This window comes from Neoarius graeffei, chromosome 22 (genome assembly GCF_027579695.1).
Source record: "Neoarius graeffei isolate fNeoGra1 chromosome 22, fNeoGra1.pri, whole genome shotgun sequence".
Lineage (NCBI taxonomy): Eukaryota > Metazoa > Chordata > Actinopteri > Siluriformes > Ariidae > Neoarius > Neoarius graeffei.
Window position 1 is genome coordinate 45,157,809 of NC_083590.1, and position 59,156 is coordinate 45,216,964.

The following is a 59,156-nucleotide window of genomic DNA, read 5'->3' on the forward strand; positions in this document are numbered from 1 at the left end:
AGAACAACACCTCCAATGCTTCTGGACGCTGAAGGAGGTCAGCTGGCCATTTGCACTTGGTCAGGAACTCAGGGACGCCTGCCGGCAGTGGCTGAGGGTGGAAGACTGATCCCGTCGGCGTTGCATTGATCTGGTGGCACTGGAACAGTTCATCTCTCAACTTCCGGAAGGAATGGTGGAATGGGTCAGTGTCATTGCCCAGCATCACTGGAACGAGCCATCGAGTTGGCGGAGGACCATCCGGAGGCGGTTCTGATGGTAGGCGGACGAGAAGCCTCTCCTCATATTCTCTCTCTCTCTCTCTCACCCTGTTTCCCTATCGTGGAGGCGGCGGCCGGCTCCTCCCCAGCCGGCCCATCGGACCCATGGAGTCCTCCCAGCTCCCTCTTCCGTGTCTGTCTTCTCCCCCTCAGGTGAATGATGCCCATAACGCCAATGCAGAGGGAAAGCCTGGGCCGGTGTGCTGGCGCGGCGGGGAGCTGGAGCATCTCTCTAGCCTGGGCTCTGCAACGTAGGTGGAAACTGTGATCCACATCCCCGGTGCACCAGAGACCACCCCTGGTCGGGCCAGAATGTATCGCATACCGGTAAGCGTTCAAGGGGATACATATGACGCGTTGGTGGATTCTGGTTGTAATCAGACCTAAATCCACCAAAGCCTGGTCCAAGGTGAGGCATTGGGGAGAGCACAAGCAGTGAAGGTGTTGTGTGTGCACAGGGATGTTCACAACTACCCTCTAGTGTCTGTCCATATTCTATTTCAGGGCCAAAAGCACAGAGTTAAGGCGGCAGTTAATCCCCGTCTCACCCACTCACTGATTTTGGGAACAGATTGGGCAGTGTTTCGAATGTTATTGGAACATGTAGTAGGGGAGTGGGTCCTGCCATAAAATGCCACAGGTGGATCCCGGTGTGGCATTGACTGGAAAAGCAGTCACAGAGCCGTCCACATCATCACTGCATCAGGATGATACAAGGAGTGAGGAGCAGCCCTCCCCTCCTCCCGCCCTTGGGGATTCCCTTGAGGATTTCCCTTTAGAGCACTCATGTGACGAGACTCTGCAGCATGCATCTGACCAAGTGAGAGTAATCGATGGTCAAACTCTCCAGCCAAATGCGGCACCCGTCTTCCCGTACTTTGTAATTATTAAAGCTAGACTGTATCGAGTGATGCAGGACACTCAAACCGGTGAACAAATAACCCAGTTGTTAATCCCTAAGAGCCGCAGGGAACTCATCTTCCTTGCGGTTCACTTTAATCCCATGGCCAGACACTTAGGGCAGGATAAACACTAGCCTGAATAATGGCCCGGTTCTATTGGCCAGGGATTCGCAGAGACGTTCGTCGGTGGTGTGCGGCGTACCCTGAATGCCAATTAGTAAATCCCGCAACCACTCCAAAAGCGCCTTTGCACACTCTCCCTTTAATTGAGACCCCATTTGAAAGAGTTGGTATGGATCTCATCAGACCATTAGATCAGTCAGCACAAGGATAATCACTTTATTTTAGTTCTGGTGGACTATGCAACATGATATCTGGAAGCGGTGCCTCTCCGCAATATCTCAGTATTGTGGAAGCGCTCTTCCGTATTATCTCCCGGGTTGGGATTCAGAAAGAAATTCTGACAGACCAAGGCACTATATTTATGTCACGCACACTGCACAAGCTGTATGAGTTATTGGGGATTAAATCCATCCACACCAGCGTTTATCACCCACAAAAGGATGGTTTAGTAGAGAGATTTAATCAAACTCTTAAAAATCTCATTTGGAAATTTGTAAGTGAAGACACACGTAACTGGAATAAATGGCTCAAGCCCCTGTTATTTGCAGTATGAGAGGTCCCGCAAGCCTCCACGGGATTATCCCTGTATTAATTATTATATGGGCGAAAGCCACGTGGCATCTTGGACGTGCTACAGGAAAATTTACATTTGAGAATTCAATACATTCTCAACCTGCGCGCCAAACTCCACACACTCACCCACTTAACCCAGGAGAATTTGTGGCAGGCACAAAAACGTCAAGCCCGGCTGTACGACAGGGGCATGTGCCTTAGAGAGCTCAGTCCGGGAGACAAAGTACTCGTATTATTGCCCACGTTGAGTTCCAAATTAGTCGCCAAGTGGCAAGGGCCCTTTGAGGTCACATGGCAAATTAGGGACGTCGACTATGAGGTGAAGCGAACAGATGGGGCGGGGCCTTGCAAATATACCACCTCAACCTATTAAAACGTTGGAAAGAGGGGGTCCCTGTGGTGTTGGCGTCGGTAGTTCTGGAGAAGGTGGAGCTGGGGCTGGAGGTAAAAATAAACAAAAACACAACCAGAACCACTCCAGTCCCTTGTGGAGATCACCTCTCACCAGCCCAACTCACAGAGGTAGCCAACTTGCAGGAGGAATTATCTGACGCATTCTCGCCCCTTCCTGGCTGCACTCACCTCATAGAACACCACACTGAAACGCCCCCGGGGTGGTGATGCGTAGCCGCCCATACTGCTTACCCGGACACAAAAAATAAATAAATAAATAAAAAAAGGGGGTTCAGGATGAACTCAAGGCCATGCTCGATGTGGGGATAATCGAGGAGTCACACAGTGACTGGAGCAGCCCGGTGGTCCTGTTACCCAAGGCCAACGGATCGGTCCGGTTCTGTGTGGACTATCAAAAGGTCAATGCGGTGTCTAAATTTGACGCATACCCAATGCTTCGCACTGATGAGTTGCTCGATTGGTTAGGCGCAGCTTGCTTTTATTCAACACTAGATTTGATGAAGGGATATTGGCAGATCCCCTTGACTCCTCTATCCCGAGAGAAAATGGCTTTTTCCACACCATGTGGATTACACCAGTTTGTCATGCTTCCTTTTGGGTTGTTTGGGGCTCCCGCTATGTTCCAGCAGCTCATGGACATGATCCTCCGCCCCCACGCCACCTATGCAGCAGCCTATTTAGATGACATAATTATATACAGAAGTGACTGGCCGCGGCACATAGAACACCTTAAGGCCGTCCTAGAGTCACTGAGGCAGGCAGGTCTCACAGCCAACCCAAAAAAGTGTGCAATTGGGCGGGTGGAAGTATGGTATCTGGGTTTCCACTTGGGTCATGGGCAGGTGCGTCCACAAATTGACAAGACAGCAGCGATTGCGGCCTGCCCGAGGCCTAAGACCAAAAAGGGGGTGAGACAGTTCCTGGGGCTAGCTGGCTACTATCGTAGGTTCATACCTAATTATTCGGATATCACCAGCCTGCTGACTGAGCTCACTAAAAAGGGAACACCAGATCCAGTCCAGTGGACGGAGCAGTGCCAACAGGTTTTCACCAGGGTAAAGGCTGCACTGTGTGGGGAGTCACTCTTACACTCCCCTGACTTCTCTCTCCCCTTTATTTTGCAGACGGACACATCGGACAGAGGGCTAGGGGCTGTTTTGTCCCAGGAGGTGGAGGGCGAGGACTGCCCCGTGCTGTACATCAGCCGCAAACTCTCGATGCGCAAGAATAAGTACAGCACCATCAAGAAAGAGTGCTTGGCCATCAAGTAGGCAGTCCTCACCCTCCGATACTACCTGCTGGGGTGCCCTTTCACCCTCTGTTCGGACTACGCGCCCCTCCAGTGGCTCCACCGCATGAAAGATGCCAATGCGCGGATCACCCGTTGGTATCTTGCTCTCCAACCATTTAAATTCGAGGTGGTCCACAGGCTGGGAGTGTAGATGGTAGTGGCAGACTTCCTGTCCTGTTGCGAGGGGGAGTCTGCTGCAGGCCGGACAGCTTCCCGGCCTGAGTCGGGTGGTCTGTGGCAGCGGGGGCATGGTCTAGCGTCGGTTTGTGAATGGAGGGCTGGGCCAGGGAAGGTGAGTGGCAAAGTCAATGCACCTGTGTCTAATTAATGTGTGTTTGTGTTGCAGTGACAGAGGATAGAAAAGGAGAGAGAGCGCAGAGAGCTCTCCCGACCAGAACACACACGTGTGTGTGTGTGTGTGTGTGTGTGTGTGAGAGAGAGAGACAGACTGGGAGAGTGTGAGGCGCTGAAAAGCGGAAAATAAATGAAAAGTAGTGTGTACACATCAATTCCCGCCTGCCGTGCTTCTGTACTCCACCCTCATCAAGGAACTGTTACACTGTGTTTCTGCCCCGTCTCTCTCTGTCGAGTTACATTTCAATCCTGAGACACCAGTGAATTTGACCTCTTCTGTTCTTCGGACCTACCTGATCCATCCTGATGCCCTACGTCTGGCTGGAGTCTCATTACATTGCTCCTGTGGAGGACGGCCCCATATGGACAGTTGAGAGACACACTTGGAAGATGCTCTGGACACTTACAGTTTTGCTATGATGGCTGAGAACTACAATCACCATGATAACTTTAAGACTGCAGTTGTCATGAACAGTTTTGCACTCAAGTCTCCATCAATAAACAGTTTATAACTTCAACAAAATAGACCTCATGTTAAAACTGTAATGAATTTCCTGATTACACAGTTGTACTTCGTGACTATATAGGACACAGTTATAGAAGCAAGTTATTTATAATCACGCTATCTGTTATCACCCAAATGAGGAGGAATCTGGTTCCTCTCGAGGTTTCTTCCTCATGTCGTCGGAGGGAGTTTTTCCTTGCCACCGTCACCACAGGCTTGCTCATTGGGAATAAGTTAGGGATAAAATTAGCTCATGTTTAAAGTCTTTAATTTTCTGTAAAGCTGCTTTGGCAACCATGTCTGTTGTTAAAAGCACTATACAAATAAACTTGACTTGAATAAGAGGAGTTCACAAAGCAGCACGAAGAATTATTCAGTAACTAAAGAGTAATCAAATGAAAACAGACAGGGGTGACAAAACAAAAGCTGACATCAGTCTTGCACAACAGTCAACACTTTATTAGCCAAAATTTCGAAATCAACACAGTATTCAGGTTCAAAAAAAAATTTTCAGCACTAAAAATATTGCATTTATATTATGTACGCTGTATATTTTTCAGCCACTGGCCTGAGAATCTGTTCGTTTAAAGCAGTTTTCATTTTCAGAGCTTTCTAAAATCCATCTCCTCTCAGGTGCTGTAGAAGAGCAGCGATGCGATACTGAGAATAACATTAGCGTTAAAATGACTTGACTCTTGTATGTCGAGAAAGACTTAAATATAACAATTTGGATAGTTAAAGGTAGAAGTGTTTAGCCATGTAAACAGTCAAAATAACAAACAACAACAATTGCACTGAAATTCAAACTGGTCCAAACTAAAGTATAAAAAGAAATGAGGAAAATTTGATGCTACTTGAATGCACTTGAAATGCAGTACTGTGCAAGTGTCTTAGGCACGTGTAAAGAAATGCTGTAGACCAAAAATGGCTTTAAAAAATAATGAAATGAAATATTTCAACATTAAAAAAAAAAAAATCTTATAAACAGCATAATAAATGAAACAAAGTCAATATTTGGTGTGAGACGACCCTTCGCCTTAAAAATTTTTTTTTTTTTAAATAGTTGTCTCAGGTCCAGTGAGTGCAGTTTTATAAGGAAATGAGCTGTAGGTTTTACTGAGCATCTTACAGAACCAGCCACAGTTCTTCTGGACACTGACTGTCACACTTGCTTCTTAATTTTGCACCAAAACCCAGTAGCCTTCATTATGTTTCCTTTTTTAAATCTGAAAAGTGCTCTCTTATGGAATATACTGGTCAGATGCAAACTTTTTTTCTGTAACGTTTAATTTTGTGCTGGAAAACAAATATTTGGACTCAAATGTTTTTGGACTGCCCCGATAATGTAGAAGTCATAAAGTAGAAATCTATTTTTTTTTTTTTTAAAGTTTGTATGAAAAAAAATAGGGTGTCTCAGACTTTTGCACAGTACTGTAGAACAATATGTAACAACATAACGAATGCAAAATGTGTGCCGATACTGTTGTAAAATACAGACAAGTTGTACACCTAAATAACCTTCACATGTAACAGCTGAATGATGTACAGTTCCTGAAATGCTTAGTTGGGCTAGACGGCATAATGACAGCTTCCAGACTTCTACATGGAACCTGCGAGTGATGGAGTGAGGGAATAAAAAGACACAGGAGATGCAAACACAAACGGTATATTATTAATTTTTTAAAAATAAATCATCGTTTCTGCTTTGCTGCTAAAGATATAGGTTTAAAAGGACAACAATACAATTACATAGCTAGTACGAACTTACCGAGGCAGCTGGCTGAGAACTTCTGCCGCTCTGCCTCAGGGACCCTGATGGCGGTGGGTGCGCATTTTGCGGCTGAGCGTGCGTGCAATGCGGTCCACTGCATTGCCGATGTGTCCCATCTCCTTTCTTGAAGTCAGACCCTCGATATTGCCGCTGTACCACATCACCCAGCCACCAAGGGACATCAGCACCAGAAGAGCTCCTGTGTACACTAACAAGTCACCAAAGTCTCTGCCTTTCACCTCCAGAGGAACGAAGACTCCCGCAAGCAACACCATCACTCCCACTAGGTCAAAAATGACCGCAAAAGCCAGTGCCACTTTGCAGTGTGCCAGTCCAGTGCAGGAGCTCATACTGACCCGTTAAACCTGGTGAGCAGAAAAACACAATATTTTGGTTCAGCCACTCACAGAGAAAGAAAAAAAAATACAGGAGTGCATGACCTACACAAAAATGAGCAAAAATTAAACGGATTTATGATTGTATAAAAGAAACTTCACACTTTAATTTCAATTTTCGACTTAAACCAGAGAAATTATTTTTACTCTAACAAAAATACCTTTTTTTTTTTAACATAACCATATAACATAACATTATATGGACATGAGTGTTTTACTAGGAAATACACCACTTCTATTTTTCATACGAGCTCCATCCAGGACATGGAGAACCAAAACCGGGACATAAATCTCTATCTGTCACTCATGAGGAAATTGATGAATTGCTTTGATAAATTTGGGTACTTTTTGTTTGTGAATGTGTCGATGTAATAAAAAGAAAAATCACACATTGGCTTGAAGATATGAAGTTTATCTTCTTGTGTTGAAAAACTCACATTTTTCATACGAAATACATCACAAATCTGACTGACATTTATATAATATTGGCTGGCTTTTTTTCATGGTATATCAGATATATTCCATTCAGCTAGCATGATACTGAATGAGTCGAAGACAAGTAGCTGAATGGAATATATCTGATATATCATGAAAAAAAGCCAGCCAATATTATTACTCATACACATTCCTTTCAGGTGTTCAACACGTCTTTCTCTTTCAAAATTCTCTCAAAATCTTCCGTATTTAACGAAGCAAACCTGGCAGCCATGTTTGTTTACAAATTGTCAGTTGCTTGCTAGGCAGAAGTTTTACATCTCCGACGCGTGACGTCATGTTGTCTTGACAACCATGCAAACCATATTAAACGCTCATTTTCCATTGGGTAGAGTGACGTAATACACGTAGGATAAGTCATATATTAACAATATTGCATGCTAATAAAGAAAATGAATGAAACCCGCGAGAAGGGAATAGAACACATGCTTTTATTCTATCAAAAAATTGTCCTGTATTTATAATAATTCCCAATATTTCACTCCGATGACGTCACTCCCAATGTTTTCCCACTGACTGGATGCTTGTTGTCAAAATGGCGAACCGATTCAAAATTAAAATTCTTGTGATTAACTTGTGTATTTTTTATGGATGTGTCCATCTAATATAAAGAACATTACAAGGTGGCGCAAAGATATGAATTTTATCTTCTCATGTTGAAAATTGGTTAGCTCTGTCGCCTCACAGCAAGAAGGTCCTGGGTTCGAGCCCCGTGGCCGGTGAGGGCCTTTCTGTATGGAGTTTGCATGTTCTCCCCGTGTCTGCGTGGGTTTCCTCCGGGTGCTCCGGTTTCCCCCACAGTCCAAAGACATGCAGGTTAGGTTAACTGGTGACTCTAAATTGACCGTAGGTGTGAATGTGAGTGTGAATGGTTGTCTGTGTCTATGTGTCAGCCCTGTGATGACCTGGCGACTTGTCCAGGGTGTACCCCGCCTTTCACCTGTAGTCAGCTGGGATAGGCTCCAGCTTGCCTGCGACCCTGTAGAACAGGATAAAGCGGCTAGAGATAATGAGATGAGATGTTGAAAATCGCTTCACTCACTTGTGAATATATTCGCCACTCGAAGATAAACCTCACATCTCCGCGCAACCGTATATCAAATATATATTGCTGATGTAGTGTATATAGAGTACATAAACACAGAAAATACCATGTTTTTCTGGAATGCCTTGTAAACAGATTACTAATACTTGCATTTCGTGACTAGAAAGGGTTGCCAAATATACCAAAAGCAACACAACATCACTGTCAGTGCCTACATGAGCTTAAGTACAAAACTCAAACAAATAAGTGCATATATTAGACATTTCCTGATTAAACCGTTGTGTGTTCAAACGAGAAGTATATAATCCAGTTTATACTAGAACTAAATGCTGACCTCCTGTGACCCAATCTGCAAGTGGTGCCTTAGTGATTTGTTCAAAACAAATTAATCATAACCATTAATCATATCTGGTTTGTTCTGAAAGTAGTTGACTGTCCAAATAGCACCTGGTCAGCGTGGTCCTCTGATGGTCCCTCGCCACTGATTTACAGGGGAAAGGGATAAAGAGAACTTTGGCACCTCAACAGTCAGTATTTGTGTATTTACATGAATGTCATCTTGGACATCAATGTCATGGCAATATTTAGGTTTTCAGTAATTTCTTTGAACTGTTCTTTTTCTGTGGCAGAATGTACAGCACACATCTTTAATTTGCCAAATTCTAGTGTTTTGTTTTTTATGAAAGATGTACCATATGCTGTACAATCATTCTGCCACAGAAAAAGAACAGTTCAAAGAAATTACTGAAAGCCCAAATATTGCCATGACATTCATGTCACTGTATGTAAACTTCTGACCACAACTGTACAAAAATGGTAGCTTACTTGGTGAAATGGTTAACATCTGTAAATAAGTAAACCATAATAAACTGTGATATTTTAATGTGATATAGGAGACCATGCTCATGTGCACACATTACAATTTTGTATCTGATGACTTCATTATTGTGTTTGGTATTAAATACATTTTAGACTATGCCCAGTTAGACATGGGTTCAGGGTGTTTTCGTGATATAAAAACAAAAGAAAGAAAGAAACCAAGATTAAATCATGTCAGCTCTTTTCTTCCTTCAATGTGATATAGTAACAAACAACATTTAAATAAAAAATTTCAAAAAAGTTTTAGGGAAAGAAGACAAACTTACAATAATCTGGTTCAACAAGTATGCACACCCTTTAACCTATAGTTTGTTAAAGCACCTTTTGCTTATCAGAATCAGAATCACTTTTATTGCCAGGTACATATGTGAACACACACGAGGAATTTGACTCCGGTTTCACTTAGCTCTCTTAGTACAAACAGATAAAAAAAAGCATAGACAAAAAACAAAACAAAAAGCTATGTACATGTAGACTCTTCTACCAACTCAACACAGCAATTTTATTCCACTCTTGCTTGCGAACATTAGGACTACGTTCAGACTGCACCCTGAAACGACCCATATCCGATTTTTTTTGCCCATATGCGACCTGTATCTGATTTGTTATTGACAATCTGAATGACACAGATCCGATTTTTTCACATGCGACCCAGGCCGCTTGGATATGTGGTCCTAATTCCGATGCATATCCGTTATTTTCACATGCGACTGCAGTCTGACCGGACAGGTCGCATTCATGCGACCTACACGTCATCAACAAGAGACAAACGTCACTATTCTGCGTTGGCTAATCCCGCCTCTTTGGTGGAAAACAACAACATTTGTACAGTTTTCAGAATTTAAATAGACTTTTATAGAATTGATCAAGCTAATGGTGGATTTGGTAGGGACCTGGATGTTAAATCATCCTGTATTACAAGATTGTTCTGGAAATTTCCAGTAATTTGACACTTTCGGTCTCATTAGTCTGCTGCCCACATTAATCAGATTATTGTGTGAGTTCCGCTGCCGCCACAAAAACCACATCGCCAGGTCTCGCCTCATCTCCATGCTTTACTTGCAAACTTGAAGAGTGCGCTTTTTTTTTTGTTTACGTATTACGTAGATGTGCTTATTACGTGTCAATTTGCGCATGCGGGACACTTTTGGGTCGTTTTCCGTTCATATTGGAGATCGCATACAAGTCTCATATAATTGGTAATGTGAACGGCCTAACAAAAAAAAAAATCGGATTTCACAACAAATCGGATATGGGTCGTTTCAGGTTGCAGTCTGAACGTAGTGCAAGGTGGTCCCGAAATGTATGGGAAAATTTTTTTTTTACCAAAACATTCCGACCACCCTACCATTTTTTTAAACATAGGCTAAAAGAAGGCAACAAGCAAAATTTCAGAGAAATTGGTTAATATTTAGAGGTGCCACACGAGGTTGCAAATCAGGTTAAGCCATTAACATTAGTTGGTGCGTAGACTGTTGCAGAGAAGATCTCAAACCCCCAAAAAGTCACAGTTCTAGAGGGAATATGCCACTTCTATGAAAAAGAAAAGGCAGGAAGAGTTTATAGACTGATAGAAGGTTAACTTTCATGCACTAAGGGGTTCTTAAACAATGAGCACTGATCGTAATATGCTGATGAAGTTGTGAATGTTTTTCTTTCTATGTTTTTCAGACGGCTAGCAACAGTAATACAAGTAGTACCGGTGGTGCCAAGCACAAAACCAGAAAGGACAATTATGTTTGGTTAATTGGTCCCACTTCCAAGGAACTGTCTGGGAGAAAGCTTCCTTCTGCTAGGGAAGTCCTTAGTGTGTTCTTTTATCTCCACAAGATACCATAATACCGAAGGGTTTAGAAAATCACAGACAAGTAATAGCTATTGTTACTTTGAACACAGTAAGTTATATTACTGTATTGTTTGTATTAATATGAAACAGTTAATAAGCCACATTATTTTATAGTGTCTTGAGTGAAAACTTTAATGGCTTTGTGGCACCTCTAAAGATTGAACAATCTTAACCAAATTTCGCACAATAACTTCTTTTAGGCAATGTAAAAAAAAAAAAAAAAAAAAAAAAAGGTAAGGTGGTCGTAACAAAATCCTAAAAAAAAATTTGGGGACCACCCTAGCGAACATGCTCCAGATCTATTAAATCAAATCGAAGGGATCTCTTGTAGACAGCCATCTTCAACTCATTCCACAAGTATTCCAAATCATCATCATCCGAAATCACTCTTTTATTCACTAGATTTAGTGCTTTTGGTGATTATCGTGCTGCAAAATGAAATTTTTCTTTATCTAGCTTCATAAAGAAAGAGGTCTGCAGATTTTGTGACAAAATAGATTTAGGGCCCGTTTACACGAGGACGCTGTCGGGTAAAAACGACTAAATATTTTATCGGAAGTGCCTTTCGTCTACACGGGGACGGCGTTCCCGAGGCTGAAAAACGGAAAAAATTGAAAACGCCTTCCAGAGTGGATAAGTTAAAAACAGCCCCCGTTGCATATCCGTCTAAACTACCCAATACGCGAAACTCTGCTCGGATCTGCTCACGTCGGGTACGCGTTTACGTCATACATATGTCATATACTGTACATGCCAGCCCAGGAAGTAAGAAAGTAAGTAAAAAAGTAAGAGCATGTCTGATTACATCGATCCAACGGACCTTCAAGCTGCTCTGGCAGCTTTAATAAACATCCAGGAGTCCTTCGAACATCTATACCGAATCTGCACATATACCATTAATGAACAGAGGCGGGTATAGTATGCTCTTACTTTTTTACTTACTTTCTTACTTACCATAGCCAGAGTAGTCAAAGTTTTCGCAGCGCAGATGTGCAGATCAGACAAGACGGAAGACGTTGCGCATGCGTGCAGACATAGCGGAGGTCTTTCACAGCACCACCTAGCCGCCTGGCATGCACATCCAATTGAATTCCACACATTTATGCGTCACCGTATAGACGCAGATTTCCTCCTTGAAAACGGTCGTGTCGACGCGGAAAAAAGTGAGAACGAAAACGGACTTTTGCGTTTTTGTTTCAGACTGTCCCCATGTAAAGTGGGCCTTAGAGCCATCAATGAATTCCTGAATCTTGACTTGAGCCCCAGGTCCAGGAGAAGACAAGCAAACCCATAGCCCCATGATGCTGCTGCCACCACCATGCTTCACTGTAGCCATGGTGTTCTTTGGGTGATAAACTGATTTTTTTTTTTTCACCAAACATATCTTTAAGAATTATGCCCAAAAAGTTCTATCTTGGTCCCATCAACTATAACACATTTTACCACATGGTTTGAGGGGATTTAGTTGGGCTTCCATCTAACCACCCTACCCCATAGCCAAGACATGAAGAGTACAAGAGATTCCCATCACATGCAGTATCTTCCTAGATATTCCTGTAGGTCTCTTGGCAGCCTCCTTGATAACTCTTTGTCTTTCATCCACTTGTCCATGATGGTCCTCATGGTGTTCCATGGTACATCCAATATTTACCTCCACCAACTTTGTTGAAGGAGGTTATGTTTTCACCTCTGTTTATTTGTTTGACTTTTCCCAACATAACTCAAAAGTTAGTGAACAGATTTTGATGAAAATTGGAGGAAAAGTGAGCCATGAGCCAAGGAACAAATGATTAGATTTTGATGCAAATCCAGATTTGTGGCTTGGCAGAGGTATGCACTCTACCGAGTGCCCTTCTAGTTTGGAAATTCATTTGTATCCCTCTCCTGATAGATACCTTTTGACAGTGAGATCTTTGTGGACCATGGCTTTAACAGTCAGATGTAACCAATAAGATGACAGAAAATCTTAGAGAAATGAATTCTTTAATATGGGGTTAATCAGACAGGTGTATAAATACTTTTGAACACAAGTTTGAATGTGATTGGTTAAGTCTGAGTACGGTCACATGCTTTACTTGCACTGGAAGTTTATCGTAAAGGGGTTTCCCCCCCCTCAAAAACGATTACATTTGTTATGCCTCGGCCACCTTAAGGTGCAGGAGGCATTATGTTTTTGGGTTGACCGTCTGTCTGGAAACCTTGTGAACACGATATCTCGAAGGCAAATGAAAGGAATTTCACCAAACTTTCACCATTTGTGCGCTTTGGGATAAACATGAACAGATTAGATTTTGAGGTTAAAAGGTCTAAGGTCAAGGTCACTGTGAGGTCAAATGTCTGTCCATAAACCTTGTGAACACAATATCTCCAAGGCTAATGAAAGGAATTTCACCAAACTTTCACCATTTGTGCGCTTTGGGACAAACATGAACTGATTAGATTTTGAGGTTAAAAGGTCACAGGTCAGGGGCGTCGTGGCTCAGGTGGATAAGGCGCCATACCATAAATCCGGGCGACCCGGGTTCGATTCCGGCCCGAGGTCATTTCCCGATCCCTCCCCGTCTCTCTCTCCCGCTCATTTCCTGTCTCTACACTGTCCTATCCAATAAAGGTGCAAAAAGACCAAAAAAAATCTTTAAAAAAAAAAAGGTCACAGGTCAAGATTACTGTGAGGTCAAATGTCCATCCCCAAATCACAACTTAATAAGGCATGTAGTCTACCAGGCAGAGGCATCCCCAGAGTTCTATCTAGTTTTTTTTGTTGTTGTTGGTTGCAAAATCACATTTAAGGTGCGAACAGATCATTTTTAACATAAACAAAAAAACAACCCTGCCATTTCAGGGCTCTGTAGAATTGTATATCACCTACCTGAACACACCTACAGCATGAAGCCTGGGGACTGAAGGCAGAATTCAGTAAACTATATTCTAGTTTTTATTTTATGTTAAAAAAAGACTTACCTCTTCGAAACTTTACTGAAATGTCCTAAATAGTTTATTCATCAACGTGTTTCACTGCAGGTTTTGTCAAGAAAGAAAGAGATCAAGCTTCTGTTCGCTTCGAACCACGTCACTTCCGGATTCACCTTCGTTTTGAGCCCCACCTGAAGCCCAGGTACTGTAACTCGGGTGGGTCCTCAGGAATGATCTACACTAAACACCTGATATATAAATTATACACATTTCAATTGACCCATAGGACGTTCAAGTATAAAACTGCATTTGACAACACACACAGAAACAACAACAATAATAATAATAATAATAATAATAATAATAATAATAATGATGATAAAACAATAATAAAGATTTTTAATCGTCGCTTTAAAGAGTGTAATTTATCATTTCTTTGAGAAAACCGCAGGTTTTCTGTGCACAAGATACACTGGGTGCTTTATGAAAATAATAAAACACATACTTTATAACCTATTCAAATCCATGGACATTTTGAAACTTGTTAGTGACACAGCTCACTAGTGCGCATGACCGGAAGTTGATTCGGATGAGGGTGGTCCTTTTTTTTTCCTCCCTTCTTTGATTGTTGACTTGTGAGAGAAGTTAAATATTGCAATAATCAACGAAAAAAAAAAGACACTTCAAGATTAAAACGAAGTAAATGTTTCAGAGAGTTTGTAATTCTTTCTAAACCGCTAATAACAACATCCTGGATTTATTCACCGCCGCTAATGTTTATACTTACAAACAAGTAGAACAAAGTTAACATCGTGAGTAAACGGTGCAAACTGGATTTATTAATTTATAATGTTTGGATAAATGATGTTAGTCGAGAGAAGCATGTTTGATGTGCAGTTTGTGATTAAGTTGGATGATATAAAATATGATAATGAAGAGAGCACGTGCGGTCTTCTAGCCAGCTTATTTACCTTAGCTGGACAGTTTAGCTAAACATGCCCTGTTAGCCAACTAGCTAAAGTTAGAAAAGTTAATATCACAGTAGAAGAATAGCTCCAAGATGTGTTTGTCTGGTTAGTGAATTTCTAATGAGCTGTTTGTTAAACATCTCGGTTGAGAAGTGAATACAGTTCCTGTGATGATGATGATGATGATGATGATAATGATGTCTGACCTGATTCCAACCTCATGTGCTGCTCTGAGTTTGTTTGTTTGTTTGTTTGTAGTTGTTTGTGAGCTTGGTTCGAAGCTTAAGAGGATCCATGTCAGACTGCAGTAATGACTGAATTACAAAGGAGTACCAAGAACTCAGCAGGTAACTGTTACTGTTTTGGTTCATCACGGTATGACCATACAACTGTCACTTCCGGTTTGAAACTGTGTGTGTGTGTTTTTGTGTGTGTATATATATATATATATATATATATATATATATATATATATATATATATAATGAGTGATTCCACGCTTATGGGTACTGAAATGGGGACATGAACTTATTTTTAAAAATTCACCTAAAACCATTTCTTTTTTTTACCATCAGGTCACAAAACATGTAATCTTTAATGAATGATATGTTAAAAGATAACTTTAATTTTCTGAGATTTAATAAAAACATATTTATATGCCAAAGTCAGAACGTAACGGAAGTGTTGTGGACATATACTCAATTTTAACAATGTAGAATTACTTTTTGAAACATAGGAAGGTGATGTTTTAGCAAATATAATTAATAAACATGTGTAGTAGAATAAACATGCACATTCTTTCAATAAGATTAACATGGTATATAGCTAGATTGTAATTAATTTGTAACAGACCCGAGATGGACAATCGTAACAGAAGTAATGTAACAGACATCATTTTGGAACTCATAGGCTTGACTTTGACATATAAATATGTTTTTATTACATCTCAGAAAATTAAAGTTATCTTTTAACATATTCATTAAAGATTACATGTTTTGTGACCCGATGGTAAAAAAAGACATGGTTTTAGGTGAATAAGTTCATGTCCCCATTTCAGTACCCATAAGCGTGGAATCACTCATGTACTCACCAGCTACTTTATTAGGAACACCCATCCACCTGCTGTTTTATGCAGTTCCCTAATCAGACAATCCTTTGACAGCAGCACAATACGTACATAGTCATGCAGATACAAATCAAGAGCTTCAGTTCGCTTCAAACATCAGAATGGGGAAAAGTGTGATCTCAAAGTGTGACTTTCTTTCTATCAGTGCGTTTACATGCACATCCAAATCGAGCTACTGTCGGTAATCGAGCTAAGGGTCCCAGCAGGGGTGCCAGAGAAATCCAGTCCTACATGCACACAAGGAAATCGAGCTATAGAGTGCTCCGAGATGATGCTAAAAATAGTAACACTGCGGTCTGCGCGGCCATCTTGGAAGTCACTCGCTCCAGAGCGCTCATATGCCGCTTTTCCACTACCAACGCGGCTGAGCCGTGCGGTGCTGAGTTGGGCTGAGTCAAGCTGAGTGGGGCTGTTGGAGTTGCATTTCGACTACAACCGTGCTGGCTGGAAGTGGGTGGACACATTGGGTGGAGTTAGCGAAAGTGGGTGGACGTCACGTGATGTCATTAGGCGGCGCAAACAGTGACATCAGTGGCCTTTTAAGCAGTAGTCTCACGACCCGGATAGTAAACAATAAACATGGAGGACATGGAGTCGTTAGTGTTGCTGGTCTTGGTGCTGTGGCTTGTTGTCACCGACAACGCCAACAGATACTGGCAAGAGCTTATAGATGAGACGAGGCGCATAAGGCTTCAGAAATTCTCGTTATTCGTAATTCTTCTTCTTCTGGGTTTACGGTGTTTACAGATCCCAGCGTGCTCGCGGGGCGTGTGGGCATGTGAGGACACTCCTCCTCACCAATCAGTGCACAGGGGAGTGTCTGCTCATGCCCCTAGCCCCACTCGGCTCAGTTTGGCTCGCTTCAGCCCCACTCCAAAACCGTGCGAGTTTTGGGTGCTAAGCAGGGCTGAAGCGAGCTGAGTTATGCTGCTCTGAGGTAGTCGAAATGCGAGCCGTGTCGGGCTGAAGTGAGCTGAAAAAGGGTAGTGGAAAAGGGCCAATAGAGTACACATTCACCGATTCGTTTCTGCGTTAGAGGGCTTAGAAGCTTGGATTTTTTTAAGAATTTAGACATCTGAAGTGATGGAGCACTACTGTGAAAGTTTGGATAAGCAGGCACGGGAGCGTTATGCTGAGAAGGTACGTTTCATTGGGAATGTAGATCCATACACTGTTCGTGAGAAGGAATGGAAAGCTGACCCCAGCTTGTTGCCGCATGTGACATACATCGATCTTGTGAACTATCTAGTGTTTCACCCAAGTCCATTTTGTGAACTAAAGCATGTGTACATAAACATTACTAGGCCTAGATCTTAAATGCCATTTGATGCAACAATGCACTGCAGTAGACATAAGCTACCTAATGTGACAAATATATCCATTAATCATTGCTGAAAGTACATAGAAAAGATAATAGTTTGTATCACATTTATTTTAGTAACTATGAAATTCAAGACAATATTAACCTACCTGTCACAAAGTGATCAGAACAAATCCGGATACAGTCCAGTTGTCCTAAATTTGATCGGTTAATGGCAGCCAGCCACTGTCGTCTCCTCCGCTCGCTTTTCTCCTGTGCTGCAATTCCCTGGTTAGTCATGACTTTAGGGGGTCTGTGGAAGCTTTTGCCACCCTTTTCCCCCCCGGCTACTACAGCCAACAATGACACACGTATTCGGCATTGTCACCCCTTTTTGCTTCGCTGAACAACAACAATGCACTGACACAGCAACCTTTGACTTCCAATATGGCCGCCGCTGGGTTCGCGCTGACCTCGAAGCACTCTGTAGACCCCTTCGCAGTAAACGTCATTCATACGTAAGAGGAAATTGTGTGCGCAGCCTGGACTCAAAAAAGACTCAGCGACGGTGTTGTCGGGTGTCCAAACAGTGGACAACAGTGATGTAGCAGTGATGGGGTTAAAATGTACAGAATTCCAGCAGGATCTCACCCATTCCAAAAAAAATCGCCAACTTTTATGACTACAAGCCATCAAACGTGTAGACTGGGATGAAAGCACTATCAAAAATGCGCGGGTTTGCAGCGCCCACTTCATCACAGGTAAGATCAGGCTATTTATTAAATCTTTCTTTTTTATTCTTTCTAGTCTTCATTTATTGATGTAGCAAAATACTTTGGTAACGTTTGTCTGATTAGCTGGGTCAGAGTTACACAATGTAATGAATATTGTTAGCATGTTAACTTAGCTTTGCATGCAATTTTGTTTGTAGGAGAGGTCTCGCTTGACTCAAGCAGTCCAGATTTTGTGCCATCATTATTTGCGTATGCCGAAAATCACAATTTTAAAGCAAGGATGGAAAGGTAAAATTGTGTGCCCTCACTCTAAATGCCAACTTACGTTGACTGCTCTAACCTAGCTCCCGCCCCGTTCAGTTTCATTTCTGGTCTCTGCCTCTTGCTTTTTACGCAGCTCTGATTTCTCTTAGCTGCACTCTTTACACTACCATTCCTTTCATGCCATTACCTCCTGCAAATTGCTGTTTAGTGTTGGTATTTGCTGTTGTAGCTAAAGCCACATTGCCATCACATCACTGGCATAATTTGATTAAAACAATTTCAGTGTAAAACACGTTCTGTACATGCCCGCACATAATCATATGCGTCTAAAGACTTGTAGGCACGAAGTTTTTCGTGGGTGTACACTGACGTCTTGTCAATAAGGTACGAGTATATATCTGGCCATTGTATACCAAGGAACTTACTAACATCGTCCGTCCACTCTTTAATTAAATACGGATCCAGCAGGCGATGTCCACTTGTTAGAGTTAACTTATTTATGTAGCATTCTCGATCTTATAACGACAATTGTTTTGCATAATCTGACAGCTCATAATGCCGGTCTATGAGCAGCACCATTGTTTCTGAGTCCAGGCTGCGCGCGCATCCTGGCAACGGTCGGTTTGTTTACAAACATGCGAAGGGGTCTATTGTGTGAGGTACATTGTGCACCCGAGCCACAGGTGGCGCTACACGCCCCATCGTGTTGGTACACTTCCGGTTGTCGTCATGAAGAAGAGCTATTCAAGCGTATAAACAAAGTTATCAGTTCCGTGTTTTCTGCTGCTTGCTACTACTACTGTTGTCATGCCGACCGAGGCCGTTGTGTTTCCCGCTTGTGGTCTCGTCACTCGTCACTTCCGGAAGGGGCAGTGCTGAAGTAAGTAGCTCGATAGGGTTTACATGCACTAAGTAGCTCGGCTACAATCGCATAATCTAGGTTGCGTAGCTCGATTACGAGAAATCCAGTTCGGGTCGATTTCAGCCGAGCTAAGGTGTTTCCATGGCATTTAGAACTTCGATTTCAGTCGAGCTACGGCAGAAATTCGATTTTCTCTGTGCATGTAAACGCACTGACTGTGGCATGGGTGTTGGTTTGAGCCAGATGGACTGGTTTGCAGAGGTGGACAGTAACGAAGTACGTTTACTTGAGTATTATTTATTTTGGAAACTTGTGACTAACTTCACTACATTTGAAAGGCAAATATCGTACTTTTCACTCCACTACATTTCTCAGGGATGAGAGTTTTCCGCTTTTCGGCGGATTTCCGCTTTTTCTGAGTAAAAATCGACCTTTTTATATTATGCCAAATCCGTTGAGATTTTTTTTTCCATTTGTTGAGGGGGGGTTGGGGTATGTTCCTTCGTGATAGTCAAGCGTAATTCATTCCTACGACGATGTTACATGTTTACATTTTCGCCATCTTTAGTCTCGCTAAGTCTCGTGGTAGAATACGTGTTATCTACAATGTAATTGGCCAAAACATCGATGGCGAGAGCATGATAGCCAATCATAACAGTTCTTACAAAAGTACCCACATCCATTCTATTTTATCGAAACTTGCACATGTTCATCGTCGCTGCTCTTCAAAAATACGTTTCTCTTTCGTATCGGCTTTTTTTTTTTAAAGTTTATCCCATAAACTTAGCATTCGTTTGATTTAATACATTGAACAAGTATACGATAGTCAGTAAATCTGAATTGATGCTGACAGTTTTGAAAACTTAAATATTTCAAAAGACTTTTTGAAGAAATCATATGCAGCTAATGAGGACATGGGGAGAAAAGGTCAGTCACCCTAAGAAATTTTATTTAATATATGAACATTTTGATAATTAATAGAACTTAAGTTTAATGTGAATTTAGTTTGTCATTTTTGTTGATCATAAATTATAACCATACCCTTGAATGTAGAATGTGATTTTTATTTTGAATTCAAACAATACTCCTATTGATTTGAAACATATTTTCATGTAAATATATAAAAAAGACAACAGATTTTTTTTTTTTATCTACTACAGCTCAGATTGCAGGAAAAATGGTTTGTAAGGCCTTATTTTTCAAAATTTTCCTGGGAGGGATATCCCCCCCCAAGTTGGCTTCGTTTTCTGCTTTTTTTGATGACCACCCACTCTCATCCCTGATTTCTATGAAGTGGCTTTGAAAGTGGATGTTTTTTCTTTTCTAAAACGTGATTGGTTTTTTCGCAGGTGACACTGAGACAGACTATCAGTAATCACTAGGGTCACATCACGCCCATAGACTGACTGTCTAAAATCAAGTTCAATTATTTATGAGCAGCTTTATTTGAACACAATCAGTTGATGGCAGAATGGAAGGAGGCAGTTCTTCTGGAGAATGCACGCACCCATGGCCATACCTCGAACCCCTGTTTCAGTTTTCCGAACTGATTAAAGGTTCATTTCATTTTAAATATTTGCTGAAAACGAACCACATCACAACCTACAAAAACTCGCCGTCCAACCTGTGGAAGCATGTTGAGGTATATAAATGTTTTATAGGGAGGGAAAGTGAAATACAGCGTTCCTAAGCCGAGAGCCATGCTACTGAAAATCCCATAGACCCGATTTTTTAAAAAAATCCCACGAAGTTATGACGTGGAATTTGTACACCCCCCAAAAATATGTTGTATATGTTGGGATTATCTACAACCCCGATTCCAAAAAAGTTGGGACAAAGTACAAATTGTAAATAAAAACGGAATGCAATGATGTGGAAGTTTCAAAATTCCATATTTTATTCAGAATAGAACATAGATGACATATCAAATGTTTAAACTGAGAAAATGTATCATTTAAAGAGGAAAAATTAGGTGATTTTAAATTTCATGACAACACATCTCAAAAAAGTTGGGACAAGGCCATGTTTACCACTGTGAGACATCCCCTTTTCTCTTTACAACAGTCTGTAAATGTCTGGGGACTGAGGAGACAAGTTGCTCAAGTTTAGGGATAGGAATGTTAACCCATTCTTGTCTAATGTAGGATTCTAGTTGCTCAACTGTCTTAGGTCTTTTTTGTCGTATCTTCCGTTTTATGACGCGCCAAATGTTTTCTATGGGTGAAAGATCTGGACTGCAGGCTGGCCAGTTCAGTACCCGGACCCTTCTTCTACGCAGCCATGATGCTGTAATTGATGCAGTATGTGGTTTGGCATTGTCATGTTGGAAAATGCAAGGTCTTCCCTGAAAGAGACGTCGTCTGGATGGGAGCATATGTTGCTCTAGAACCTGGATATACCTTTCAGCATTGATGATGTCTTTCCAGATGTGTAAGCTGCCCATGCCACACGCACTAATGCAACCCCATACCATCAGAAATGCAGGCTTCTGAACTGAGCGCTGATAACAACTTGGGTCGTCCTTCTCCTCTTTAGTCTGAATGACACGGCGTCCCTGATTTCCATAAAGAACTTCAAATTTTGATTCGTCTGACCACGGAACAGTTTTCCACTTTGCCACAGTCCATTTTAAATGAGCCTTGGCCCAGAGAAGACGTCTGTGCTTCTGGATCATGTTTAGATACGGCTTCTTCTTTGAACTATAGAGTTTCAGCTGGCAACGGCGGATGGCACGGTGAATTGTGTTCACAGATAATGTTCTCTGGAAATATTCCTGAGCCCATTTTGTGATTTCCAATACAGAAGCATGCCTGTATGTGATGCAGTGCCGTCTAAGGGCCCGAAGATCACAGGCACCCAGTATAGTTTTCCGGCCTTGACCCTTACGCACAGAGATTCTTCCAGATTCTCTGAATCTTTTGATGATATTATGCACAGTAGATGATATGTTCAAACTCTTTGCAATTTTACACTGTCAAACTCCTTTCTGATATTGCTCCACTATTTGTCGGTGCAGAATTGGGGGGGATTGGTGATCCTCTTCCCATCTTTACTTCTGAGAGCCGCTGCCACTCCAAGATGCTCTTTTTATACCCAGTCATGTTAATGACCTATTGCCAATTGACCTAATGAGTTGCAGTTTGGTCCTCCAGCTGTTCCTTTTTTGTACCTTTAACTTTTCCAGCCTCTTATTGCCCCTGTCCCAACTTTTTTGAGATGTGTTGCTGTCATGAAATTTCAAATGAGCCAATATTTGGCATGAAATTTCAAAATGTCTCACTTTCGACATTTGATATGTTGTCTATGTTCTATTGTGAATACAATATCAGTTTTTGAGATTTGTAAATTATTGCATTCCGTTTTTATTTACAATTTGTACTTTGTCCCAACTTTTTTGGAATCGGGGTTGGACTAACTGCGAAAGTATCAGGTGAAATTTCGCTGTCTTTTAAAAGATCGAAATTGCGCCTAACCTGTCAGAAACGGACTACAACCAACTGTCTAGTCAGAGTCGCTCATATTACGTCAGCAGTAGGCTTGATAAGTTTTGTTTTTCATACTATCCCTTACGAGTGCTGACAGCTCTCCCTGTGAATAGTGGCAGTTGACTACATGCCCTGATCTGTAATGGTTATCCCCACGAGAGATGCATTTCTTATTGGTACAGAAATACTCCGCCAACCACGCTATACAAATCGGCATGTTGATGTAGGCTACTCACCGGCCGCTACCTGCTACAGATTTGGAAAGGCGCTAGACTTGCGGTGACGTCACATACGCGACGTCGGGTCTGTGTAGTCTTTGATCAGCTTATTAAAAAACATTCAAAACAATTCAAATCGGTGGAAAAAATAAACTATGATCACCAGGATCGATAGAGCTGCCCGACATGCACAACATATGGAAGCCATTGTCTTAACTTTGAAGTGTAACCCAAAATGCAATTTTTTGAAAAGATCTTCCCATTCATTTTGCCATAGAGGTTGGAATGCATCCAGTAGGGGGCGATGAGATTACTTTCCCTCCCTATTCCAAGAGAAAGCTTGCAATGAAGTTGTCTGTGCTTTTAGAGCTAGCAATAACGTTGCAGTAGCTATACAGTCTGGTTAGTCAAATGATTTTCTATGGATTTGCCCGTCAAGTTGTCGTAGCCTTGTCCACGGCTAACGTTAACACATAGCTAGTTAACTTGAACACTGTTAGTTAGCATGTAAAAACGGAGTTGCGCTAACATGAAAAACGTTAACTTATCTGAAGTCCTTTCAGAAATATGTTTTAGCATAATCTTTCCAAATAAACAGAATGTAGAAATCGTTCTTTTCTAGTAGCATTAGGTACCCAATATGATTTCGGGTTTGAAAAGAGTTTTCTAGCATGTCGGGTAGAGTTTCACTGACTAGCTAGCTTAACGTTAAACCACCATGATTCACAGCATGCGTTCATTTTGTGAATTCACATTTCTGCCTTTGGTAACGGCATTAGGTTTTGTAAGCGTTGTGGCAATAATACAACGATACATTGACAGAACATGTACTTTTAATACTTAAGTATTTTTAAAAGCAAGTACTTAAGTACTTTAAGTAAAAATTTGACTGGACAACTTTCACTTGTATCGGAGTAACATTTGACCAGTGGGATCTGTACTTTGACTTAAGTAATGAAGTTGGGTACTTTGTCCACCTCTGCTGGTTTGAGTATTTCAGAAACTGCTGATCTCTTGGGATTTTCACACACAACAGTCTCTAGAGTTTACATATGCCGCTTTTCCACTACAAACGCGGCTGAGTTGGGCTGAGCCGTGCCGTGCTGAGTTGGGCTGAGTCGAGCTGAGTGGGGCTATTGAAGTTGCATTTCGACTACAACCGCGCTGAACCGTGCTGGCTGGAAGTGGGTGGACACATTGGGTGGAGTTAGCGAAAGTGGGTGGACGTCACGTGATGTCGTTAAGCGGCGCAAACAGTGACATCAGTGATCTTTTAAGCGGTAGTCTCACGACCCGGATAGTAAACAATAAACATGGAGGACATGGAGTCGTTAGTGTTGCTGGTCTTGGTGCTGTGGCTTGTTGTCACCGACAACGCCAACAGATACTGGCAAGAGCGTATAGATGAGGCGAGGCGCATAAGGCTTCAGAAATTCTCGTAATTCGTAATTCTTCTTCTTCCGGGTTTACAGTGTTTACAGATCCCAGCGTGCTCGCGGGGCGTGTGTGGGCATGTGAGGACACTCCTCCTCACCAATCAGTGCACAGGGGAGTGTCTGCTCACGCCCCCAGCCTCACTCAGCTCGGTTTGGCTCGCTTCAGCCCCACTCCAAAACCGTGCGAGTTTTGGGGGCTAAGCAGGGCTGAAGCGAGCTGAGTCGTGCTGTTCTAAGGTAGTCGAAACGCGAGCCGTGTCGGGCTGAAGTGAGCTGAAGCGAGCTGAAGTGAGCTGAAAAAGGGTAGTGGAAAAGGGCCATTAGAATGGCGCAGGAAAAAAAATTGAGTGGGTGGAAACAAACAACTTGCTGATAAGAGAGGTCAGAGGAAAACTGCCAGGGGTGGGTTTCCCGAAAGCCTCTTGGCGTTAAGAGCATCTTAACTAGAAGGGAGAGAGAGCGTTCATTGTGCTGCTCGCGCTACCATTTAACGATGATCTTTGTGCTGCGATGCTTTTGGGAAACTCAGGCCAGATTGGTTCACGTTGCCAGGAAAGATATAGTAACTCATAGCAACTCTTTAGAACCGTGGTGAGCAGAAAAGTGTCTCGGCATGCAACAGCAGAAGACCACATTGGGTTGCACTCCTGCAGCCAAGAACAGGAATCTTAGAACCAAGAACAAGTTGCTGCAGGTTGTATTCAGTCATGGGACTTTTGCTTGCCAGTTTATTTCCAGTGAATGAAGTGGTGGTTAGACAAACCAATTTGGTTGCCGTTACGTAAAGAGCTAGTGAAACAATCTCCGACTATTTTCACAGTTTAGAGGGCAATGCACGGTCAAGATACCTTCAGAAAGTTGTTCTTTGCAATGGGATAGATCCTTACACGTTATCAAAGAAGGATTTTTTCCGATGAGTTGGAAAATTATTCATCCGTTGAGTTCCCTGACGTCTCAAATTACCTGGCGCTGCAGACATCATTCTACACGGGGACACAGATGAAAACCTGGAAGAGCATAGAGGAGTACAACTTTTTATATGTGGCTGGGTTAAAGATCTGTGGATCAGGACACGACAAGATAAATCCTGTATCGTTTATGCTTGGGAAAGTAGGAATTTTGGGCTTTTTGTATGTGTATTTGCGACAGTTGCTAGGACGCTCCAAGTGTTAGTATCCGGTGTAAACAAACCACAGCACTCAATTCTCAATCCTCCCTGCTCTTCTCTTCCAGGTAAATCATTCACAAAGATCCACAGAAACCCTTTTAAAGACATGGGTATTGATGAAACCGGACCGAGAAGTTCTCACGGCTCACTGTAACTGCATGGCCCTCGATTATCTTATCTCTCTAGTTCAGTGTCGGAGCCCAATCTACATCATCATCCTTATAAAGATCGCTAGGGCATCCTGATAAATAAAGTGAAAACGTACGTTCGTTTACGATATGGTGACCACGATCAAGCACGTGAGGACTTAAACATCTCCTGAACTTCAAAATAACAGAAAATGGTGAGAAAAGTGATTTGTGAATCCAAATGAAATAAACCTGAGGAATTTACAAACCTTTCCCAAAGTGATCACTGCAAACTCGAGCATTCTTCAACTCTGCTCCCTTCCATCACAGCGAAAGGTTCAAGAGCCACCTTTCTCGTCATCTTTTGGTAGAATCCTTTGCTCTTTCACCCATTTTTTTTTTTTTTAAATCAATTCACAGGGAACGCGGAAGAAACCTTTTATCAGTTTCATGGTTTGTTCGATTCAAACAGCGCAAAACAACACAAGCGTAGGGCATTTTAACGACTAGCAAGGCACCCCAGTTATAGTAACACTTTGTGAACAGTGAGCTTAGCTGACCACCACTTCATGTCTTGCATATCTAATGAGGCGGAAGTGACGTCAGATACAACCCACCTATTAAAGTGGCCGGTGAGTGTGTGTGTGTGTGTGTGTGTGTGTGTGTGTGTGTGTGTGTGTTTTCATATTTACTTGCACGTATTTGGACACCTGACCATCACATGGATATGCAGTTCTTCCCCAAACTGTTGTCACAAATTCCTCTTTCAAATCAGTGATCAGGGTTATTTGACTAATGTTCAACCCTTCTTTTTTTTTTTCAATTCAAACCAAGTCACTCAACACATTAATCCGCTGTCATAATTTAGATTCGACCCGAGCCCCGACCCGAGAGAGCTCGATAACCATTAACTCACAAGATGGAAATGGGCGGGGGGTTACACGTCATATTCGGTGGACAGTTAACGTTATCCATTTCCTGCACAGAGCCAACAGCACAACGAACAAGAGCAAAAACAATCGTGGACGTTGTTGATCGTGCAGACCTTCTTCTCAAGTCTGTAATTGGATTCTTTCTTCTCATACAGTCACCACAGGGTGGTCTAATGAAGTTGCTAATGGAGGTGACCAAAATTCAAGCTGTGCTCAGAGAAATTCTGCATTTTGAATTGACATGTTCATCCATTTCACAGAAATACAAATAATGTCTTAGACTTAGTGTGTTCTTTCTTTTCCTTTGCCCAGCAAGACATAGTTCATGTCCAAACACACATTCTAACCTTCACATACACTATACTACACTGACCAAGAAATACAAGTGCACCACTTTTTCCCTGTGTCCGAAATCACTCACTCGTTCACTACTCCCTATTCGCAATACAGGGAATTAATATATTGCTGGGTTTCAGTCACATGACTTTTCTTAGCGGTTTTACTGGAAGTGAAATAGCTTGTGGTCTAAACAGCTGCCGTAGTGCAAACAACTAGTGATAAGTTATCAGAAGACGCTCGTAATCTAGAAGCCACTGCTGGCTTTAGATATATTCAGAAGATTGCTATGTGCAATGGAATCGACCCCTATGGTCTGGGAAAGAGGATTTGTCATACGATCTCAAAAACTACCCTTCAGTCGAGTTCCCCAACATCTCGAACTATCTGGTGTTGCAGACGTCCTTCTACACCGCAAAACAGATGAAAGCGTGGAAGAGTATGGAGGCTTACAACTTTTTTGTATGTGGCTGGGTAAAGGACCTCGGTAGCAAGTCACTGCCGAATGAATCCTGTATTGTTTTTGCCCGTGTAAGTATTTTTTAAGCTTTTCGTTCATGCCTTTACAACGAAACGCTGCAAGTTGAAGTGTAAACAAACAGTTCGCATGATTCTCACTTGTGTTGGCTCTTATCTATCAGGGAAATCATTCACAAAGACCATCAGAAACCGCTTTAAAGACCTGGATCTTAGTTAAAGGAACAGTCCACCGTACTTCCATAATGAAATGCTCTTATCTGAATTGAGACGAGCTGCTCCGTACCTCTCCGAGCTTTGCGCGACCTCCCAGTCGGTCAGACGCAGTCAGACGCACTGTCACTCCTGTTAGCAATGTAGCTAGGCTCAGCATGGCCAATGGTATTTTTTGGGGCTGTAGTTAGATGCGACCGAACTCTTCCACGTTTTTCCTGTTTACATAGGTTTATATGACCAGTGACATGAAACAAGTTCAGTTACACAAATTGAAACGTAGCGATTTTCTATGCTATGGAAAGTCCGCACTATAATGACAGGCGTACTAACACCTTCTGCGCGCTTCGACAGCGCATTGATACCTTCACCTCTCGGAGCTCCGTATCAATGTGCTGCCGAAGCGCGCAGAAGGTGTTAGTACGCCTGTCATTATAGTGCGGACTTTCCATAGCATAGAAAATCGCTACGTTTCAATTTGTGTAACTGAACTTGTTTCATGTCACTGGTCATATAAACCTATGTAAACAGGAAAAACGTGGAAGAGTTTGGTCGCATCTAACTACAGCCCCAAAAAATACCATTGGCCATGCTGAGCCTAGCTACATTGCTAACAGGAGTGACAGCGCGTCTGACTCAGATAAGAGCATATTTCATTATGGAAGTACGGTGGACTGTTCCTTTAAAATATGCAACACCTGTTTAAATACTGGGAGACAATAAAACATGCACTGGGTCATTTGTTGCCATTTTGAGTTCAAGTGTCACGTCCATAATGCTGGAATTGCTCTTAAATGAGATGGAGAAGTGATCACGGCGCATTGTAACTGTACGGCTGGGTAAGAATTTTGTCGCGACCTTCATGCATATAGACTTTGTGAGGGGTAAACAAAGAAACAGCTGGGGACTTTAGCACTTCATGACTAAAAAAAGTACCGTAAAATAACGACACATAGCAAGAAAAGTCCTTGGAAAACACGAAGGCCATAGCTGAGAGGGAAATACAAACCTTTCACTAAGTGATCACTGCAAACTCAAGCGTGCTTCGACTCGGCTCCCTTCGATTTCACTGAGAGGTTCAAAAGCCACCTTTCTCAACGTCTTTTTTGTGAAATCCTGTTCACCCTTTTTTATTAGTTCACAGGGAACCCTGAAGAAAATTGTATCAGCTTCACAGTTTGATCGATTCGAACAACCTAAAACAACGCAAGTGTAAGGCGTTTTTCATGTGAGCAATGCAGCTTCTCCGTACAAACGCTTTGTCAACTGAGCTTTGGTCGACCACCAGCTAAAGTTTTGAAGAACTAATGAGGCGGATGTGACGTCACGTGAAACCCAGCAATAGAGGACTATATAGTGAACTCGTTGGTAAAATGAAAAAACACTTTTGGGCACTAGTCCGTCGCGCTGTTATTTACGTCATTACTGTTGCACAATTTACACAGAGTGCAGAATTATTAGGCAAGTTGTATTTTTGATGATTAGTTTTATTATTGAACAACAACTATGTTCTCAATCAAACAAAAAGACTCAAATATCAAAGCTGAATATGTATGGAAGTTAGAGTGGGGTGTTTTTAGTTTTGGCCATTTTAGGAGAATATGTATGTGTTCAGGTAACTTTCACTGTGCAGAATTATTAGGCAACTTAATAAAAACCAAATATGTAGCCATTTCACTTATTTGTTTTCACCAGGTACACTGATATGACAACTCCAGATTTGCAAATAAACATATCTGACATTCAAACACAAAACAAAAATAAATCAGTGACCAATATAGCCACCCTTCTTCATGAGGACACTCAAAAGCCTTCCATCCATAGATTCTGTCAATTTCTTTATCTGTTCACGACCAACATTGTGTGCAGCAGCAACCACGGCCTCCCAGACGCTGTTCAGAGAGGTGTACTGTTTTCCCTCTTTGTAGACCTCACGTTTTATAATGGACCACAGGTTCTCTATGGGGTTTAGGTCAGGTGAACAAGGGGGCCATGTCATTATTTTTTCACCTTTCAGACCTTTACTGGCTAGCCACGCAGTGGAGTATTTGGACGCATGAGATGGAGCGTTATCCTGCATGAAAATCATGTTCTTCTTGAAAGATGCTGACTTTTTCCTATACCACTGCTTGAAGAAGGTTTCTTCCAGGAACTGGCAGTAGGTCTGGGAGTTGAGTTTGAGTCCATCCTCAACTCAAAAAAAGGTCCAACAAGCTCGTCTTTGATGATACCAGCCCATAGCAGTACTCCACCTCCACCTTGCTGGCGTCTGAGTGGAGCTCTGTGCCCATTACTGATCCAGCCACAGGCCCATTCATCTGGCCCATCAAGAGTCACTCTCATCTCATCAGACCACAGCACCTTAGAAAAATCAGTCTTAAGATATTTCTTGGCCCAGTCTTGACGTTTTATCTTGTGTGCCTTACTCAGTGGTGGTCGTTTTTCAGCCTTCCTTACCTTGGCCATGTCCCTCAGTGTTGCACACCTTGTACTCTTTGACACTCCAGGAATGTTGCAACTCTGGAATATGGCAGAACTGGATGCTAATGGCTGCTTGTTAGCTTCACGCTTGATTTTCCGCAGATCACGTGCAGTTATTTTGCGCCTTTTTTTTCCCCACACGCTTCTTTCGACCCTGTTGACTATTTGCAATGAAACGCTTGATTGTTCGGTGATCACGTTTCAACATCTTCGCAATTTCAAGAGTGCTGCATCCGTCTGCAAGACATCTCACAATTTTATACTTTTCAAAGTCTGTCAGATCTCTCTTCTGACCCATTTTGCCAGAGGAAAAGAGGTTGCCTAATAATTATGCACACCTGATATAGGGTGTTGATGTCATTAGACCACACACCCTCTCATTACACAGATGCACAGCACCTGATATACTTAATTGGTAGTAGGCTTTCAAGCCTAAACAGCTTGGAGTGGGACAACATGCATTAAAAGGATGTTGTGGTCAAAATACTCACTTGCCTAATAATTCTGCACTCAGTGTAAAATGTGCCAGATCAGTTGGCTGGTGTGTTTTTCAGAATATTAAATACATGCACGTATTTTTGTGATAGATCCATATTATACTGAGCGTATTTCCCACATTTAATAAATACAAAGTACTTTGTGTCTGCTGCATCTTTCAGTTCTTTTAAATCAAGGCTGAATACTTTTCTTCTTTGCCGCTGCGTTTTATTAAATCAAATTTGAGGCTTTTAATTTGATCTTTTCAGTGCGACTGCAATGCATGATGGGATATATTGTTTGGTTAGTGCCTGTCAGTTGTACACTACTTTTCGTGATGCATTGTGGGATACTTTGAATGCACTACAGTATATAGGGTGTAATCACTATACGTTCGGACAGCACTACAAAATAGCGATCTCACTGTATAGTAAGTAGGGAGTGATTTCGGACACAGGGCTTGTTTTGTCCCCATGTTTCATTAACATAAATAAAGCTGGTTTTTCAGCAGGTCTCTTTAATTGCAGATAAACGGTGTGCATTGACTGTTTCATGCAGTTTGTGTTCTTTTGGTGGGTCACAAAGCTGAGTTGGAGAATGCAGGTCGACCCTTTTCAAACACAATCAATGTGGGAATAACCCTGTTGAAGCATACAATTGTGTAGAATGTCTCTGTATGCATTAACATTACAATTTTCCTTCCCTGGAACTAAGAGGCCCAAACCTGTTCCAGCATGACAGTGTTCCTGTGCACAAAGCGAGCTCCATGAAGACATGGTTTGGCAAAGTTGGAGTGGAAGAACTCAAGTGTCCTGTCCAGAGCCCTGGCCTCAACCCCACTGGACACCTTTAGGATGAACTGGAACACTGGCTGCACCCCAGACCTCCTTAGTAATGCACTTGTGGATGAATGAACACAGATCCTCACAGCCACACCTCAAAATCTTGTGGAAAGCCATCCCATGCCCCTTTTCCACCAAATCAGTTCCAGGGCTGGTTCGGGGCCAGTGCTTAGTTTGGAACCGGGTTTTCTGTTTCCACCGACAAAGAACTGGCTCTGGGGCCAGAAAAACCGGTTCCAGGCTAGCACCAACTCTCTGCTGGGCCAGAGGAAAGAACTGCTTACGTCAGCGGGGGGGCGGAGTTGTTAAGACCAACAACAATAACAAGACCGCGAAAGATCGCCATTTTTAAGCGACGAGAAGCAGCAGCTGTACAAACGCGAAGTCATCCATTATTATTGTTGTTGTTGCTGCTGCTTCTTCCGTGTTGTTTTTGCTTCGATATTCGCGCCAAGGTTTATGCAAACGTAGCGACGTAACTGACGTATACAGCGACGTAATGATGTGGCTCCCCTTAAGCACCGCGAGCTATGGAAAAGCAAACTGGTTCTCAGCTGGCTCGCAAGTTGAATGAGTTGTGAACCAGCACCAGCACTGGCCCCGAACCAGCCCTGGAACTGATTTGGTGGAAAAGGGGTACCAGAAGAGTGGAGCTGCTTATAACAGCAAAGAGGGGCTAAACCTGGAATGAGATGTTCGACAAGCACATATCTTTGTGATGGTCAGGTGTCCAAAACCTTTTGGCTAAACATTTGTACAACTATATACCCTCAGGTTATTCTGTGTCAGGAAAAGACTTTATGGGACATAATGTCCAAAGCAAAGCTTAAATCATCAAAGAAGCAGTAAATGTTCTCTCTTGGGTCTACTTTCTTGACAGATTTGAAAAATGAGGATGGCTATGAAATCTCCATTCCCTTTGAAGACAGTAGTGCAGACCAGTCTGGTTTCTACAACCAGAATGACCACATGTTTGATGGTAAAGTATTTTAGTAGTGTTGGAGAAGAAATGGATATGCACGACTTGTGGTTATCTATCTGTCTAGCTCTCTGTGATCCTGCCACCACCATGCTTCATGGAATCTGCCCTTGTTGCACAGAATTCAGCAGTCAGACCACAGCGTTCTGTTTGTGACCCTAAAGTAACACAGGGGGACAGCTTTGGTTTCCAGTCATGCGTTCGGTAGTGTTTCTGCTGCCTTGGCAGCTTTCATCCTGACAACAGAATAGATCAGTTTTCCCAAATGTTCAGAATGATTTTGCATCCTCGTCCAGGGAACACGTCACTCCGAGTCAAAAGCGGGTTAAGGATTGAACGCAAGACTCTGTAATAGACTGCGCATCACCCAGTGAACACATCCATCTGAAGATGAGACCGATATACTAGCTAGACAAATAGAAAAAGGCCTGAAACATGCTTAGGCTGTATAAATTTTTAATTCCTTAAACCACCACGTGGGTTGTATTATTAACTGTCCTCTGCCTCATCATTAAAGCAGTGTTACCCAGGTTAGTGCTTTCTCTGCTTTGAAACACCTCCTGACCCTGGTGATTAAGTAGTAGTTATCTCTTTGGGCCTCCAGGTCTGATATTTATAAACGATTGATTTAAAGAATCTAGCGTGCGTTGGACCCTTGAATGCAAAATGCAAAGAAATCTGTCTTTTGCTTTTGCCTTTTCTCTCCCACATTGATCAGGGGAATACCCTGAGAAGAAAATCACAGCAGATAAACTACAGCTTGTGCAAAACGTAGCAGTTAACATGCACCAGTAAGATGCAGTAGAGATTACCTTTCAGTTTTAGCATCATTGCTTGTTTCCTTTAGAATTGATTCAATATAAATGGTATATAGAGATTTTTTTTTTCTTTCTTTCCTGGTGTATTTTAGACACTAGCCCTTACACAACGTACGCATAACGAAAAACAACTTTCAGTAGGCTCAGTGCAGCGCGCTCTGTGCAGAAGTAAGAGTCTCTGGTCTTGCTTTCAACAGAACCTGCATCAGGACAGACACCTCCCTGCAACCCATACCTGCTGATTTCCAACCTTCGTGCCCAGCTGCAGATCTCCCTGGAAAAGAACTCATGGCTACAGAAACGCATAGAGGACCTGGAAGAGGAAAGAGACTTCCTGCGCTGCCAGCTTGACCGGTTCATCTTCACCACCAAGAGTCGGGAGAGGAATGGTGAGGATGGGAGAAAGGTGGGGAGAGATGACCGGCACAGTAATGGTGTTTGATAGGTTTACGAATGGGAGACTGCTGGGCTTGCTGGTATTATGAGTACATTTTAATCAGAAATCTTCACAGAATGTGAATACGACGCAGGTGAATTTCGTGCAAGTCTGGAAAAACTGTCAAATATAAATTTTAATATTTGTGAGAATTTCCTTTCAGTGCAATTTTTTTTTTTTTTTTATTCCAGAGCTTCAGCCTGAGGTTTCCCAACAACCCCCATCCCAGAAGACAGCCCTTCGCAGGGCTTCGACCCCATCTTCATTGCCCATGATGACTCGTTCTCGACAAGCGCGCAGCCAGACCCTAAAGCGTAAAAAGAAAAACAGTGTTCAAGGTTAACTGCCGGCTTGATATTTTGCAAAAGGCTGAAATTTTGTTTTTGTCATCAGTGGCTGGTTCGTTTGTCCTCCCTGTATAAAACCTTTTTTTTTTTTTTTTAATTTAGATGAGGAAGAGGAGGAAGTGCTGGAGGAAGAGGAGTATATAGAGGAGGAGGGCTACCTTGAAGAGGAGGAGATTATCTCAAACGATGACGACTCTGACGGCAAAAACTGCAAAAGAAGCAGCTCGAAAATCAGGTCAAATGGTGGGCCGATGAGCGTGAAAAGAACTCGGGTATTCCGCATAGCACGTGGAATGGAGAGACAAAGAGGTGAGAAGGAACATTCTGCAAATTATTCAAACCCTATTGCAAGTAAGATAGGATATGATCCAAGAAGGGTGTTATGAAAGATGCCCGCAGTGATTACAAGTGCAGAAAAACAAAGTTGGAAAGAGCTGTTTTGCTGGAAGACGGACGGACAGACAGAGCAAAAACCCTGATACAATGCCAAACTAGCCTTAAACATTCAGTAAAACGATACAAATAAACTTGGAGTGTTAAACCGATTGGTGATTAATGCATTTAGCTTGAGCCAATACAGTAGATATAAAAAGTCTACACACCCCTGTTAATATTGCAAGGTTTTGTGATGTTAAAAAGAAAAGAAACCAAGAGAAATCATGTCTGGTTGTTTTCCCACTTTTAATGTGATGAGGAAAATTCAAGTGAAAAACAAATAGAGCTTGAAGAGAGCTAGAAGAGCGCAGACCTCTGTCAAGGACAATCGTCAACTCTTCTATGACGTACAAATCTGCAGCCGCTTTATATCTCTGGATACGTTTCCAAACTTAGAATTATGTGCCTACTTGTGTATCCCAGAGGATTACTGGAACCTGTGAATGTGGATTGTGAAATTGAGTCATCGTGTTCCTACATTGGCTATATTTTGCACTATTGTACTTCACTGCCATTGACCGAATTTTAAGCTGTATGGCAAGTGCCATTAGCAAAAGTGAAAATAAATTAATGGATCTGCCCCAGGACTCAGATCGGTCCCAAACTTTAATGGGTTCCGTGCTACACCCATCCACCACGCTTCATGGAAATCTGATTGATAGGTTTTGCACAATCCTGCTTACAGACGAACAAATATACCGTGCAAAAAAAAAAAAAAAGAAAGGAAAAAAAATGGTTGCACAAGTGTGTTGCACACTCCTCATGTGCACTTGTTTGTTAACACACATTTTACTTTTAATACAGCACCCTGCCTTTTTGGGTTAGAGTCTATTAACCTAGCAAGATTGATCAGATTGTGAGGGGTCTCCTGTACACAGCCCTCTTCAAGTCATTCCACAGGTTTTTGATAAGATTTAGATCTGGGCTCTGACTGGACCATTCCAAAACATTAATCTTCCAAAGTCGCTCCTTTGTCGATTTTGGATTTGTGCTCTTGGTCGTTATCATGCTGGAAGGTGAAAAATTTCTTCATCTTTAGTTGTCGAACAGAGTTCTGCACATTTTGTGCCAAAATACAGTGAGGCTGTCCATGATGCTCTCTTTCTTGACAAGAGCCCCAGTCCCGACTGATTGGATGCATTCCCATAGTGTGATGCTGCCACCACCATGCTTCACCATGGGTATGGTGTTCTTTCGGTGATTTTTGCATCCCCCCTATATGAGAGTGCGCTTCTGTCTTGCTCCCCTACCGCAAAGAATACGAGACAGGGCCATTCTCATGAAAAATGACCAGGGCCATTCTCAGGAAATGTGACCTTCAGTTTTAAATGTGAAGGTCCCCCCCCCAAAAAAAAAAAAAAAACATTAATCCTGGCCCTTTATTTTAAGAGGGCAGTAGTAAAAAAAAAAAAAAGCTGAGTCACAACTTGTCTGCATTTGCAAAAATTTTATTTAGCCTAAATATACCAAAATGTCGTTACTGCCGTGTGTCTAAATGAGGATTAGTGAAATTTGAATGAGAATAATTCCTTTTTTTTCACTTTTCTTTCTGAAATATTACCCTGATACCTTCACTTTTTATTGTGGAAAATATCATGATCTTTTCTTCAATGGTTTTTGGTGTATAGCCTAAAATATATGCACAAGATTGTGTACTTTCTTGATGTCTTTACCGTTACCCAAATGGTAAAATCATGCTGGAACTCAGGGCTTTGACAGTAGAGGGCAGTACAGCAACATGAGGAAGGACCAGGATGTTGAGCAGCCATATTGAAAAAATCACAGGTGCATGAATGTTGGAATCCAGGATACTGATCAGTTAAATATGAAATTTCAAGATGTCAGGGAAATGAACAGTCTTTGCTGTTGCCCCCAAATGATAAAGATAATAATGCTGTATGTTGAAAAAGTTTAGTTAGCTAAGTAGCAAGTTAGGATGGGATAATAAATGCATTATCTTTTTTTCTGCACTCAGTGACCCAAAAATGCCATGAGACGTCTTTACTATTACCCAGTGTTGTCTTTACCGTTACTGTTGCGGCGACCTGCCGCAAGGAGTGTCTGAACACAGGCTCACATGATTGACATACACTTGACAGTTACCCTATAGAATAACTGTAAAGACAACAACCGGGCATTATTTTTTTTCATAATCATGTCATCTCTTGCTTTGTGAATTCATGCTTTACTCATCACATTTTCTGAGAATGGCCCTCCTGCAGCTTCTTTAATGTTTCCTCCCTGATAACTTGTCCTTTTGTCAGGTTTGGACAGACTTCCTGTTATTTATACTCCTGCTCCGAAGGAGGGGGTGGGGTGTACTGGTTTACCTCTGTCCATCCATCCGTATCTCTGTATTTCCGTCCGTCTGAAACACCGTTTTTCTCAGCAGCCACAAATCATAGCCACTTGGTACCAAACTTCAGCTTGAGGTTCTATACCATGTATACCGTTTTCAGGTCTGTCGCACATTGAGTTCCTGTTTACCGACTGAATGTATTTACAAAACATATAGGGTGGATTTTGATGCTATTTCAAGAAGGAAAATGCTATTTTAAAATGACAGTTTACCAGGATGCTGTTTGAAATCCCTTGGGAGAGACACGGCTCTTTACTTGTTTCAGGGTTAATTATTTGTTGAAGTCAACGTTCATAATACGTGTCCTATTCCTTCGATTGCTTGCATTCTGATATACAGTTGAAACCGTATATTTACATACACTTTAGGAAAAGACACAATCTTTTTCTCATAGTCAGACATGAAATCAGACATTCACTTTAACTTTTTCATGTCTGTTTGAATATTTAAAATTATTTCAATGTACTTAATGCCAAATTAATCAGAGAAGGAGTTTTTTATTCAATATTTTAATTGCTTTTATCAAATCAGAAGTTTACATACACTGCAGTTTGTGTGCCTTTAAACAATGTAGGAACGCCCAGATGATGTCATGTCTTTGGAAGCTTCTGATAGGTTAATTGGCAACATTTGAATTAATTGGAGACACACCTGAGACACACACCTGTGATTGTATTTTAAGGAACACCTCAAACACAGTGCTTCCTTGTACGCAACATGGGTAAATCTAAAGAAATTGATCAAGATCTCAGACTAAGAATGGTTAACTTGCACAAGTCTGGCTCATCTTTGGGGGAAATTTCAAGAAGCCTGAAGGTGCCACGGTCTTCAGTTCAAACCATTATACGAAAGTATAAACAATGTGGGAATGTCGAGCCATCATACCGCACAGGAAGGAGACGGATTCTGAGTCCCAGAGATGAGCGGGTTCTGGTCAGTGCTGTGCGTAAGAACCCAAGAATGAATGCAAAGGACCTCGTGAAGATGATGGCTGAAGCTGGTAAGAGTGTGTCACTGTCCACGGTGAAACGAGTTCTGCACCAACATGGGCTGAAAGGCCACTCTGCCAGGAGAAAGCCATTACTCCAACACAAACATAAACAGGCCAGATTACAGTTTGCAAATGAACACAGGGGAAAGGATCTCAATTTTTGGAGACATGTCTTGTGGTCGGATGAAACTAAAATTGAGCTGTTTGGCCATAATCAACAACGATATGTTTGGAGAAAAAAAGGAGACGCTTACAATCCTAACAACACCATACCAACAGTGAAACATGGCGGAGGCAGCATCATGTTGTGGGGTTGTTTTGCTGCAGGAGGTACTGGTGCACTTCACAAAATCAGTGGAGTAATGAAGAAGGAACAGTATGTGGAGATACTGAACCAACACCTGAAAGCATCTGCCAGGAAGTTAAAGCTTGGCCGCAAATGGGTCTTCCAAATGGACAATGACCCGAAGCACACCGCCAAACTGGTCAAAAAATGGCTTGATGACAACAAAGTCAATGTTTTGGAGTGGCCATCACAAAGCCCCGACCTCAACCCTATTGAGCATTTGTGGGCAGAGCTGAAACGACATGTGCATGCAAAGCAGCCAAAAAATATGGCCCAGTTATACCAGTTCTGTCAAGTGGAATGGGCCAAAATTCCTGTCAAGTATTGTGCAAAGCTTGTTGAAGGTTATCCAAAACGTTTGACCCAAGTCAGACAGTTTAAGGTCATTGTACCAAGTACTGATGAAGTGTATGTAAACTTCTGATTTGATAAAAGCAATTAAAATATTGAATAAAAAACTCCTTCTCTGATTAATTTGGCATTAAGTACATTGAAATAATTTTAAATATTCAGAAAGACATGAAAAAGTTAAAGTGAATGTCTGATTTCATGTCTGACTATGAGGAAAAAAAAAAGATTGTGTCTTTTCCTAAAGTGTATGTAAATATACGGTTTCAACTGTAAGTGAGCAGTAACTCACAATCTTGTTGGTAATGTCACTGTTGTAACCTGTTTCCTCCACTTATGATGCCCTTCACAATGTTCATGGTACAGCTTGTTAACTTCTTTGTACCCTTCTCCAGATTGGTACCATTTGACGGTGAAATCCCGTAGATCTTTTGAGATCTGATTTGAGTTTGATTAAACTAAGGAGATGTCCAGAAACTGCTGATCTTTATTTGGAGTTAGTGACTTCATTCTGTGACAGGTGTATGACGATTACGGTTAATTCAGAGTCATCGTCACAGTCACGTGCACTATTATGAAAGTGTATGCAACCAGGTTATTGTAAGGTTGTGTACTAACTAGAATTTTGTTGGTGGTTGCATCACATGGTTTATCACGGTTTCATTTTACGTTCACAGTTTGCAAAAACCTGCAGTTTTAACAGGGCGTGGAGACTTGTATATCCTGTGTGGATATGAGTAATATCTCCATTAGTATGTATGATTTTATATTTTGACATGATGTCTGGTTGATGCTAGAAAGTCTTGGCTTTTTTTTTTTTTTTTCCCCAGTGAAAGACCCTGCCGGAGTTCTTTTTCGCTACAAGAAGATTCTGGTGACGTACCAGAAGCTGAAGAGCATGTCCAGAGCCTTCCAGGTTCATGGGGTCGACCGTAACACAGTAGCCTCCACCACTCCCATTGCAGAGTTGCTCCTGGTTGCTCCAGAGAAAGTGGAAGAAGTCGGCGAGTTTGATTCCTCCAAGGAGAAGCTTCTAGACTATGCACGGCGCTGCTACAAGGCCCTTGATGAGACCGCTCATGCCAAGGTTCAGGCCTTGAAGAAAAACAACCTCCTGCTGCCCATCTCCTACAGATTCAGGAACTAATGCACCAAAAAAACTGTTTCCTTGAAACCTTGTTCAGTGAGTCTTGGAAAGAGGGTTCAAGGGTGCTGATTAGCTGTTACGGCATCTAAACAAAGAACTGTGCCGGGTTTTTTTTTTTTTTTTTTTCTACCTCAGCTATTGGTTGTTATTATTTGGACTGAAACACTGAAGAAAACTCCAGTAGAATTGCTGATAGTGGTAAAGATTGATGGGAAGGTCACTCCTTTTGTTGGTTTGTTTTTAGTCCGAGTTTGTCAGTCCAAGTCAGACAGGGTGGGGTCGGGGCGACTGAAGGGTTCGATGAGGCATTGACAGAGATGTTTGAGTAATGATGTGGAAAAGTAAGAAATAAGCAGAAAAGAAACCAAGGGAGTTGGAATGGCTGAGATCGACATTTCATCCATTACCTTGTGAAGAATATCACTGTATTTAAATACTGTATATGTATATTTTTGTACTCGTTTATTATTTGGGAAAATGTATAAGTGACTGTTAACTTCCTCACTCCTCAGAAGAATGTTACACTTATTCACTTGGATCACCCCATTCATTAAAACCTGTAATGTAGCTTCCTGAACTATGTGAGCCCTTCTGATTTATGATTATGAAAAAGATGTCCTAAGTTTGAAGACATGGGGTTTAAAAAAAAAAAAATTACAGATTAAGCAGTGTTTGTTATTAAGAAACAGCAGTTTAGTCATCTGTAGTTCATATTTGATTCACCAGAGCCTGTAAGGACGCGCTGGTCTTTTCAGTTTGGCTTTCACAATATTTTGATAAACCTTTAGGTTTGATTACTGTACCACTCATTCAGTAGTCGCGTTCAATCATTTACCTTCACACATTCCTGTAAACACCTGATTCTGATTAACTAACGCTAAGACCAAAGATAACATTGTGTAGTTATGTCATTATTCTCAGGGATGTTGCCTGATAACTCTGTTCGATCACCTAAAAGTGTAAATCTTCACTTTTCTGCCTTATTATATTACTGAGGTCTTAATACACTGTGTAATCATAGTGATGTCGTTAATGCCTGTGTTTAAGTAAAAGACGATTGTTTGGTTCTGTGATGCTTTTCAGTTGAGTACCTTTTTTGTAATTCAGCGAATGTTCTTTTTGACTGTTTCCATTTCTCTAGAGGGGAATGAACAGTGTTCATTTAAGATATTAATTTACTTGTCAGGAAATAATACGTAACATAAAGTTCTTTTTATGATCTGTTCTTTATGCTTTAAAAAAAAGGAAAAAAGATTGTCTTGCACTCAGAGTTCAAGTGATAAGATTTGGAACAAATATGATTTGTGTAATTTGCAATGTGTTCAGGAAGCAGCAAATTATGTTTGCAAAGTCACTTAGGAACATTTTTTTTAATAACTGCCCAATGCAAGTCACTTTTAGCCTGCATTCTAATAATGTTTGTTTAATTATCCATTTCCTGGTAGAAATTTCAAGATGCATATAAACTACGTCACATAAGTGATGGGATGGTAGAGAAGCAGGAGTCGTTATCTGGGTACCAAATGGGGACCTGTCAAAATCTTTCAAGGGACCGAACAAAAATACTGCAGCACAGCTGATTTTATGGGAGAAAATCTGCCTCCAGTTCAGCACCTCTAGTTTGTATTATGCCCCGCCACAAAGTGGGGCGGGAGATATAGGAATGGAGTTCGTCCATCTGTCTTTCCATCTGTCCATTTCAATCTGGACAAGTTTTCTCAGAAACTACATAAGCTACATCAGTGAAACTTTTCCATGCTCATACTGTACTATTGGTCATGATTTAAGTTGAGTTCAAAAATCATTTCAGAGAAATTGGTTTGAGAGTTATGGCCCTTGATTTATGTTATTGGACTTTGAAAGTTTTCTTGAAATCTACTGCATTTACAGTTGTGGTCAGAAGTTTACATACAGTGACATAGTCATCTTGGATATGAATGTCAGGGCAATATTTGGGCTTTCAGTAATTTCTTTGAACTGTTCTTTTTCTGTGGCAGAGTGATTGTACAGCATACATCTTTAATTAAAAAACCACTAGAATTTGGTGCAGAAGTTTTAATTTTCTTTGGGTTTTCTGAAATCAATACGGTCAAAATTATACAACCCCGATTCCAAAAAAAGTTGGGACAAAATACAAATTGTAAATAAAAACAGAATGCAATGATATGGAAGTTTCAAAATTCCATATTTTATTCAGAATAGAACATAGATGACATATCAAATGTTTAAACTGAGAAAATGTATCATTTAAAGAGGAAAAATTAGGTGATTTTAAATTTCATGACAACACATCTCAAAAAAGTTGGGACAAGGCCATGTTTACCACTGTGAGACATCCCCTTTTCTCTTTACAACAGTCTGTAAATGTCTGGGGACTGAGGAGACAAGTTGCTCAAGTTTAGGGATAGGAATGTTAACCCATTCTTGTCTAATGTAGGATTCTAGTTGCTCAACTGTCTTAGGTCTTTTTTGTCGTATCTTCCGTTTTATGACGCGCCAAATGTTTTCTATGGGTGAAAGATCTGGACTGCAGGCTGGCCAGTTCAGTACCCGGACCCTTCTTCTACGCAGCCATGATGCTGTAATTGATGCAGTATATGGTTTGGCATTGTCATGTTGGAAAATGCAAGGTCTTCCCTGAAAGAGACGTCGTCTGGATGGGAGCATATGTTGCTCTAGAACCTGGATATACCTTTCAGCATTGATGGTGTCTTTCCAGATGTGTAAGCTGCCCATGCCACACGCACTAATGCAACTCCATACCATCAGAGATGCAGGCTTCTGAACTGAGCGCTGATAACAACTTGGGTCGTCCTTCTCCTCTTTAGTCCGAATGACACGGCGTCCCTGATTTCCATAAAGAGCTTCAAATTTTGATTTGTCTGACCACAGAACAGTTTTCCACTTTGCCACAGTCCATTTTAAATGAGCCTTGGCCCAGAGAAGACGTCTGCGCTTCTGGATCATGTTTAGATACGGCTTCTTCTTTGAACTATAGAGTTTTAGCTGGCAACGGCGGATGGCACGGTGAATTGTGTTCACAGATAATGTTCTCTGGAAATATTCCTGAGCCCATTTTGTGATTTCCAATGCAGAAGCATGCCTGTATGTGATGCAGTGCCGTCTAAGGGCACGAAGATCACGGGCACCCGGTATGGTTTTCCGGCCTTGACCCTTATGCACAGAGATTCTTCCAGATTCTCTGAATCTTTTGATGATATTATGCATTGTAGATGATGATATGTTCAAACTCTTTGCAATTTTACACTGTCGAACTCCTTCCTGATATTGCTCCACTATTTGTCGGCGCAGAATTACGGGGATTGGTGATCCTCTTCCCATCTGTACTTCTGAGAGCCACTGCCACTCCAAAATACTCTTTTTATACCCAGTCATGTTAATGACCTATTGCCAATTGACCTAATGAGTTGCAATTTGGTCCTCCAGCTGTTCCTTTTTTGTACCTTTAACTTTTCCAGCCTCTTATTACCCCTGTCCCAACTTTTTTGAGATGTGTTGCTGTCATGAAATTTCAAATGAGCCAATATTTGGCATGAAATTTCAAAATGTCTCACTTTTGACATTTGTAAATTATTGCATTCCGTTTTTATTTACAATTTGTACTTTGTCCCAACTTTTTTGAAATCGGGGTTGTACATACAGGGTCAAAATTTTACATATGCTCACTTAGATTATTAATTCAGAGGTGCTGAAACTTCCAAAATGTCTATCTTGCCAAGGCCGAGGTCTCTTAACTTCCTGTTAGTGATTATGATTGACTACAGATGGTAGCTTATCTGTGCCTTTATAAAAAGGGTTTGTTTACAGCACTCATTGGATTGACCAACACACAGTAAAGTGGGAAAGTCCAAGGAGCTCAGTGCAGATCTGAGAAAGAGTATCGCAGATATACACAACTCTGGAATGTCTCTTGGAGCCATTTCTAAACTGCTGCAAGATCAGTTCAAACAACTGTATGCAAGTTATTGTGAGGAGTAGTCACTTTTCCAAGCCACTTTGCTTCAAGAAAACCCAAACTGTCACCCTCAGCTGAAAAGAAATTGGTTTGGATGGTCAGGAACAACCTGGGAACCACCATGGCACAGCCCTGCCATGAACTGGAAGCTGATAGATCACTGTCTACAGTTCAGATCGCCATGGACTAAGAGGCTGCTATCCAAGAAATAAACCTCTGCTCCAAAATTGACACCTTCAAGCTTAACTAAAGTTTGCAACTGACCACATCAGACATCCCAAGTCTCCCGGAAGTTCCGGGAGTCTCCCGCATATTGATAGCAGCTCCCTGATGCCCGCAAATTACATACAATCTCATGGAATCTAGAGCAAGCGAGCAAGCTTCATCCCGAACCTATCGACCAGTCAGTCAGTCAGTGCATAGAGCATGAAGAAGAGCAGTAGCTGCTCCAGCCATTTTCTGGAACCCAGGAAATTAATACATGGTACAAATCATCGTTGTGGGTTTTTTTAACTGATTTGGTGTTCAACTTTCACAGTTATGATAAAGCAGTGTCTCTTTGTAATTGTCACCTTTGTAAGCTCACTTGCTCGGCACAAGGCTAAATAATGGCAATAAATTACTTTCAGTGCTGGAGCTGCAGGAGCAGGTGGCACGCAACAGGCAGGAATTTGTTACGATTCACCTCCAAAACTAAGTCACTCTTAAAACTACAACCTTTTCTGGTTCAAACAGAACCAGTCAGGAGCATGTACACCCTTTCTATTTTGTGCTACAACATTAAGTAGAGGGGTGTGTGTTGGGGGTCAGCGCACAATTACCGTTATTTATTTTTACTAAAATCATCGTATCTCTGCAACCGTAAAAGATTTTTTTCTCAAAATTCCAAAACCTATGATCTTCTTGGGGTGTCCCTTTACAGAGAGCTGATTTTAAGGTGAATTGAGCCTGTTTGAAATTTTAAGGTAAAGTCCCTACAATAATCACGGCACTGGCACAAAGGAAAAGGCCATTGCAAGATTAATTTATAATTTTTCACTCTGTGATAAACTTCCCTGTGTATTTCTGAATCTTGTGGTTACCTTTTTGTCCTGAAACACGTGTGATGTTATATTACATCTAAAAACATGATTGCAATATCAAATGAATGGACACGCCATCCTGTTATCTCTCTCAACTCATCGTTTTTTCTGTATTTACGTATAGGATCGGGCAGCATGGTGGTGTAGTGGTTAGCGCTGTCGCCTCACAGCAAGAAGGTCCTGGGTTCGAGCCCGGGGCCGGCGAGGGCCTTTCTGTGTGGAGTTTGCATGTTCTCCCCGTGTCTGCGTGGGTTTCCTCCGGGTGCTCCGGTTTCCCCCACAGTCCAAAGACATGCAGGTTAGGTTAACTGGTGACTCTAAATTGACCGTAGGTGTGAATGTGAGTGTGTCAGCCCTGTGATGACCTGGCAACTTGTCCAGGGTGTACCCCGCCTTTCGCCCGTAGTCAGCTGGGATAGGCTCCAGCTTGCCTGCGACCCTGTAGAAGGATAAAGCGGCTAGAGATAATGAGATGAGATGAGACGTATAGGATCTGAAAGAGATTCTCTCACAACATGAGCAAAATTTATGCTGTTCAATTAATACTGTATCTTCAGGTACTATTCCATCAAATATGTGATTTTCCGATGAGAAAATCAGCACTCTCCAGTCACAAGACGCAGAGATGTGAGAGCGTTCTACGTCAGAAGCTTTCAAAAAATAAAGGAAAAATTCCCAATGAGAGATCAAATCTTGACGAATCTGTCAGTGGTCAGTCCTGAGAACCATGATGATGTGAAAACAGAGCAGATTTTGACTTTGGCAGAGAAATTTCCAAATGTAATGAAGGCAGATGCCAGAGAACAACTCCATTTAGAACTCCTGGATTATGTCTCATCTAACCTGGAAGCACTGGTGCCAAATTATAAGAATTTACCAGGTGATAAGTTCTGGGGGAAGCTGTCCAAAGTCACATCTCAGGGCAGGTGAGATTCAGGGAGCCCTGTCAGTTGATGAAGCTGCTATTGGTACTGCCAAATTTTAACTGTGATGTGGAAAGGGCATTCAGCATGGTGCGTCACATCAAGACAGAATTTAGGAGTCAGATGTCTCACCAAACACTTGTGAATCCAATGTCTTGCAAGATTAACAAGTTTATTGACACAGAGTGCTACGAGGTGGAGGTGTCTGGAAAATTGTTCAAATCTGCAAAGCAAGCAGCCTCTAAATATACAATGAAAGCTTGCAAAAGGAACAGGCAGAGAACAGAGGAAAGGAAAGCGCCCTTTAGGCCTAGGCCTACATGTACAATTGCATTCATTGTCATTCATGCAATTCATTCATTGTTCTGTTATATTCATCTATGTTTCGGTATCTAAGTAAAGCAATGTTTTGTGGTGAAATATCTATCTATCCTGGTCATCCTTCCTTATTTATGAGGGGCGGGGTGTCCAGATTCAATCAGTAAGGAGCTTAATATTTTGGGCACATTGTAGTTATCATAGTTTATGGGTTGGGGGCAGCTAAGTCCCCAAGTCAGGATGTCAGCTATGAATCTGAGTGAATTCAGGTATTGTTAATCTCCAAAAGGCCACCCCAAAATCCACCAGAATGCAGGAAATCACATCAACCAAATTCAAAATGTTCTAGGGGAGTACCCCCATACCCCCCGGCAATGTATTTGTCCCCCCCCCCCCCAAAAAAAAAAAAAACAACCAACAAAAAAAAATTCCCCAAGGGGGGGGGGGGAGTCCAGTGGAAATTCATTTCCTCCCTGAAATTAATTTTGTCAGGTTGGGACGTCTGCCACATGGACAAAGAAAAAGCCTTCTGGAGGAAAGCTGTGTGGTCAGATGAGACAAAGATTGAGTTGTTTGGCCACAATGACCACCATATACAGAGGGACACTGTACCAGCTGCTGGTGGTGGTAGGGTCATCATGCTCTGGGGCTGTTTTGCTGCCCGTGGAACTGGTTCATTGCACAAAGTGGATGGAATAATGAAGAAGGAGGACTACCTCAGAATTCTTCAGCATAAACCATCAGAAACTTGAACACGACTTGGGACTTACAACAGGACAATGAACCCAAACACGCATCAGAGCTGGTTGTGGAGGATAAAGCAGGCTAACATTAAGCTTAAAACAAGTCCTGACTTCAACCCTATTGAAAACATATGGACCGTGCTTATAAGTCGAGTCCATGCCAAGAAAAAAATATTAATTCAATTCTACCATGAAGAGTCGTGAAATATCCAACCAGAATTCAGCCCGAAGCTTGTGCATGGTAAACAAAAATGTTTGGTCAAGATGAATCTTGTGAAGGACAGGATAAGCGGCTACAGATAATGGATGGATGGATGGATGGACTTTTTACATAAGACTGAGTATGTCTTATTGTACTTAAGACTGTGTTCTCATGTGATGTGGTACCATGGGTGATATGCTTCCAAGCAGCGGTACTGGTACCATGCACAAAACTGCATATTTTAGACTGATTATTATACCCCACCCAAACAAAGTTTGGTGGGTGATATAGAAACGGGTTCTGTCCATCTGGTCACATTTTTGTTTCCAGGCCATATCTTTGAAACTACTGAAGATCACATCACATCACATCACATTATCTCTAGCCGCTTTATCCTTCTACAGGGTCGCAGGCAAGCTGGAGCCTATCCCAGCTGACTACGGGCGAAAGGCGGGGTACACCCTGGACAAGTCGCCAGGTCATCACAGGGCTGACACATAGACACAGACAACCATTCACACTCACATTCACACCTACGGTCAATTTAGAGTCACCAGTTAACCTAACCTGCATGTCTTTGGACTGTGGGGGAAACCGGAGCACCCGGAGGAAACCCACGCGGACACGGGGAGAACATGCAAACTCCGCACAGAAAGGCCCTCGCCGGCCCCGGGGCTCGAACCCAGGACCTTCTTGCTGTGAGGCGACAGCGCTAACCACTACACCACCGTGCCGCCCCACTACTGAAGATATCTTCATAAAATTTTGTATACATATCAAACAACATATGAATTGGTGCCTTTTGCTATTTTGGATTTTTGAAAAAAAAAAGAATTTTTACATAAAAAATAGATTTTGACTTAGTTTCTAAGAGCAATGTTCGTTTCTGGAGCATATATCCAAAACTATTCATGATACAGATTTGAAACTTGGTATACATGTTAATAAGGTGATGTAAATGTGCCTTTTCATACTAAGAAATTTGAGAGATTTTAATTTTTCATGTTTCCATGGAAACAATTTCAGAGTTAGTCTCTCAGGTTAGTCTTAGGGGTAGGTTTTGTTTCCAGAGCAGAACTTGAAAACTATGAGTGGTACGGTCTTGAAAGTTGGTATATGTGTTGATTAAGTCATGTATATGTGCCTTTTGATACTAAGAAATGTGAGAAATTGTAATTTTTAGCTCACCTGGACCAAAGATCCAGTGGGTTTATGCCATGGGCTGCTGAGGTCAGTGTAAAGAGGTAGGGTTGGTTTCCTGCATCAGAACTTGAAAAATGTGACAAATAATATCTCGAAACTTCGTATATAGTTGGTATTTAGGGTGGGGGATATAGATGACTATGTCTTCTTGTTACATTTTTGTATGGGGATGGTTTCACTGTAGTGTAGTCCTTGCTTCATCCCTACCTTGAACCTTCCTACAACCGCCTCTGTGACAGTGTACATATCCTTGTCAGTCTTTTGCATGAACATCACCTGCTTCATATATCTTTTCTTTTACAGGTGTCAAACTCATGTCCTTTATGATCATCCTAACCACTATTTCCATTTTATTGGATTCCATTTTCCTGATATTATCCATTTTAACCACTCATATTTCCATTTTATGATGGTGTCATAGCACTTACAACATCGTAAGTCAATATTAAAGCAATGGGCTTATAAGGTCGTAAGTGTTAAGAGGTCTTCATAAAATGCTCATGGTGGGGGATAGTGATGACCATGTCTTCTTGTTGAAACATGGATCAGCTTTGTCATAGAAATCACATGCATTCATGGAAATTACTTCACTGACGGTAGCTCACTAGACCAGAGACTACATACAGAGACGTTAGTGCAGAAAGGTGAGTTTTAATTTTCTCTACCTTCTCTGCTCTAATTAGAGAATAGAAAGCATGATGTGTTCAGAATGTATATAAAACCAGTTAAGTTTGAACACCCCTACTCTACTCCTTCATAGATTTTTTTTCTGTATTTTGTGTTTTCTACATTGTAGAACAATACTGAAGACATCAAAACTATGAAATAACATCTGGAATGTATATGGAATTGTGGTAAACAAAAAAGTTTTTTTTTTAAAAACCCAAATTGTTTGATATTTTAGATTCTTCAAAGTATCCAGCATTTACCTTGATAACGCTTCACAGACTATTGGCATTATCTTAACCAGCTTCATGAGGTAGTCACTTGGAATGCTTTTCAATACAGGTGCCTCATCAAAAGTTAATTAGTGGATGAGTTTCTTGCCTTCTTAATGCGTTTGAAATCAAATACTAAATAAAAATACAGTAAAGAGCCCTATTCCACAACTGTAGTAATCAGCATTATGTCAAGAACTGCTTGACTACGGAAAGAGAAATTACATCCATCGGTACTTTAAGACATTTAATGAATAAAAATAAAGAAATACCAATGAATTACAATGTGTATCCAAACTTTTGACTGGTACTGTATACAGTGGTGCTTGAAAGTTTGTGAACCTGTTAGAATTTTCTATATTTCTGCATAAATATGACCTAAAACATCATCAGATTTTCACACAAGTCCTAAAAGTAGATAAAGAGAACCCAGTTAAACAAATGAGACAAAAATATTATACTTGGTCATTCATTTATTGAGGAAAATGATCCAATATTACATATCTGTGAGTGGCAAAAGTATGTGAACCTTTGCTTTCAGTATCTGGTGTGACCCCCTTGTGCAGCAATAACTGCAACTAAATGTTTCCAGTAACTGTTGATCAGTCCTGCACACCGGCTTGGAGAAATTTTAGCCCATTCCTCCGTACAGAACAGCTTCAACTCTGCGATGTTGGTGGGTTTCCTCACATGAACTGCTTGTTTCAGGTCCTTCCACAACATTTCAATTGGATTAAGGTCAGGACTTTGACTTGGCCATTCCAAAACATTAACTTTATTCTTCTTTAACCATTCTTTGGTAGAATGACTTGTGTGCTTAGGGGCGTTGTCTTGCTGCATGACCCACCTTCTCTTGAGATTCAGTTCATGGACAGATGTCCTGACATTTTCCTTTAGAATTCAGTGATATAATTCAGAATTCATTGTTCCATCAATGATGGTAAGCTGTCCTGGCCCAGATGCAGCAAAACAGGCCCAAACCATGATACTACCACCACCATGTTTCACAGATGGGATAAGGTTCTTATGCTGGAATGCAGTGTTTTCCTTTCTCCAAACATAACGCTTCTCATTTAAACCAAAAAGTTGTATTTTGGTCTCATCCATCCACAAAACTTTTTTCCAAAAGCCTTCTGGCTTGTCCACGTGATCTTTAGCAAACTGCAGACAAGCAGCAATGTTCTTTTTAGAGAGCAGTGGCTTTCTCCTTGCAACCCTGCCATGCACACCATTGTTGTTCAGTGTTCTCCTGATGGTGGACTCATGAACATTAGCCAATGTGAGAGAGGTCTTCAGTTGCTTAGCAGTTACCCTGGGGTCCTTTGTGACCTCGCCGACTTTTAGACGCCTTGCTCTTGGAGTGATCTTTGTTGGTCGACCACTCCTGGGGAGGGTAACAATGGTCTTGAATTTCCTCCATTTGTACACAATCTGTCTGACTGTGGATTGGTGAAGTCCAAACTCTTTAGAGATGGTTTTGTAACCTTTTCCAGCCTGATGAGCATCAACAATGCTTTTTCTGAGGTCTTCAGAAATCTCCTTTGTTCGTGCCATGATACACTTCCACAAACATGTGTTGTGAAGATCAGACTTTGATAGATCCCTGTTCTTTAAATAAAACAGGGTGCCCACTCACACCTGATTGTCATCCCATTGATTGAAAACACCTGACTCTAATTTCACCTTCAAATTAACTGCTAATCCTAGAGGTTCACATACTTTTGCCACTCACAGATATGTAATATTGGATCATTTTCCTCAATAAATAAATGACCAAGTATAATATTTTCATCTCATTTGTTTAACTGGGTTCCCTTTATCTACTTTTAGTACTTGTGTGAAAACCTGATGTTGTTTTAGGTCATATTTATGCAGAAATATAGAAAATTCTAAAGGGTTCACAAACTTTCAAGCACCACTGTATGTATATCAGTCATCTCATCTCATCTCATCTCATTATCTCTAGCCGCTTTATCCTTCTACAGGGTCACAGGCAAGCTGGAGCCTATCCCAGCTGACTATGGGCGAAAGGCGGGGTACACCCTGGACAAGTCGCCAGGTCATCACAGGGCTGACACATAGACACAGACAACCATTCACACTCACATTCACACCTACGGTCAATTTAGAGTCACCAGTTAACCTAACCTGCATGTCTTTGGACTGTGGGGGAAACCGGAGCACCCGGAGGAAACCCACGCGGACACGGGGAGAACATGCAAACTCTGCACAGAAAGGCCCTCGCCGGCCCCAGGGCTCGAACCCAGGACCTTCTTGCTGTGAGGCGACAGCGCTAACCACTACACCACCGTGCCGCCCCTATATCAGTCATGTCAGTTTATATGGACCTCGTAAGAAAGGAATTTTATCTAACTGCTTTACAAAAAAAATGTATTGAATACCCTGGTAGAGAGAATATTTTCTTTTTTATTTGTCCTGAATTGTCATAAGATGTCAACTGTTTAGTGTAGCATCTGGCTTACATTGATTCAGCTTTATTTTTTGTTTTGTGCTGTGATGAACAAGTAAGTGAAAAGATAAAAGTGGCTGTTGTCTCAGTGTAATCCAAGTGTTCGACTCGTACCTTGGTAAATATTCCATGTGAATTGTTTGCAATGCTGGATTCGGTGAAAGGTCAGGCAAAAAATACACACAAGAGGCCTCATTTAACAATATTTTAATCAGGTTGAGTGTCAATGTTTACGTCAACCAAATTGAACTCAAAGCTGGATTTATAAACGTATCAGAAATGCTAATTTTCTTTGTACTTGCGTGGGGATGTTGGTGAATCACCCGTACGTTACCAAATGCTTGCACAACACAGCTCACAGTTTACATGTAGTGATGGAAAAGCAAAAAAAAAATTCAACATCTCGAATATTTAATATTCAGTTTAATATTCTGCACTATTTCTAGGCCCATATTTAAATGGAAGCAAATGTGATATTGACTGTGTTAACTGCTTTATACAAAAAGTCAGATTTTCCTCGTGTCTAATCTCTTCTACTGAATTATGTGATCAGACGAGACACTGCTGAATTTGATCTAAACTTGATCATAATGGGTGGTGGTTATCACTGTCGCCTCATGGCAAGAAGGCTCTGGGTTCGAACCTCACAGCTGATTGGGGCCTTTCTGTGTGGAGTTTGCATGCAGATTAGGTCAACTGGTTACTCTAAACTGTCTGTGAGTGTGATGGTTTTCGTCTATGTGTTAGACCTGTGATCAATTGGCAACCTGCCCAGGGTGAACCCCACCTCACTCCTGAAATCAGCTGGGATTGGCTCCAGCCCTCGCGAGATGGACAGACAGAAAGGTTTTGCACAAACTTATGGAGTCCATCCCAACTCAAGTGTACTGTCATTAAAGGAAAAAAAAGGAGACATGGCAAAAACTAAGAAATTCTGAAATTCATGTAAATATTTCTAAGCTTCTACTTTTCACTCAGGTTGTTGTCAGTAATATCATTTATAATGGAAAAAAGTTGTATTAACTCAGAAAATACTGTAAAAATAGAAGCATTTTCACTCGTGCTCTCAGACTTTTGTAGTGCACTGTACATTTTTAACCATTACCACAGGAAGCAGGTGTGCTGCAGCACCACTGTCAGAGAGAATAGTTCTGAGAAAAAATAATGAATTACAACCCCAAATCAGGGCGGTACAGTGGTGTAGTGGTTAGCACTGTCGCCTCACAGCAAGAAGGTCCGGGTTCGAGCCCCATGGCCAGCGAGGGCCTTTCTGTGCGGAGTTTGCATGTTCTCCCCGTGTCCGCGTGGGTTTCCTCCGGGTGCTCCGGTTTCCCCCACAGTCCAAAGACATGCAGGTTAGGTTAACTGGTGACTCTAAATTGACCGTAGGTGTGAATGTGAGTGTGAATGGTTGTCTGTGTCTATGTGTCAGCCCTGTGATGACCTGGCGACTTGTCCAGGGTGTACCCCGCCTTTCGCCCATAGTCAGCTGGGATAGGCTCCAGCTTGCCTGCGATCCTGTAGAACAGGATAAAGCGGCTACAGATAATGAGATGAGATGAACCCCAAATCAGTAAAAGGTGGGACGGTATGGAAAATGCAAATTAAAAAAGAAAGCAGTGATTTCTAAATTTACTTTGACTTGTATTTCATTGCAGACAGAATGAATCCAAAATATTTCATGTTTTGTTGGTCAACTTCATTTCATTTGTTAATATTCATCCATTCCTGTTTCAGGCTTGCAACACGTTCCAAAAAAGATGGGATGGGGAAATTTAGAGCTAGTAATGAGGTAAAACAATGAAAAAATGATGTGATTTGAAACAGGTGATGTCAACAGGTGATTGTTCATGATTTGGTACAAAATCAGTATCCAGGAAAGGCCTAGTCTTGAGGAGCAAAGATGGTTCGAGGCTCTCCAGTTTGCCAACAAATGCATGAGAAAATTATTGAAATGTTTAAAAACAATGTCCCTCAAAGAAAGATAGGAAAGGAATTGGGAATTTCACCCTCTATGATGTATATTATCATTAAAAGATTCAAGGAATCTGGAGGAATTTTGGTGTGTAAAGGGCAAAGGGCTCAAGCCTAAGCTGAACACCTGTGATCTCTGATCCCTCAGACGGCACTGCTCCAAGAACCGGCATTCATCTATAGCTGATAAAACCACGTGGGCTCAGGTTTACTTTGGCAAACTTTTGTCAAGTGCTACAATATGGAGTTACATCCACAAATGCCAGTTAAAACTTTACTGTGCAAAAAGGAAGCCTTATGTCAACTGTGTCCAGAACTGTCATCAACTTCTCTGGGCTCAGAGGCATCTGGGATGGACCATCACACAGTGGAAACATGTATTGTGGTCAGGTGAATCAGTCTTCCAGGTCTTTTTTTTTTATCCCCCGCCCAAATGAAGTTTGGTGGGGGATATAGAAACGGGTTCCGTCCGTCCAGTCACGTTTTTGTTTCCGGGCCATATCTTTAAAACTACTGAAGATATCTTCATGAAACTTTGTATACATATCAAACAACATGCGAACTGGTGCCTTTTGCTAATTTGGATTTTTGAAAAAAAAAAGCATTTTTCAAATGTATACATAAAAAATAGATTTTGACTTAGTTTCTAAGAGCAATGCTCATTTCCGGAGCGTATATCCAAAACTATTCATGATACGGATTTGAGACTTGGTATACATGTTAACAAGGTGATGTAGATGTGCCTTTTCATACTATGAAATTTGAAAAATTTAAATTTTTCATGTTTCCATGGAAACTATTTCAGAGTTAGTCTCTCAGGTTAGTCTTAGGGGTAGGTTTTGTTTCGGGAGCAGAACATGAAAACTCTGAGTGGTATGGTGTTGAAAGTTGGTATATGTGTTGATTAAGTCATGTACAGTGCCTTGCAAAAGTATTCATACCCCTTGAACTTTTTCACATTTTTCCACCTTACAACCACAAACTTAAAAGTTTTTTATTGAGATTTTATGTGATAGACCAACACAGAGTAGCACATAATTGTGAAGTGAAACGACAATGATAAATGGTCTTAAAAATTTTAAACAAATAAAAATCTGAAAAATGTGATGTGCATTAGTATTCAGACCCCCTGCGTCAATACTTTGTAGAGCCACCTTTTGTTGCAGTTACAGCTGCAAGTCTTTTGTGGTATGTCTCTACCAGCTTTGCACATCTAGACACTGAAATTTTTGCCCGTTCTTTTTTGCAAAATAGCTCAAGCTAAGCCAGATTGGATGGAGAGCATCTGTGAACAGCAATTTTCAAGTCTTGCCACAGATGCTCAATGGGGTTTAGGTCTGGACTTTGACTGGGCCATTCTAACACATGAATATTCTTTGATCTAAACCATTCCATTGTAGCTCTGGCTGTATGTTTAGGGTCACTGTCTTGCTGGAAGGTGAATCTCCTTCCCAGTCTCAAGTCTTTTGCAGCCTCCAACAGGCTTTCTTCCAGGATTGCCCTGTATTTAGCTCCATCCATCTTCCCATCAACTCTGACCAGCTTCCCTGTCCCTGCTGAAGAAAAGCATCCCCATAGCATGATGCTGCCACCACCATGTTTCACAGTGGGGATGGTGTGTGCAGGGTGATGAGCAGTGTGAGTTTTCCGCCACACATAGCGCTTTGCATTTAGGCCAAAAAGTTCAACTTTGGTCTCATCTGACCAAAGCACCTTCTTCCACGTTTGCTGTGTCCCCTACATGGCTTCTTATGCCTGTCTTTCAACAATGGCTTTCTTCTTACCACTCTTCCAAAAAGGCCAGATTTGTGGAGTGTATGACTTATAGTTGTCCTGTGCACAGATTCTCCCACCTGAGCTGTGGATTTCTGCAGCTCCTCCAGAGTGATCATGGGCCTCTTGGCTGCTTCTCTGACCAGTGCTCTCCTTGCTCGCTCTGTCAGTTTAGGTGGACGGCCATGTCTTGGTAGGTTTGCAGTTGTGCCATACTTTTTCCATTTTTGAATGATGGATTAAACAGTGCTTCTTGAGATGTTCAGAGCTTGGGATATTTTTTTTATAACCTAACCCTGCTTTAAACTTCTCCAGAACTTTATCCCTGACCTGTCTGGTGAGTTCTTTGGTCTTCCTGATGCTGTTTGTTCTTCAGTGTTCTCTAACAAACCACTGAGGCCTTCACAGAACAAGTGTATTTATGCTGAGAGTAAATTACAAACAGTAGGACTCTATTAACTAATTATATGACTTCTGAAGGCAATTGATTGCACTGGATTGTATTTAGAGGTATCAGAGGACAGGGGGCTGAATACTAATGCACACCACATTTTTCAGATTTTTATTTGTTTAAAATTTTTAAGACCATTTATCATTTTCGTTTCACTTCACAATTATGTGCTACTCTGTGTTGGTCTATCACATAAAATCTCAATAAAAAAAATTTAAGTTCATGGTTGTAAGGTGGAAAAATGTGAAGAAGTTCAAGGGGTATGAATACTTTTGCAAGGCACTGTATATGTGCCTTTTGATACTAAGAAATGTGAGAAATTGTAATTTTTAGCTCACCTGGACCAAAGATCCGGTGGGTTTATGCCATGAGCTGCTGAGGTCAGTGTAAAGAGGTAGGGTTGGTTTCCTGCATCAGAACTTGAAAAATGTGACAAATAATATCTTGAAACTTCGTATATAGTTGGTATATAGGGCGGGGGATATAGATGACTGTCTTCTTGCTTTTTTAGGTTTTTTTTTTTGGGGGGGGGGAGAAATAGATACCATGTGCTCCGGACCAAAGATAAAAAGTACCATCCAGACTGTTACAAGCAACGAGTCCAAAAGCCAGGGGTCTGTCATGGTATGGAGGTGTCAGTGCCCTTGGCAAAGGTAACTTACACTTCTCTGATTGAGATTTTGTCACAACATATGGTACTTTCAGGATGACATCTTTTCTAGGGATGTTTCAACAAGACAATGCAAAACCACATTCTGCCCACATTACAAAGGAATGGCTGTGGAAGAAGGGGGTGCCTGTCCCCTCTGGCCCCAAAAGGGAATGTGTGGTGAATTTTGAAACGAAAAATATGACAATGACGACCCCGTACTGTTGCACACTTTAAGACCTGTTTGCAGGAAGAATGGGACAAAATAACACCTGAAACACTTCATCTCTTGGTGTCTTCAGTCCCTAAACATCTTTTAAGTGCTGTGAGAAGGAATGGAAACATTATAAAGTGGTAAATGCTTTACTGTCCAAACATTTTTGAAAGAAGTGTTTTTTAAAAAAAACAAGCAATAAAATTCAAAATATAAAAGCTCAAATAAGGTGATGTATTGTTTTGACTGCAATACAGGTCAAAGATTTATTTAAAATCATAGCTTTCAGTTTAATTTCAGTTTCAGCTGATTTGGGGTTGTAAAAATAAATGACAAAATGTAACACAAAGCCATTAAGGACAGGAACAATCTGTTATAAATATTCATAGATTGGTTGCCAACACTCTTACATTAGTCCAGTAACTCTGAAATTCAGGATTATGAAGCTAATGCTAACATTGCAGGTGAATATAGGCTCCTGATGTTCCAGAGGCACCATCAACCAACAAGCTTCAGTTTCCCTTCAAGAAATGTTTAATGCAAGAAGCTTCAACAAATGGCTGCATTATAAGCGATTGTACAACCCCGATTCCAAAAAAGTTGGGACAAAGTACAAATTGTAAATAAAAACGGAATGCAATGATGTGGAAGTTTCAAAATTCCATATTTTATTCAGAATAGAACATAGATGACGTATCAAATGTTTAAACTGAGAAAATGTATCATTTAAAGAGAAAAATTAGGTGATTTTAAATTTCATGACAACAACACATCTCAAAAAAGTTGGGACAAGGCCATGTTTACCACTGTGAGACATCCCCTTTTCTCTTTACAACAGTCTGTAAACGTCTGGGGACTGAGGAGACAAGTTGCTCAAGTTTAGGGATAGGAATGTTAACCCATTCTTGTCTAATGTAGGATTCTAGTTGCTCAACTGTCTTTGGTCTTCTTTGTCGTATCTTCTGTTTTATGCTGCACCAAATGTTTTCTATGGGTGAAAGATCTGGACTGCAGGCTGGCCAGTTCAGTACCCAGACCCTTCTTCTACGCAGCCATGATGCTGTAATTGATGCAGTATGTGGTTTGGCATTGTCATGTTGGAAAATGCAAGGTCTTCCCTGAAAGAGACGTCGTCTGGATGGGAGCATATGTTGCTCTAGAACCTGGATATACCTTTCAGCATTGATGGTGTCTTTCCAGATGTGTAAGCTGCCCATGCCACATGCACTAATGCAACCCCATATCATCAGAGATGCAGGCTTCTGAACTGAGCGCTGATCACAACTTGGGTCGTCCTTCTCCTCTTTAGTCCAAATGACACGGTGTCCCTGATTTCCATAAAGAACTTCAAATTTTGATTCGTCTGACCACAGAACAGTTTTCCACTTTGCCACAGTCCATTTTAAATGAGTCTTGGCCCAGAGAAGACGTCTGCGCTTCTGGATCATGTTTAGATACAGCTTCTTCTTTGAAAAATAGAGTTTTGCTGGCAACGGCGGATGGCACGGTGAATTGTGTTCACAGATAATGTTCTCTGGAAATATTCCTGAGCCCATTTTGTGATTTCCAATACAGAAGCATGCCTGTATGTGATGCAGTGCCGTCTAAGGGCCCGAAGATCACGGGCACCCAGTATGGTTTTCCGGCCTTGACCCTTACGCACAGAGATTCTTCCAGATTCTCTGAATCTTTTGATGATATTATGCACTGTAGATGATGATATGTTCAAACTCTTTGCAATTTTACACTGTCGACCTCCTTTCTGATATTGCTCCACTATTTGTCGGCGCAGAATTAGGGGGATTGGTGATCCTCTTCCCATCTTTACTTCTGAGAGCCGCTGCCACTCCAAGATGCTCTTTTTATACCCAGTCATGTTAATGACCTATTGCCAATTGACCTAATGAGTTGCAATTTGGTCCTCCAGCTGTTCCTTTTTTGTACCTTTAACTTTTCCAGCCTCTTATTGCCCCGTCCCAACTTTTTTGAGATGTGTTGCTGTCATGAAATTTCAAATGAGCCAATATTTGGCATGAAATTTCAAAATGTCTCACTTTCGACATTTGATATGTTGTCTATGTTCTATTGTGAATACAATATCAGTTTTTGAGATTTGTAAATTATTGCATTCCGTTTTTATTTACAATTTGTACTTTGTCCCAACTTTTTTGGAATCGGGGTTGTAATTGTAGTGTATGTTTAATCTGTGTCAAAGTGAAGCAAGATGAATCACATCTGGTTAAAAGATAAATGTGTTTCGTATAAATGTTAACAGGCAGCACGGTGGTGTAGTGGTTAGTGCTGTCGCCTCACAGCAAGAAGGTCTGGGTTTGAGCCCCGTGGCCAGCAAGGGCCTTTCTGTGCGGAGTTTGCATGTTCTCCCCATGTCCGCGTGGGAGTGCTCTGGTTTCCCCCATTAACCAGTTAGGTTAACTGGTGACTCTAAAGTGAGTGTGAATGGTTGTCTGTGTCTATGTGTCAGCCCTGAGATGACCTGGCGACTTGTCCAGGGTGTACCCCGCCTTTTGCCCGTAGTCAGCTGGGATAGGCTCCAGCTTGCCTGCGACCCTGTAGAACAGGATAAAGTGGCTAGAGATAATGAGATGAGATAAATGTTAACACCTGACCATTACATGTGTATGAGGGTCTTCACCCCCTGAAAATTTGAAACACTCTCTTGTACAGAACGTCTTTATATGTATTACATTACAGGCATTTAGCAGATGCTCTTATCCAGAGTGATGTGCAGGACCCTGACATACCCACAGCAGTGGGCAGCCTGGGGGTTAGGTGCCTTGCTCAAGGGCACTTCAGCCATTCC

General features: G+C 41.6%; 1 protein-coding gene across 5 annotated transcripts; it reads left to right on the top strand.

Moving 5' to 3' along the window:
• The first annotated feature begins 14,354 nt into the window (after positions 1-14,354).
• Positions 14,355-40,492, top strand: ccdc106b (coiled-coil domain containing 106b). Of its 5 annotated transcripts, none has more exons than XM_060904848.1 (7): positions 14,355-14,578; positions 14,993-15,081; positions 32,094-32,192; positions 33,208-33,399; positions 33,638-33,784; positions 33,896-34,102; positions 39,103-40,492. In XM_060904848.1, the coding sequence occupies exons 2-7, from the start codon at positions 15,045-15,047 to the stop codon at positions 39,417-39,419; spliced, it is 999 nt and encodes a 332-aa protein (XP_060760831.1). In that variant the 5' UTR covers positions 14,355-14,578; positions 14,993-15,044; the 3' UTR covers positions 39,420-40,492. The 5 variants fall into 5 exon arrangements, with proteins under 5 accessions (XP_060760831.1, XP_060760832.1, XP_060760834.1 ...); XM_060904849.1 differs by having other exon boundaries at positions 14,355-14,465; XM_060904850.1 differs by lacking the exon at positions 14,355-14,578 and adding an exon at positions 18,092-18,182 and having other exon boundaries at positions 15,032-15,081.
• The last annotated feature ends 18,664 nt before the right edge of the window (positions 40,493-59,156 follow it).

Coding starts and splice junctions, on each gene's coding strand:
- ccdc106b (XM_060904847.1), top strand. CDS start 17,871: ATGAAAGCACTATCAAAAATGCGCGGGTTTGCAGCGCCCACTTCATCA. Junction 33,400..33,637: donor CAAGAGTCGGGAGAGGAATG/GTGAGGATGGGA, acceptor TTTTTATTCCAG/AGCTTCAGCCTGAGGTTTCC. Junction 33,785..33,895: donor AAAGAAAAACAGTGTTCAAG/GTTAACTGCCGG, acceptor TTTTTAATTTAG/ATGAGGAAGAGGAGGAAGTG.